This window comes from Salvelinus alpinus, chromosome 8 (genome assembly GCF_045679555.1).
Source record: "Salvelinus alpinus chromosome 8, SLU_Salpinus.1, whole genome shotgun sequence".
Taxonomy (NCBI): domain Eukaryota; kingdom Metazoa; phylum Chordata; class Actinopteri; order Salmoniformes; family Salmonidae; genus Salvelinus; species Salvelinus alpinus.
This window is the reverse complement of record NC_092093.1, coordinates 34,980,348-35,052,436: the sequence shown is the minus strand read 5'-3', so window position 1 is coordinate 35,052,436 and position 72,089 is coordinate 34,980,348. Positions and strand designations below refer to the sequence as shown.

Here is a 72,089-nt window from a genome sequence, read left to right as displayed (position 1 = left end):
AAGGAAGACATGTTTATATAAAAAATATATTTTATTCCAAACTACAAAAGTGAAAACATGTAACTTTTTTGTCACACTTCTCAATAAAATAGTACACAAAATTGTCAAACCCAGCAAATAAGCTATCAATAAACATATTGAAGGAAGAGAAAAACAAAACAAACTTTTTAAAACTTTAAATTAACTCAAACTGTACAATAATATGTACAATATTTACAGCATCAATAATACATATAAAAAGGAATGAAGCTACAAATCATCCAGTCTCTTTTTTTGTTGACAAAAAACTGATTCCTTCCTTGCAACCTGAATCAGTCAGTCAAAGTCAAATACCTCTTTTCTCAGTGCTGTGGCAAACCCTCAAAGCATGCACACTACGCTCCTTGTCTGGAAGGACGGCTATTTTTCAGCATGGGCTGAACCATGACCTGTCGTTAGCACTGCAACAGTTAGGATCTGCAAACAGTGAGCTATACACAAGGGCACGTTCAACTAGTACTCTGGTGGGTTAAGGATTTAAGTTTCCGTACTGGGGTTGAAAGTCTTCACCCTTCGTTACTGCAAGTGCTCAGAGGTTAGACACAGTCCAGTTAATTAGGTGCCTGCCACAGTTTAGGGGGAGGGGAACATGGCATCAGCCAATTAGTGACAACAACATAGGTTGTCACATAGTAGAACTATAGTGCAGTAAGTATTCTATTTCGGGCAGCAGAGCAGCCCCCTGTCTTTCATTAGGGCAAGTGGCCCTAAACATCCATCAATACACTCATACATATACATTGAATATACACATATATGTTTCTGTCCTTGTACAAAATACACAATTTGAAAATTACAACCCAAAAGACAAACAAATGCTGTGCTGCGAGATGAGATGGATATCTGTTGGATTCAAGTTAAGAGTCATTGGTTGTTTTTGCTGTTAGGTGACATAATTGTTTACGCCATGTCTCCCAGCATCTTCTTGTAGTACATGGACTCGAAGATGTCATTCTCGCCGGGGCAGTTGTAGTGGCACGCGCAGGTCTTGATGAACATCATCTGCTTCTTCATGACCTGGCCGTCGGGGCACTTGAACTCCATGGGCAGGGTGGTGGTTCTGTGGGGGGTGCAGCAGCGACCGTCGGTGCACACTCCGCAGAACTTGGGTCGGTAGGACTTGGTGGTGGTGCAGCCAGAGATCTCAAACTTCATGGGCTTGGACACTCTTGGTGTGCGGATGCATTTCTTTCCCTTCTGAAAGAGCAAAGCGTAAAAAATAATTAGTAACCATTCCTTTCCTCTTGATTTGACAAAGTGTTTATATTGCAATGAAAGGGTTGGTTGGGTAGTGGTTGAAGAATGTGCTTACCCTAATGCTCTGCTCCATGTGGGACTCGCAGGGTCTGACCATGCACAGACGGGACTGTTTCTCCAGGCGGCACTCGCGGTTGTCGTTGGTTACTTTGGTAGAGATGCCCAGGCCGCAGGTCTTAGAGCAGGCGCTCCACTCAGTGGTCTGGACCAGGCAGTTCTCCCTCATCATGGAGGGGTCAGGCCCGTAGGTCTCCTCCTCTCTGTAAGCTGCAGGCAGAGAAGGGGAAGTGACATTAGACTCTTTATCTCTACACTCAAAAGCTGACCAGATTACATCATTAGAATGTAGGCTACTGTATGTGTCTAAGACTGAAACTCACCAGCGAGAGCAGAGCCCACAAAGCTGTTTGTGTTTTGGGGGGCATCGCACACCCACTCCTCGCAGCACTTCTCGGGCACTTTGACGCGGCGGGGCATGGGGCAGTCAGGGCTGGGCAGGCGGATGTCCATGCTGCACAGGGGAATACAGCCCACGGCACCGTCCAGGCACGTGCACTGGTATTTACAGCTGCTCTGGAAGGATTCTCCACTCCTGTACACCATCCCACCCATCACACAGGTGGCACCACCCTTAGCTGTGGGAAGAGGAGAAGAGAATGTCACATCTCCAGTCACACAAACACCAGCAGAGGAAAATAATCAAAGAGTCAGTGTATTAGAATGACAAAGAAGCATGTTGAGAGTGACTTACCTGTGCAGACTCCTATGCGGCGGTTGATGGGGGAGCCGAAGTCACAGAAGAGTCCTTTGTGGGGGTCGCACATGTCCCTGTCTGTGCAAAGCTCGCCCATCTGCTTGGCACACACCCTGCAGCAGCCGCAGGCATCGGGCACCAGGCTCACACCAGGGGGACACTGAGGGGGCACATCAGGACAACTACACTGCCCACTGCACTCCTGAGCCACAGCCTAAGGGACAAAGAGATAGGAGTATGGTTAGACCCTGATCACATGGTCCCATCTACTACTAACGTTACAGTTCATCAGCCCCAAGAGCTAGGGCATCATACAGCCTTTTGTAACTGTGTTAACAAAATATATATATTTACAATTCAACTGCTGTTGTAATAGGCTAGACATGCTGATAGCTCGTGTCTGTCTGTCTGGTACATGGCGCATAGACACAGCAATACAGTTCCCATATAACTTGACATTCTCAGTAAAAGGGTCTTACCAGGTAGGAGAGAGTGAGACAGAAGAAAGAAATCAGCCTCATGTTCATTCCAGCAGACATTTTGCTTTTCTTCTGGGTTTTTCTCTGAGTATCTTAGACAAAAATAAGTCTTCAGGCTCTTCAAAAGTCTTCCTTAGTCTCTTGCGAGTAGTCAGGGAGCTTGTCGTCTGATCGAGTCGATCTCGTTGTTAAGAAGTTTCTGGTTTTGGTTCTTTCTCAGTTAAGTTCTCGTAGTTCTCTTGGTTAAAGCTAGAGTTTAGCTTCAGTAGTAGAGCTGCTGCTGCTCTTGTAGCTCTCTCTTGGATGAGGAGTTGTTCTGTGTCTGAAGCTAGGAGCTCTCCCTGCCTTTATACACCCAGGGCTGCAGTGACGTGCCAGTGGCTGAATGGAGTCCTGGACAAACATGGACATTCTTGGCATTCTTTCCTAATTTCCTGCCCCCCTCCTAGACTCGCTCTCCCTGACATATCGCATTCCTCCTGTCTGAGGCCAAAGTGCTGTCACATATCAAAATAAAAGTGCATTCTTGGCACTATCCCTCAACTTTCCCTTTTATGTGTAATCGGCGGTTGTGTTGTATCCCGGAGAGAGACCGTAAACCTCCCCTGTTATTGGGAATAGCTGCCTCTCTGTTCTCTTAGCACATCACACATAGATTTTACACTAGTGACTTCAAAGGCTTTAAATATCTATTATTGCATGTGCATTTAATTATGAAAGGAAGGGCTGTGGTGTAGATCACCGTTACAAAACAGTACCGTTATAAAACCTCTGTACACCTTCAGGACTGCTTTTCTATTTGGAAAATAACATACTGCACAGAGAAACAGATGTACGATATGTATTGTATGTAGCCTTCCTAAGTATAATAAGTCATGGGTATTGGGATTTAATCAACAAGTCCTTAATAAAGGGGGTTTGTACGGTATAAAACCACATCACCGTCTAGTTAACAGACTCTCATCAGTTCTATTCACTGGTTTTAATCGCATACTTTTTTATAGCCATGTGCTTTCACCTCACTAATAAGGTTTAGTCTATGGACTTTAAAGCATAGTTGTACTACATTCCTGGTGTGGGATTCTATTTTGCTCCGTCAGTATCTAAACACTGAGCAGACTTGAGGATTGCAGGAAAGCGGCTAGACTCTGGGGTTTGTATATTTTTGAAGAAACGATCACACAAGCCCCAGACTCTCCACCTCAGTCTTATGAAAGGCAGCCCTGCTCCTCACCAGCCACCGAATCGGAAATGAAAAACTCCCAGAGAAAACTCAGAGCTGGAGGAATGTGCGGCTGCGCCAGCAGACATACTATTGCTGCATGTACACACCGACTGGGAGGAAGCGTGGCCTTATATGGGAATCTTCACTAGCAGCATCTGTCTTTCCCTTTTTTCCAGTGTGGTTTGTACAGAAAGTACAGTAGGAGCTCCTCAGGGTCTGTACTGTCTGAGACGTTTTCGCCGTACAGTGTGTGGGATGGTAATGTACCCTGTCTGTCAACACAGATTCATTTGTGGCCAAACAGAGGCTGCCAGTTCCTTAACCCCATCATGTCAAATAGTAGCAGCTTATCGCAATGCCCTATTTGAAAATGCGCTCGATTTCCTGAACCAATAACAGTGCGGTGTGGCTTTCCATTGAGGGGTTGGATGAACTGAACTCCCCTCCACAGGGCAGTGTTTAATCAACAATTGTGTGTGGTAAGACGTAGCTGTGTGTTAGCATCAGATTCCCTGTCTTAGGCTGTTGTCCTGGAGCTCTCATTAGCTCTCTCTCTCTCTCTCTCCCCCCCAAGACGTTCCTCACTCAATGGAGCATAGGTAACTACTGTAAGGTCTGTTAACCTTTAATGTCATGCTCTCTGGTTTTCAATGGTGGCTAAAAGGGGTCTGAAACTCAAGCTTAGGCATGGCAAGTATTCCAAATTCAACATTCCACATGCGGTGCAATTGGGGTCCAATTTGGGATAAGTGATGAGGTGCTAATGTTGGAGTGACAGGCAGAAGTTAGCTAGGGTCAAAGGTCAAGAGCTGGTGACGCAACGGAAAGGATTCCACATTCAGTGTAAATAAAGTACCCATTAGATATGTGCTTCACTGTGGGATGTAGCAGACCTGACCATGTGATTCACTTTCCCATTCCCTCAACGGAGGAGGGTGTTGTGGTTCATTGTTCCCAGTACAAAAAAACAAACACATATAGCTAGCTACATCAGTGTATTAAACATTCTGCCAAGGAGTAATTGTCTGTGCAGTGTGATTCCAGTTCTCTCCATTTCCACTTCTAGTCTTCGTCCCAAATGGCACCCTATTCTCTACATAGTGCACTACTCTTGCCCATCAGAGCCCTGTGGGCCTTAGTCAAATGTAGTGCAGCATAAAAGGAATAGGCTGCTATTTGGTACACAACCCTGTTCTGTCTGCAACTTACGTGACTGTGTTCAAATGACAAATGTTCTGTCTGAGGTATTCCATCTATGTGATGATTGTATTTGTAACCAAACCAGAGATCTTATCTATGATTAAAATGGAATCGGACGTGCTGTGGTCTAAAACCCATCTGTTTTCATTTTTCCAATGTTTATTATTGCAATTTTAGTGCTCTTCCAGAAAAGACACACCATGTAAAATGCACATGGAATTGGATAGAAGCAATTCATATTGCCTCCAGACAATTGATGTGTGTAATACACAGTTAAAACCATGTATTAGAAACACTATGTTTACAGCAGCTTTAGTTGTTGAGCCTATGTTGTTTTGCAGTGCATCAAACACTTGTGGATGTCGATTAAGGCAGCCCCCTGCACCTCTCTGATTCAGAGGGGTTGGGTTCAATGCGGAAGACACATTTCAGTTGAATACATTCAGTTTGACAACTGACTAGGAACCCCCCCTTTTCCTTTCCCCTTTCCCTTGTGTTACTTTCATGTGTAAACTTCAAGAAACTACATGTCAATCATTCAAGAATCAAAGTTGGTTGAATTCTTTAATGGGCCATCCTATTCATTATTTTGACCTGAACTTAATTAAAGTGGTTTGGTTTAGCCAAAAAGAAGCCTTTTTAATTTTGGGCCAATCACGGGAACTCTGGGATTGCTGTTGCATGGGACTTTTGAGTCACTCAAATGGGTGATTCTGCTCAAGCTATGAGAGGAGAAGAGAGACGGACACTATGTTGATGAGCTTGAACTTTTACATCTGAAGAACTATCTATCTGAAGAACTCGATCTAACTATCTACCTGAATTTGCCTGCTGTGGAGAGTGTACGGCATCGTTGTTTCAACGGGAGCTAGCCTAGCTTGTCAGATTTGGAGCTGTAGAGGAAGGTTTCCCAATCATTTGCTGAAACATTCTATATTCATTGAGCTACAATGCGCGCCAACGTTTAGGCTAAGTTTTAAGAGTTCACTCTAATACCCGGGAGCTTTCTATATTATAATTGCAATTTTCTTTACCCCCATTTTCGATGTTGTCTTATCGCTGCAACTCCCCAACTGGCTCGGGAGGCGAAAGTCGAGTCATGCGTCCTCCAAAACATGACCCGCCTAACCGCGCTTCTTACCACCCGCCCACTTAATCCAGCCACACCATTGTGTCGGAGGAAACACCGTTCAACTGACTACAGAGTTCAGCCTGCAGGAGCCCAGCCCGCCACAAGGAGTCGTTAGAGCGCGATGAGCCAAGTAAAGCCCCCATGGCCAAACCCTCCCCTAACCCGGACAACGCTGGGCCAATTTTGCGCCGCCCTATGGGACTCCCGATCACGGCCGGTTGTACTGTCTTATCAATGATATGAGGAAAAGTAATGACAATTGCCTTCTAATAATGGAATGTCTTTGACAAGCCGTGCCAGCTCTCCACAGTATACAGAAATATGTGATTTTTAAACAACTGAAAAATTTTCTTGATAAATTATAGACATAAACTTGTAAGAAAACATGTAGCGTACTAGTCAAAGCTTATTACCATTTTACCATCTAGTATTTCCTTTTCCCTTTAATATGAACATTATCCTGAATTCCACCATGAATGACAAAAAATATTGTAACGACCCGGTATTGTGTTCTGTGTTTGTGGGTGTGTTATGGTTCTCATGGCTACTAGCAGGGGTTAAATATGTCAGGACAGATGGAAAGGTTGGGGGGGTATGATGGGTAATACCGCGGGATTTGGAAATGCATAAATAGGGATTACTGTCTCATTGTTCTGTCTCTTCTGTTCGTGCCTTGATCTGTTGCTATGAGAGTGACTCTTGACCCGACAGGGTAACATTGTGTACGTTCGGCATTTAGCGGCGTGGGTTGTGGCCGGAACAATAGCCCAGTTTATGAATAAACCTGTGTTCTGACCTGCACACCTAGAGTCCGTCTCTTTTCCCTTTATGACCCAGCCGGGTCATTACATTGGTGTCAGAAGTGCTTTCGAACTACGGGATAGACTAGGCGAGTTAGCTGTTCAGTATAGGCCGGGTTGGCGTTAGCGTGACTCGCATCTACGGTCATGATGCTTGGGGCGAGGCGGAAAATTAAGGAAGAGTCGGACAAAGTGTCCGTTGTGGGCTCGGGGGTACCCGGTCGGGAGGGTCAGGCGGCGACTGCCGTAGGAAGGCTGGAGAGTCACATGGCGGGAGTTAAATTGTCAGTCAGCAAGATGGCAGAACTGGCGGGTTTTCCTTCACACCGCTCGAGAGCAGACGTCACGGCGACGGGGATATCGACGTCACCGGGTGCGGAAATGGCTGGGCCTGCTAAGGTAAACAGAGATGGCGGCGACCTATTGCCATTAGCCACGGTAGCGGCTAAACTACCAAAGTTCAATGGACAAGGTAAATGGGAAGTTTTTTTCACTCAATTTGAGTTGTTGGCTAGAGCCGGGAGGTGGTCTGACGAGACGAAAGCGTTACAGCTTGCCCTGAGCCTGGCAGAGGAGGCGTCGGAATGCCTGCTAACGCTAGCCCCGGACGAAAGGGACGACTATGGTGCGCTAGTGGAGGCATTGGGGGGCCGTTTCGGCAGCGACGCGCAGCCCAACATGCTGCGGATTGAACTGAGTAACAAAAAGAGACTTCAGGGGGAATCATTAAAGGCGTTGGCAAGTGATATTCTGAGCCTGACCAGGCGGGCTTATGCAACTATGCCGATTGGGGTGCAGGACGAGCTGGCACGGGACAGTTTTATTAGAGCGCTCTCTTCCACCGAACTGGGTAAGCATGTTCAGATGGCGGACCCACCATCTCTGCGGGCTGCAGTGGAGATAGCCAGGAAGAGGGAGCTGATCTGGGGTGAGGGAGTGAGAGTGGAAGTCGCCAGTCAACCAGAGGTGAGAGCAGCGGTGGCTGGGGTGCCAGGGGTCACAAAACCGGAGTGGGTTGACGAGTTGGGCGGGCTAGTCAAGACTGCTTCGCTTGTCATGGAGAGGGGCTCCAGGCAACGTCGCAGTGTCAGCTCAGCTCCTATTGTCTGCTGGGGTTGTGGCCAGCCTGGCCACATTCAGCGAGAGTGTGACAGATTCCCCCGTCACCAGGGAAACGACAGCGGGTTCGCGCGCAGGGGGCTGCGCGGGCCCACCCCCCCGCCCCCGAACCCACTGTAAGCAAAGAAGGTACCCAGCAGCGCAGACAAGAGGGTGGGGACCTGCTCCCCCAGGGTGTAGCTGCCGCCGGGTTTCCTAGTCCTGTAGTTGTGGTGGGACGTACCACCGTTGGGGACTTCTGCAATGTCATCGTCAAGGTAGAGGGGGTGGAATGTTTGGCCCTGGTCGACACGGGCTCTACAGTAACCCTGGTGAGACCAGACATACTACCTGTTGGGGTGCGGGTGGAGCCGACCCTTGTCCAGCTACGGACTGTCACGGGGGAGCTAGCCCCCATGTTAGGGAAGTGTCAGCTATCTGTGACCGTGGGGGGGAGAACTGTGGGGTGTCCGGTGTGGGTAGCAGCGGTGCAGGACCCCTGTATACTGGGAATGGACTTTTTGAAAAACTGTGGGGCTCAGTTGGACTTAGCGTCGGGCACTTTGAGGTTGTCGGGGGGGCCCACAGTGGGAATGTCGCCTTCGGGAGGGCCAGCAGGGGGCAGGGCTGTCCCTCCGTCTTCCTCCAAGCTTGCAGAGACTCCACCGGTCATCCCGGTTGCTCCCTTGGTCGTTGTGCCATCCCAGCAGCTGTCTCCGGCGGCGACGGCCTTCACTCCCCATCATGGTGCAAGCACAGGCAGCCCAGTAGCCCAAAATACACTGGCTCCTTCACCCCATCAGCCCGACGGGGGGAAGGAGGAAGCTATCGACGCCGTCGAGGCTGTGTGGCTGAAGAACTGTCAGGGTCTGGATGAGGGACAACAGAGACAGTTAAAGCAGCTGCTGTTGGACTTTAAAGATAGCTTCGCTTGGGGGGAAGATGAGGTAGGACAAACGCACCTAGTCCAGCACGAAATAGACACTGGGGACGCCCGACCCATTAAAATTCGGCCCCGTCGTATTCCCCTTGCCAGGAGGGAAGCAGCAGACACAGCTATTGTAGACATGTTGCGGGCTGATTTCATTGAGCCATCAGATAGCCCATGGTCCGCGCCGGTCGTCATGGTGCCTAAGAAAGGGGGTAAACTTAGGTTTTGTGTTGACTACAGGGGCCTAAATTCTGTCACCACTAAAGACTCTTATCCCCTACCGAGGATTGATGAGTCGCTAGACCACGTGAGAGGGTCCTCGTGGTTCTCCTCCCTTGATCTGCGCAGTGGCTACTGGCAGGTGCCCCTCTCGCCAGGGGCACGTGAAAAAACGGCCTTCTCCACGGATAGGGGCCATTGGCAGTTCAAGGTGCTGTGCTTCGGGCTCTGTAATGCTCCTGCCACCTTTGAGAGGCTCATGGACAGAGTGCTGGCGGGGGTTCCGAGAGACGAGTGTGTTGTGTACCTAGACGACATATTGGTGCACGGCACATCGTTTGAGGGGGCACTGGGGGCAATTAGGCGAGTGTTGGAGAGGATCTCGGGGGCGGGGCTAAAATTACACCCGGGAAAGTGCCATTTCATGCAAAGGGAGGTGGCGTTCCTGGGGCATCAGCTGGGTGGTGAGGGCATCAGCACGATGCCAGACAAAGTAGAGGCTGTGAGGGGGTGGCCAGTTCCAGGGGGGAAAAAAGAGGTTAAGAGCTTCCTGGGGCTGGCATCCTACTATCGTAGGTTTGTGAAGGGGTTTGCGGGGGTAGCGGCTCTTTTGAACCACCTTCTCAAGGAGGACACTGTTTTTCAGTGGACCGAAGAGCACCAGCGGGCGTTTGAGGCCCTCAAACGTGCCCTGATGGAGGCCCCTGTCCTGGCCTCACCAGACCCGAACCGTCCGTTCATCCTGGACACCGACGCAAGCAATGAGGGTTTGGGGGCTGTGCTGGCTCAGCGTGGCCCTGATGGGGAACACGTAGTAGCTTATTACAGCAGAACTTTTGATAAGGCTGAAAAACGCTACTGCGTCACAAGGAGAGAGCTTTTGGCTGTCGTGGCAGCAGTACGCCATTTCAAGTACTACCTGGGGGGCCTGCCGTTTGTGGTCCGGACGGATCACTCCGCCCTGCAGTGGCTTCTCTCCTTCAAGGAGCCAGAGGGTCAGATTGCCCGCTGGCTGGAGGAGCTGCAACCCTACGACTTCCAGGTGGAGCACAGAGCCGGCCTTCGCCACAGCAATGCAGACGCCTTGTCCCGCCGCCCGTGTGCTGAGGATGGCTGTGGGTACTGCGCCAAACGGGTGGAGCGAGAGAGAGAACTGTGCAGGGAGGAGGGAGTCACCGCCACGGTGAGTCAGCTGAGTGTGACAGAGTGCCGGGAGCTTGAGGCTGTGGACGTTGGGGAGTGGAGGCGTCGCCAGGAGGAGGACGCAGAGCTGCGTCCTGTGCTGCGGTGGGTGGAAGAGAGAAGACGACCGCCGTGGGGGGAAGTAGCCCCTCTATCACCAGTCACCAAAGGACTGTGGGCTAAATTCACAGTCCTTAGAGTGGCTGAGGGAGTGCTCCAGAGGGGGTGGAAAAAGCCAGCGACTGGAGAAATTACGTGGCAGGTAGTGGTGCCCAAAAGGCTGCAGGGGAGCGTGTTACAGCAGCTTCATGGGGGAGTAGGCGCAGGGCATTTTGGGGTCTCCAAAACGTTAAAGCGCATGCGTAAAGGCTTCTATTGGGCAAGGCACAGGAGGGATGTTGAGGACTTTTGTAGGCAGTGCGACGAGTGTGCTGCTAAAAAAGGACCTCCAGGTCAGTCACACGCCCTCCTACAACAATTCCCAGTAGGGGAGCCCATGGAGAGACTGGGGGTAGACATAGTAGGGCCGTTTCCAACCACAGACAGCGGTAACAGGTGGATTCTAACCGCCATGGACTACTTCACCAAGTGGCCGGAGGCTTACGCTCTCCCAGACCAGGAGGCGGGGACAGTAGCTGATGCGTTGGTGGGGGGAATAATCAGTCGGTTTGGGGTGCCACAGTCTATTCACAGCGACCAGGGAAGAAACTTCGAGTCACGGGTGTTCTCAGAGTTGTGTAGACGGTTAGGCGCGGAGAAGACGCGCACTACTCCGCTTCACCCCCAGAGTGATGGGCTGGTGGAAAGATTTAACAGAACATTAGCACAGCAGCTGGCCATCGTTACCTCAAAACACCAGAGAGATTGGGACACCCACTTACCGTTTATTCTTATGGCGTGTAGGTCGGCTGTTCAAGAATCGACTGCGTGCTCCCCAGCACTACTAATGTTAGGTCGTGAGTTGCGCACTCCAGCCGAACTGACGTTTGGCCACCCTCCTGATAATGACGACGTGGTTTTGCCTGGCCCGAACTATGTGTGTCGTCTGCAGAACCGGTTAGAAGCGGCTCACACCTTCGCAAGAGAGCAACTCGAAAACGCAGGGGTGCGCCAAAAGCGCCACTACGACTCGCGCGCTAGGGGGAGGCACTTTGGAGCGGGAGAATGTGTGTGGCTTCACAACCCCACGCGCAAGAAGGGGCGGTGCCCAAAGCTGGACAGTGCATGGGTGGGGCCGTGTCTGGTGATAGAGAGAGTGGGGGAGGTGACGTACCGGGTGGAGGTTCCCCCACGGAGCAGGAAGGTGGTGGTCCACCGGGATCGATTGGCACCCTACAGAGGGAGGAAAACGGTAGGGAATGGGAGTGAGGGCTCTGATGTGAGCCCACGGGAACAGTCTAACGAGGAGACTCTAGCACAACCTGAGCCTGGGGAGGGGGCTGCTTCTTCGGAGGGCGCTGGAAATGACATTGGGGCAGAGGAGCGTTCTGGGGGGCCACCGCTGAGAGTCACGGGGAGGCCCAAGAGACTGATGCGACCTCCGGGTCGTTTTAAGGATTTTGTTGTGTAACCCTAGGGGCTAGGGTTTAGAAAGGGGGGGGGGCTATGTAACGACCCGGTATTGTGTTCTGTGTTTGTGGGTGTGTTATGGTTCTCATGGCTACTAGCAGGGGTTAAATATGTCAGGACAGATGGAAAGGTTGGGGGGGTATGATGGGTAATACCGCGGGATTTGGAAATGCATAAATAGGGATTACTGTCTCATTGTTCTGTCTCTTCTGTTCGTGCCTTGATCTGTTGCTATGAGAGTGACTCTTGACCCGACAGGGTAACATTGTGTACGTTCGGCATTTAGCGGCGTGGGTTGTGGCCGGAACAATAGCCCAGTTTATGAATAAACCTGTGTTCTGACCTGCACACCTAGAGTCCGTCTCTTTTCCCTTTATGACCCAGCCGGGTCATTACAATATGTAGGAAAGGGTCTGAATACTTATGTAAAAATGTCTAAAAACTTGTTTTCGCGTTGTCATTATGGGGTATTGTGTGTAGATTTTATATAACACATTTTAGAAAAAGGCTGTAATGTAACAAAATGTGGAAAAGTCAAGGGGTCTGAATACTTTCCGAAGGCACTGTAGCTACCGCAAGTGAGCTGCAATAAAAACAGTGCCACTCACCAGATTATGTTCTCTAAACATCAGACTGTTACCATGGTTTCTCCATGGATATCAGTCTGAAAGATGTCGCTATAAAAAAGACGCAAAAAATGATGTTTAAATGTACTTTACTGGTTGTCCGTGTTGTTGGTCCTTTTAGCAGTAGGAAGTGGAGATAGGGTACCCACAGGAAAGTGTTTACCTTTTTGCGGCCCGGTACGTTCTGTTGCTTGTATTTTCCATCTCCTGATGCATTTCAGTGATGCACAATATGCTAACGACAGCCGAATGTAACCGAACGTTGTCGACCAAAGCACGTTCCCTTGCAAACAGCTGGAAGTGCTTGTGAAATTTGCCAGTTGATTGCATGGGACAATGTTTGGTCTGTGCCTCGGTTAAATTGTAGACATATTGTGCAAGTTGCGTGCGAATTGCGTCAGCATTGAAAATACAAACCGGAAATACAAACCGACGTATCTGTGGATATTTTTTTTGATCTCAGATTATTTCCTGCGTAAGGACAAAATCAGAGGACAACAGGTAAAGTATGTTCAAATGAAATTTATTCAACAGTCTGACTTTTCATGGGACTGTTCATAAAAAGTGAGTCTACATGTTAGAGAAGAGAGAATAGTCTTCCGCTCTCAGATTCGTAGAGGCTACAGGTGATGATAATTTTAAAACGTTTGAAAGTTCATCTTGGGTTTGACCTACAACTCACTTTTTTTTTTAAACGGTCCCACCCATTGCAAGTCAAAATGTGATTGGTTCATTCCACTCCAAAAATCTGCTCTAATACAGTTGAATGGCAGAGGCCTTCTGTCCAGCTTCTGAAGGCCTAGTCTGAGCTATCTAGATTTTTCTACCCAGAGACCACCACAGAAAAATCCTGATTGAATAATTTTTCTCTTCAGTATTAACCCTTCTCTTTCCAACACAAACTGAAAAAATGAAATCAGATGATCATTAAAATTATTGAAAAGATTAAATATAATTTTTTAAACAACATTTTATTAAACAAAATATACATGTTTTATATATCCTTCTCTTAAGGCCTAGAAGGCCCTCACGGTTCCCCACTGCGGTAACCCTACCCAGATGTTCTTTGGATTCATTTTATAAGACGCACCTGTCACGATCGCCGTGGAAATGACCGGACCAAGGTGCAGCGTGGTTTTTCTTTATTATAGCGTACATTTTTCTTTATTATACATGTCGCCAACAAAACAAGAAACAACAAAAACGAACGTGAAGCTTACTAGGGCTATACAGGCCACTAACAAAGACAACTACCCATAAAATACAAAAGGAAAAAAAGCTGCCTAAGTATGATTCCCAATCAGAGACAACGATAGACAGCTGTCCCTGATTGAGAACCATACCCGGCCAAAACATAGAAACACAGAACATAGAGTTTACCACCCGAGTCACACCCTGACCAACAAAACATAGAGAATAAAAAGATTTCTACGGTCAGGGCGTGACAGCACCTCCTAATCTGCTTTCACTTCCTTTAGGGTAAAACATATTGTTCATGATTCATATAACAACTGAGCTTCTGTTTCTGCTGCCGAGAAACAAAACCTAGTTCAAGTTTAGTGTATTCATAGTAAGTCTTCTAGAGAAGGGGGAAACTCATGGATTACTGTCACACGCTATAGCCCCCAATTGCTTTCTCTCCTATTATTAAAATGTTTTCAGTGGTTGTGCGTAATAATACTGCAATAATAACATAAACACATTAGCAAATGGACACCCTCGTGTTGCTATACTGGCATGGAGAGCCTTCAGTTGGACTAGGTTTCCCTCTGACTGGAGGGCGGAGTGAGGGCGGAGCGCCCCATGATGGATTCCCTTCTGTTTGGATTCCCTTCTGTTCTTCAGAGAGGGCATATTTCCAGCCACAGCAGCATAGCATTCCTGTGAGATTGTTGCAGTGTATTCCTCATGGGATTTGCCTTAAGCCGTCTTCGTCCTCCCCGATCATCTCCCAGTAAGGAATAGGATGACCTCATCAGAGGCCAGAATGGGCCCTGTGACGATGGAATTCCCCAAAGACACTCCACTGAAGCTCCTCATTGGGAGAGACTGGGGAGTTTTCCACTGGTAGCTCTCTGGCCATGGTGTAAGCTGAGGTGATGTCACAGAACGCCCTGTACAGTGCCTCTGTCCTCTGAACACACAGGTTAACTCAGCATTTCCTCTTCATTGCCGTCATTCATCATCCATTACAGCTACTTCTACATTTGGAACAGCTAGGCAATGTTTTTAAAATTCATTTTCCAGTTTCCCCATTTAGGCAAGGTGGGGCCTTGCTCAGCTCAGTTTCCAGGTGCTCAAGTAGCTAGAAGCTCGTTGTGCTTTACCAACACCAACATGTACAGATGGAAAGGCTACAGGCTGTATTTCTAATATTCCAACACCAAGTGTACTTTACACACGGCTCTTTTGGAGTGATTAAGTCATCAGCAGCATAATACTGACTAAGGGCAATGAGTGAGTTATAAACAAGAGTTAGTTAAATATTACAAGTTAAGGTGTACAGTGGGCAAACATTAGTGAGAATATGATTGAGTATACAGAAAAAAGAAGGGGAAAGTATTCATCTTAACCAAATATTTCAGGGATTGTCCTAGTGTAAGTAGCCTACAATGCATTTTCAGACCTACATAGCATTACTGTTCATTGAAAAATCTGATCAAAGATTAAAAGAATCAGACATGCTATTTTAGTTGAAAGGTTGATCATCCAAAAGTGTCTGGGAACAACTATACGCTAAACTTACTGAACACTAAAGCAAACAAGAACAAAGATTATTTGCCTTCATATCCATATCCACCTCAGCATCTCCACCTAAAATTCTATAATTGGCAGTTGGCAGTGAGCTCCTGGAATGTTCCCTGCTTTGAAACTTCAAACTGACCATCCCTCCACCACTATTTAAACTGAACATGTGGCAGAGATGTCAAAATTTGCTAATTATGAGGGCTACAGTTTCTGGCTCTTTGAAATACCAAGGCTGACTGAGGTAATTCATAGCCCAGACTCTCGCCGACCGTTGGACCTTACTACATCATTCGTGTCATGGAGCAAAATCACAGACTAGAAATGGCTAAATCTAATTTCCTTTGAAAGCGTGAAACAAATTAATATAATTGGTGGGCTAAAGGATACAGCTGAAAGAGAGTGGCTGGAAAGTGGAAATGGATTTGATAGATGCGATTGTCTATAAAAAGCCTTGGCTGTGGAAAATTACAGGCTATTTAGACTAGAAAGGACAACCCAGGGAAGTGCCAAGGTGCTGAACTTTTTTCAACAAAGAGCAGAAAATAATTTCATCCACAGAGATTTACTGATTTACTGCTAGATTTACTGCCTTCTGAAGGGGCTACCATGGTAATGACAGTGAATGAGGAGCCTAGGTCTGCTGCATCTCTCTGTCTCTCTGTCTGACCTCTGACCCATGGCTGTAAAACCTACCGTTCTTTCTGAACAGAATCCCATATGGGGGCCTGTAAGTCCACGATTTATTGAATCTAAAGAGAGAATGGTTTGAACAGTGTCATGAACAAAGTGCAGAGTTCCAAATATAGGCATAGACACCCCACACTCTGTCCCCCCTTATCCCCAACTCCCAACCCCTACACTCCCAATGTTAGCATTTCTCCAGACTACTCTGCTGTATGTTTTTTGTCTTCAAAGGAGCTATTGGAACATTCCACAGATGAGCCCCTTTATGCAAGTTGCTGTTTGTTGTCTCCTGGCCAGGACTCAGGTCATTAGGAGGGCTTTGTCCACCTCTGCCCATCTTTACACAGCAGACTTCATAGCAGAACTACGAAGGTCATTAACAGCCACTACCTCACGACAGCATGTAAACATACACTATCTATACAAAAGTATGTGGACACCCCTTTAAATTAGTGGATTTGGCTATTTCAGCCACACCCGTTGCTTCCAACAAGTCAGTTCGTCAAATTTCTGCCCTGGTAGAGCTGTCCCGGTCAACTGTAAGTGCTATTATTGTGAAGTGGAAACATCTAGGAGGAACAAGGTCTCAGCCGCAAAGTGGTAGGCCACAAGTTCACAGAACTGTCCTCGGTTGCAACACTCACTACAGAGAACAATAACTGTTCGTCGGGAGCTTCATGAAATGGGTGTCCATGGCCGAGCAGCCGCTCACCGGCCTAAGATCGCCATGTGCAATGCCAAGCATCGGCTGAAGTGGTGTAAAGCTTGCCACCATTGGACTGGAGCAGTGGAAACGCGTTCTCTGGAGTGATGAATCACGCTTGGTCATCTGGCAGTCCGACAGACAAATCTGGGTTTGGCAGATGCCAGGAGAACGCTACCTGCCGAATGCATAGTGCCAACAGTAGAGTTTGGTGGAGGAGGAATAATGGTCTGGGGCTGTTTTTCATGTTTCGGGCTAGACCCCTTAGTTCCAGTGGAGGAAAATCTTAGCGCTACAGCATACAATGACATTCTAGATGATTCTGTGCTTCCAACTTTGTGGCAAAGGTTTAGGGAAGGTCCTTTCCTGTTTCTGCATGTCAATGCCCCTGTGCACAAACAAGCTCCATACAGAAATGGTTTGTAGAGATTGGTGTGGAAGAACTTGTCTGGCCTGCACAGAGCCCTCATCTCAACCCCATCGAACACCTTTGAGATGAATTGGAACGTCGACTGCGAGCCAGGCCTAATCGCCCAACATTAGTGCCCGACCTCACTAATGCTCTTGTGGCTGAATGGAAGAAAGTCCCCACAGCAATGTTCCAACATCTAGTGGAAAGCCTTCCCAGATTACTTTTGGTAATGTAGTGTATTAACAGTGCTTGGCCTAGTTAAGGGCGAAGTGTGACCTGTCTGAAATCAGCAATAACCTTTTTCCAATACATTACAGTACTTGGTGTTACAGTTGATTATGACCCCATAGTACATGAGTTATTCTACAATGCAATGTGATAAAATGAAAAAGTTAGTCACCTGATGTTTCATAAGTTTGAGTATGGCCTTAGTAGGCCAGCTAGGTAAATACCTGCAGTGGGGATAAATACCACCTGCAGTAGGATGAGGAATCTGGAATCAATTTCTACTTCTCCATCAACAGCTGCTGTCTTTATTAGTTGAATTATGTTTTGATCACTGCTGCACGCATTCCTGGAGATACCTGTGGCCGGTGGGTATAGTCTAACTGCCGAGGGCCCTGAAAAGCACTCATTCATGGGATTGCAGTTGGCCAGCGCCCCAGCGCCAAGACAAGCACCCCAGGAATGCCCTCATCACACTCGCCATGGCAACCGAGCTGAGCCGCAGGAGACAACACAGCTCAGTAGCAGTCTTCAACAAAAACAAACAGAATAGACGGGTTGGTTGTTTAGCAACAAAACCAACGCGTGCGCAACTATGGGACAAAACAGACAGGATTGGCTTGGATTTTTTACAACATGCAAACTATGTTTTGTCTCCAATGTTTATTGAAAACATAAATACATTTGCACAATGAGCGCTTGTTCTCTGTCAAATACATCGTTACAGTTATTGGTTAGCTAGCTAGCGAATTTTAGCCATATAAGCAATGAAATGAAATCTGTCAAAACACCTCAAAACAAGACGTATCAAGGACAAGATAAAACTAGCTGAAACGAGCCACTTAGGATTCCCCACATGGCAGTTTCTTGTCATTGTTGCTAGCTGTCTGACCATCCAGACTTCTGCCCCATTAAAGAGTGTGGTTACACCCCCTACTGGAGGTTACACCCCCTACTGGAATAGGGTTAGAGAGGAGGACTAGGCCCCAGACGATAACAATACCATGACCTTGTCATCACAGAATGGTTTGATAAACATGGGACCATATTTAATTTGAGATGTGGTCCAAGATTTTGGTCTCAGGACCTTCACTAGACCATATCTGAGCATTAACTGACAGCTTTACTCAATGCATGTCACGTTCTGACCTTAGTTCCTTTGTTATGTCTTTATTTTAGTTTGATCAGGGTGTGAGTTGGGGTGGGCATTCTATGTTGTTTTTCTATGTTTTGTTCTGTTGGTAGATTTCTATGTGTTGGGCCTAGTATGGTTCTCAATCAGAGGCAGGTGTCAGTCGTTGTCTCTGATTGGGAGCCATATTTAGGTAGCCTGTTTTTCATTGTGTTTTGTGGGTGATTATTTTCTGTTCTGTGTTTCTGTTTCACCGTACAGGAGTGTTCGTTTGTCGTTTTATTGTTTTTGTTCAGTGTTCATTATTTCGTATTAAAACAATATGGACACTTACCACGCTGCGCATTGGTCCTCCTCTTCTTCCAACCACGACAAGCGTTACAATGCATCTGAACCCTACAGTACAACTAACCTAGGTTTCTTCATATGGAACAGACAAAATATGACAAACTACCAGATGTTAATAGGGCAACCTTTGACATCGCAACCATATATAAAAGATTCAGAAAAAATTAACAACAGGTGAACAACAGAAAAAGAATTATGAATTTGAGGTAAACAATAGCAAACAAACCATTGACAAGAGAGTACAGTAACCAGTGTCCTGTCTGTGTGTACTATCTAGTCTGGTGGTGAAGTGGGCTGAGTCTCTATCCTCAGTGAGGAATATTACATTAATGACTCATGTCTTTCCTGCAGACTGACCCAATCTGATTAGGCCATTACCTAAGAGGCAGAATAAACGCGACACTACTCTAGCTGTTCACAACTGGTGCACAGTTCACGGAATGTATAACATGGAAAGATTTAGTCAATTGCTTTCATTGAGCAACCAATGTTAAGGAAGATGCCAAAACAACAGTAACTACACTTTTTGAGAATATACTTGAGAATAATCATTATCAGTACATGTACTTGTATGACTAGATTTCCAATAACCCAAGGTAAAAACTAAGTAGGTATGCAGATCAACAGCAAAAGTTTCTGTTAATCCCAGATGTTCTTTTTCGTGTCTTGTTTACACTGTTCCACCAGGCTCGCTCTGTGGTTGGTCTGGCTGAAACCAGCCCAGAGTCTGGCCTTGTCCCATCAGTTGGAGCACTGCTAGAGACATTGGGAGGCAGGGAAACCAAACCTCAAAAATTATATTACATTTTAGTATCTGTTCCACACTGGCTATTAAATTACATTCAAAGTTCTGCAATATCCAACACGCTTGTCACATTCCCTTAAAAGGAAGATTGAGTGGAATCCAGCTGTCTTTTGCAACATAAAGAAATTGGTGGAATCACTCCAGTCCTCACCAGACCACTAATGAGGACATTAGAATGGCTGAAGTACACAGTGCAGCAGACTTCTATGTGTAAGAGTCCTTGTCACACACAGATCATCATGTTATTATTCAAATGGTGCTGCTGCTGTTTGTACTCTGCTAATTGTGATATGGAAGACAGTGCCCGGGTTTCATCAGGCCCCTTCAGTGACTTAACCTTCTGTGACAAAGGAGATGTTTGCCAGATGGCTGCCTTGCCGTGCAGCACACTGACCCACTAACAAGTCGTCCAAGTTGGCCCCTGTCCGACTCCCCTGGCCTCAGGAATCAAACAGCATTCTGTTTTGCTTCACTTTGCTCTGCCTGATTGCACTCATACCCGTCAGTCTCAGCTCCTGGATTAGAACCCAGGGCACAATCCCACAAACTCTCCCAGGTTAGCGACAGACAGCTAGGCAGCGGTAAATCAAGGCTCTCACTTTCATGTCAGACCAGGTGTAAACTTCAGTCTGGGGTTGAGACTACGTAAACAGAGGTGGCTAAGGACGGAACCTTAATTTCCTCTTATTTATTCAGCTAATTTTCCCCGATTCTGAAAAGGAGAGGAAGCCATGAAACCAAACAGCAATTAGACATCTTTCATGGGCCAACAGTGACAAGCAGCATTGAGCAGGTTCAAGAGGAATGCCACTTCCTCCTCATGCCTTGGCAAGTGGTTACATTTCTTCACTAATTGGTTTCCTGCTAAACTCTTCGAATACAAAGACTGGTGTTAGTGAAATGGGTTTTGTTTGTCTCATATAGTGCCAAGGTAAATTGTACCTAAACTCATAGAGAAACCGCCAAAACTTTGCTTTACGGTTTTCCTTTTTTCGAAAACAGGTGTTGCATGCTAGCGTGATAGGTTGCCATCCTGTCCAATTTGACCACACTTTCTACTCAACCTTCAAATAAACCTGGTGTTTTTCTTTCATTAGACTTTTAACTTTGCATACACCTAGTAAATACATGTGGTTTTTCCCTTCCTGTATCAGCCTGCAGGCCTCAGGCTGGACCTAAGGACATTCATATGTATTTGCTAAATGGTCACCAACAGGCCATGACTGATGTTTTTTAAATAATATTTACCGATATTTGAACATTCGTGTGATGTATTATTCAACAGACATTTGATGTAATATTTTGCATACTGATATGCTGTGGTAGAACAATATATCAGTGAACAACAGCTTTCTCGTCTAAACTACAGTATTTAGAAGGAAAGAGAGTAGCCCGTAGCTTGTGAAGTAGACAGTTTGTCTGTCGGTCATTGACATTTCAGTGTCTCACCAACCAGCCCATATTTCCCTCCATCCACATCTACTCTCCAAAACACCAATACAAGGCATTCAACTCGGAGCAGTAAACAGTGGTCGCCCTCTGCCTGGCAGGCCTGCCCCGGGGGTGTCTAACTGGCCACCTTAGGAGCCCCCGTGACGTCATAGCCCCACAATTCCTGGCACTGGAGGGATGACCTCATGCTGCTGGCTGTGGGCTAGCAGGGGAAAATGGCACCTCTGCTACAGAGGGGATTCTGTCTGGAGACTGGACGCCGAGTTCCACCTACGGGAGCTGGTCTCAGTGTGACCTGACAGATGTATTAACAGTGTTGTTTCAAGTTGTTTGTCAAGTTCCACCCGCCTGGGGACGTTCTCATAAACGCCTACTCAGGGAGCCAAAGTCTGCGTAGTGTTTTTGTGAGGTAAATTATTAACTACTAGGAACTTTCACTCTTATACATTTACATTTAGCAGACGCTCTTATCCAGAGCGACTTACAAATTGGAAAGTTCATACATATTCATCCTGGTCCCCCCGTGGGGAATGAACCCACAACCCTGGCGTTGCAAGCGCCATGCTCTACCAACTGAGCCACACGGGACCGTGTTATACTTAGGACATACTGTACTTTGGAGGAGGTATTCTCGTTGGAATGTACACCCTCAGCAGAGATGAGACATGTATTTATTTCGAAGAAATATTTAATGAAGTGTGGGGAATACATTTTTTTTTCTATCCCTCCCAATGAAAGTCATTATAACTGAACTGAATGGAAGTCTGTCAGGTCAGTTGTAATATCTCTGATTGGGAGGGATATGCTTTGTGTTGTTTTAGTGAGAGGGAGAATGTGGCATGTGCAGTGGTCCTTGGAGTCTAATGAGAAGTAATACTCTTATCAGGCTGTAACATGCCCTCTCTGAGGTGGCACTTAACATTTTTAAACTCAAGAGGAAGACATTTTTGCTAGTGGATACAGACAATGGATTAGATAAGGATTCCTGGTCAAGCTTCACACTGTTTATGTGACAGACATATTTTCTAAGATGGGAAGCATTACAGTGCATATCATGCAATGGCATTGGCTACTCACCCTCCTGTTTATCTCCAACTGTCTGTGGTCAAAACATGTCCTGCTAATCAGCTGCTTGCAGTATTAAAGGGCTGTAAGTATGTCCAATAAACACAGGCAGAATTAGCTATATTTGGCTACATGAGTTATTACACAAGTGTCTATCTGTTAAAGGGCTTTAATCCATGGAATGTTATGCAGGCTATTATGACCTTTGACAGGTCAGTGTTGGATATCTGTAAAAATGTTGACAGTTTTGGAGTTTTCAATTAGGTACGGTTAATGAGATAATGTAAATATTCACAATAAGGCACATATTTTAAAGTCCTTATAAAACTGGAGGTCTGCGATTAAAACGGCCTGATACCCAGGTTGAGGTCTACTATTCAGGGCCCTACAGGATATATACAGTGTCCTGGTGTGGATCCAGGGAACCACACATCTGAGGCTCCCCAGCCTTCTGCCATTAATCACAGCTGCCGTCACGACAACGCCATTACATCATGTGTCAGGCAACACAAAGAAAACCAGTTCTGCTTATTTTACCCAAGAGAAGAAATATCCAACGTAAGATTTTCAGGAGCAGATGGAAAAACAGCCCTCCATCCAACTTTTCAGCAGAGCCTCAAGACCTAAATGTAGGGCAAAACAAGTTTGGATTTACCTACTTCAGTTACACCAACCCATCTGGACTTCTTTGATTAGCAGACCACTAATCCAGGTCCCAGCTCACGGGAGCTGAGTCAGTAGGCGTTGGTGTGAGCGAGACATGGGAGAACTGATGGCCTCATACAGCTGAACAGGGCCTTGGAGTCTGAAGAGAAATACTCAGACAAACTGATTGTATGTCTTGAGGGTGGTACTAGGAAGGTGCTAATGCAAACCTTCAATGCGGTCACAATAGTCTTGGTTAATCAAGAGACTTGTGAAGAACAGTTCAGCAAACCTCAGCAAGACACAGTTTTCAGCAAAAATCAAACATCAGGAGAAAAAAACAGCTGATTCTTAATACTGTCTGGGATCATTACTTTTTCTTCTAGGCTTGAACAACAGCATGTAGACTACTGTAGCTTGTGGTTTAAGCAAATTCACGTCATTATTGGGTGTTACAATGCAAATCTTTGCCAGTTTAGTAATCCAATGACTCATTTTGGTACAGTAATATTTGTGTGTGCAGTTTTGATAGCCTATAGCCTTTTTTTTATATGATTGATTTTTTTTAAATGAGTCGGTAGGCTTACCGTATAATGGTTGTATAAAGGTAACCAACTTCATAGGCAGTATTCTGATAATGAAACATAAGATGGTTATGTGGGTTTATCACTGTTTTATTGTAATAACCTGCCATGACCAAAGGAGGTGCCAGCAGGAGACTGGACTTGCTACCAGGCCACCCACAGAAAGTGACTGGAATTGATCATCTGTCACACCTGTGACAGTACCAAAGTGCTATTATTGCTCTAATGAATAGTATTTAGGAAAGTAAAGTTACTGAACCTAACAGTAGTCAGTGAAAGAAATGGAAAACAAATCCCCATACAATCTCCATAATATTGGTTAGTCATGCTATCTCACTATTGGAATATGTTAACTTATATAAAGATCTGTCTGAAGCAGACTTGAAGCCAAAAAGTATATTTTTGTGAAGTGTTCTGTGTTCTTTTCTTATTAAATTCATACCTTTGGCTCCTGCAGTGAAACCCAGGCTCCTTGAGGTTTGTGAACCCATGGAACTTTCCCAGTGGTTCACATAAGCTTTCATTTCCTGGTATTGATTTCTGAGTTCCAACATGCCAATGTATTTCAATGAGAATAACCCCCTTTTCAGGGGCACAAATAAATTAAGCATGCTCCAGGAACTCCATCTCACTGAAGTTACGAAGCTAAACTCTATTTTCCATAATGCAGTTAGTCAGTGCCATAAAGGACGAGGTCTGAGACGTATGAGTTGTGGTATAGGTGGGTTTTTGCTTTAATTATTGCCAGACCCACATACCAGTGTGGAAAACTCCCAGTTCACTGTTGAACTGTAGATGTGAAATGTCCAGCTCTCCCTTTTATGTAGCATGAGGAGGAATACACCTCATTTTATTGGTATCGGGTGTTGTTTAAAAAGAGAGAGGTCTGTTTCCATCACTGAATAACAGTTCGATTTTTTGGGGGAATTAACTAAACGTCACCCGAAAGGTTTTTCAAGTCAAAGGCCCAAAAACACGTAGACACACTTAGACCAGTAATGAGTAGACATTGAGCAAAAACTTTATTTGTGCATTCAGCTAAAATCCATTTTCAAAATGTAGATTGCTTTCCACAGTTCACTTACTGTACTATTCAATGATGGTTTCTATGGGATGGCTTTACTGACTCAATGTGATTTATGACATTCAGTAAACGGAGATGACCTAATAGTGTTTTCAAGTATTTTTCCTCTATACTTTTGGAGAACCTTAGACCAATAATATGTGAAAAATCCAGACCTTGTAAAATGGATGTATATGCAGCTGTTGGGGCCTACTGTGAAGTGGCAGGCGTTGTGATATACTCTGTACTAAAGTGCTCCTTACATTTAAATCAACAATCTGCCCAAATTGAAGATGTAGTCCTATTTTAGGGTATTTTAGGATTGCCAAACTGGTTTCCGTCAACAAAATCAAAAGGACACAAATATGATAGAGATAACCAAAGCCCTATCTCTTCACCATTTGCTACATGGTAAATGGTACAGTAGATCCTAAAAGCACTGCCACAGACAGTGGAAAACATACCTTCTTGCAATTCCAGCATGCAAAAACATGGAAAAGTTCACAATGAAAATATTTCTGAACTCCATGCTCAAAGGAAAACACAACATTTTTACACTGGAACCTTGCAGTGGGATGAGAAGGAAGTCATGACGAGGAAAAAAAGCAATGGTTCAATTATCTGTCAAACACAGGGCATCTGACCCAGTTTTCAAAGAGTGTTTAGAAAGTCACGTACTACACCAAGGTCAAACATTTTTGGACTTTGCTCAAATTCCTCAGAACTATGATCAGGATCGCGACTACAGACCAAAACATTTAGTCTGAAACTTCTGGATGTTACATGAAATATATTGTTTCATTCTTTCTCAAGCAATATTATTTTTGCCAGCCACAACATAGCAATGAAAGCTTAGTTCATCTGATGGCCATATTCAAATACTGTATAGCCAACATCATAGTCAAATGCCTGCAACCAGAAAAATGAATACAGACTTGCATACGTCTGTGTATGACGACCTATCGTAGAACAAAAAGCCAGAAGTCGGACAGAAATATTTCCATATTTCAGACAAAACTACCCAGAAAATTGAATGGATTCTGTATTTCATACAAAAATTATCCCCATCCATCTTTCTTTTCATACCCAAATGAATTTGACATTTAATCAAAACGTATTCTGAGGTGAAAAGGATGTATGAACTCTGGAGCAGGCATACACTAACCTCTCCCTGCATAATTACACCTAGCGCATTCCTCCACTACACCTGAAAGATGGAATGTGAATGAGAAATACTGTGTTCCTTCTAGGGAACGGCCTGGAATAACATGAGCTGCTCTCAGATGTTGACGTGTATCACACAATTGAAGGCTCATTATACAATTGGGTCATAGATAAATGAAAGGAAATCGTTTCGGAGATGAAAACACATTGCCCGACTCACCTTAAAATGACTGTGAACTGTGCAAAATGTTCGCATCTGTGATATACTGTATCTTTTGGGGGGGAAAAAAGGTCATGTTTTCTGTTAGGTTTGTCCGCCAGCAGCTGTGGTACGTTGGTGAAACGGGCACAGAACATTGCGATTTAAGAGGAGAAGATTAAAAAGATCAGCTGTCAGGTAGAATAGACTACAGTGTGATATCTGATACATATCAGTGGAATATCCAGACTAATACTTGAACTAGGTCATCTGAGGCTGCCCTGCTGCTCTGGCACAATAGAGTGGTACAGATCATATTACACAGATGATCTGATACAGTCCCTATAGCTCCGGTGGGGACGTTAACCAGGGTTGTGTCCCAAATGGCACCCTATTCCCTACAGAGTCCACTACTTTTGACCAGGGCCCATAGGGCACTATATAGGGAACATGGTGTCATTTGGGATACAACCTGGCTCTATCCCAGAGGATCTGGGCAGTCTTCAGACAGTTATAAACAGATCTAACCAGATATAAAAGAATCGTTCCGATCCCTCTCTACTTCCCCCTGAGCTTGGAGGAGTCATGTGATGGAGGATTCTGCAAAGGACCCATGAGACCACACCAGTAGACAGGCAGTAACACAGAGACAATACATAGTACTGCTATCCTCTGCCCTCTCAGTCTCCATCCCCCAGGAACTGTAAAAATACTGTAACTCTCTCCCTCAACTCTCATCGGACAGGAAGCTCATGCACCAGTTGAGCTCTAAAATTAGCCTGTCATTTGAAGGGGCTTTGTGATTCTTAGACATGGTTGGAGACACTGAAGTATAAATAAACATGCATCACATGAGACAGGAACAATACCTCTACTTCAACTGTAACGTGTAACTATGCAGTGGGTACAATCAAATCATCCCCACTAAACTACATGTGGCACATCCATTAAGGATAAGAGCAGGAATTAACTTAAAAATAAGGATGTTTTTGAATTACATGGTTTGCTTATCTGTGATAAGAAAATAGCTGTTATATAACAGCACATAATGACATGTCCTATTTGGAATCTGGACATCCTTGGCAGACAAGGGAGAACCACGGAGGTAGAAGACTGATGAGTCTAGCGGATACTGACCTGGATCCAATGTCTCATTGTCTGGCTGCTGGGGTAATGAATGAACCACTGAAACGCATCTGTCTGGAAGTGATTCACTTGGGGCTCTGAGCTTAAAACTCCCCAACACATGGCGAGTGTCTGTCACCTGTCTGTCATACTCCTACTCCAGCCAGTCTGCCTCATGTCTTCAACAATAGTTCCACTGTTCAGCCTTTGGGACCCAAACTATCAGAGCGGAGGGCCTCCTTTATTTCATTGAGAGTATTTACTATAAACCATGTGGTTTTGGTTAGGAGAAGTCATGCTGTACAGACACTGGGCCCATCCACTGGTTGTTTTTAAAACAATGTTTCAACCATACTGTTTTTCTAATGTGACAGGCCTGAACGGACGCTTTATGCATGCAGTACATTTTATCAATGGACCTCGTGTGACAGGCTTATGTAACTTGTGCGTGGCGTGTGATACATTATGTGTTAAAAGAGAGTGTGTCCTGCGTGGCAGACCTACATTCTGACCACAACCTATTTTCACAGGTATTTTCTTTGCAAGGCCCGGCAAAACTATACAATTTATGCCTTTTAATAACACTTAGTGTGTCCACAGGATTGAATGAAATGCTTTGGTTTCAGGGAGCAGTTCATCACTCAAGGTATGTGACATCACCTGTTAGTCAAAGGGCACGCAGCGGGCCCCCACAAATCTAGTCCTGAAAGTTGAGGAGGCCCTCGATAGCCCGGCTGCACCCGCAGTATAAACACAGCTTTCAGCACTTGCACACGATCTGGATCAAAGCAAACCATATCAAAGGCAGACCCAATATCTAATTAGACAGCTAATTTATCCTGATAGCTATTTATCCCCATTAAATAATGACTTACTAATTATCACAAATAACAAAAAATATGATAGAAGCATGCATTTACAGGGCTTTTTCTGGGCTTTTTATTTTCCTGATTCTCCATGTGTCTTGCATTTGATATGTACACCTACAGACTGTTCATGATTGGAGATGTGACTAGCCTTCCTGCAATGGCTCTTTAATCACAGCGGTTAGGACTGTGGTGGAGGACGTTCAACCATCACCCTGGCAAGAACACAATGCTTTTGAATGTTTACAGTTATATAAAAGTTTTATTCCAAAACAAATCTTAATTTGCACACAGTCAGCCACACATGGATGAGATTTATGTCATTTTCCCAGCTTGCCCACTCAAGATAGGCTTAAATCCTTAAAATAGGCTTAAAATCAACACAAAGGAGAAATCAACATAAAGGAGTTACGGTATATCGTAAGTTAGATGAGAGGAAGGATAAAGTGACCCTGCAGTAGAGGACATATGATTGAATGCCAGGGGACCTCCAGGGCAGGAGTAAGCAGAATGCGGGATTGACCCAGGCCCAGGGTTCGGTAGCAGACGATAGAGGCCCTGTGCTGGCCTGCTGGCCTGTGGCACTCATCTTGCCCCTGAGACACGCTGGCACTAGGCCCAGATGTGCAGACAGCCAAGTGGAGAGGTGATGGTGGAGGAATGGGGTACCAGTCCAGAGATAACCAGACAGCTGGCTCAGTCCCAGTGTAGAGACAAACCAAAAAAGAACAAGGAGATATACAGACAGATAGCATCACCAGCAATAAACTTGGTCAAGAGAAAACTGAAGGCAATAGCCTTGAGTCCATTTGGCTGCTCATTATTGGGATGAACATTTAACTTACATAACATCACTTTTGCTAGCCTCATCAAGAACCAGGCTTCCCTAATCCAAAGGAGGCGTGACAATGATGTGATTTTGGAAGTACGGCTATGCGAGACTACACTTTTGCTTACAGCAGATATTTAGAAATATCTCCACAGAGAGAATAATTACAGTTGGGTTTTACAATGTGTGAAATGATGCATTCTTCTGAAGTAATTGAAGAGTTTAATTCCAAAATGCTATATATACACTTTCAGAAATGTTGGTAAATTAGCTTTTATTGTTTAAAGAAATGATGAAAGAGATTGGTGTGTTTTTTTCACCATCTAATCATGGCCGGGTGTTGTTCAATGACAGACATGTATTTGTTTAAAATCTATCACTTGATGGTTTCATTTCAGAGAGATTCATAATCATGTTTCTTTACAAAATACTATATATCTGCCTCACTCTCAGAGAAATAAGAGGTACTGCTAGGTTTTACACAGTTAAATGTAACAAATAGCAACATTGTTTTATAAAGAAATGTACTAATTATACATTTGTGGCATCACTATTGAAAAAAATTTTAATTTTTTTTTTTTATACAATAATATGAGATCTGTATGTAAAACCTTTACATTTGACATTTTAGTCATTTAGCAGATGCTCTTATCTAGAGCGACTTACAGTAAATGCATTTATCTTAAGATAGCTAGGTGAGACAACCACATATCACAGTGAAATATACAGGACAATAGATATATAGTATTTAGCAAAGAAAATTAATAAATTCATATACACCAAAAATCTTTCAGTAAAAATCTGAGAACAGTAACAAATGAAGGTACCCAGTATCAATAATTTCTGATGAAAAAACAGAAATGCTACAAATATCTGGATATAGCGTTTTGGAAATAAACTCTTAAATTCTTCTAAGGGCCCTGATTCAATCAGATCTACTTTGACTGACATCCACATAGCTGATGTTTTGACAGTGTCAGAGGAGAAACGGTGTTCGAGCTGTCAAATCCACAAGCAGCTCCCGGTATTATACCTAAAGCTAACAGTGCCATTTGCTTCACGGAGTTGCGTGAAGACAAATCCCGTGTAGCCTTGTTTACAAGTTCGAACACTGGAATGTGAGCCGTAATCTACACCTCGGTTAGGCTGATTTTCAATTTGAGCATCATTCTTTCTAATATAGCGTACCCTTTCTCGCTCTGAATTTCTAACAAGAGTGGGATGGGTGTGGCTTCGTCACAATGATCCCAAGAGCAGCTGCTCACCGATTTGACAGCTCCAATGCAGTTCCACCTCTGACACTGCCAAAACATCAGCTATGCGGCTGTCGCCTATCGCCGGTTAATACTTGATCTGATTGAATCTAGGCCTAGGTCACACTAGTCTTTTGAAGTCCTTAGACCAGTCCAGGTTAATAACGATCAAAACCACAAACCGTTTTCCTTTAGCCAAAATACGTCAAATAGTGTGATAAGTAAACTGTTTCAGCTTCAGCGTTCCTGTGCTGGCTCGTGCCTGTGCTGACTCGGTATGTGGACATACAGACCTGATTGTGGGGATTGCACAGTGAGGGACTGTTTGTGCGACCGATGCCATGAGAGGTGTCCTGTTTGGCGTGTGAATGCAGCTATAGTGACAGGCATTCCAACACCTCTCTCACTTGAACTCCGTTTAGGGGACCTTGGGAACTCTTAAGCCAGGGAGGAATTTCCAGGAGGCAGAAGGCAGGAGGCACATAGCTGTCCATCAGGGGCAGTTCAGGTCTGAAGCCTCCAGCCTGCACCACTCCACTCTGTCAAGGGTCATGATGTCAAAGTAGAGAGGGAAACACTGGGGATGCCCAGGAAGGAATGCTTTGGAACTGGAGGAGCAGAGATTAGAAACAGCTCTTGGTATAGTGCTTTATCTGACCATGTTGGACCCTTGAGTGGAGGAATGGACATAAGAGCTTTTGGGTAATGAGCTTAATAGAGGCTTTAAAGAAGGTCTTTGTATCCTCAAAATGCAACTGGAAGCTATCCTCATATTCAGTTTCAATTGATCAATTCTCCTACTTCCTTTGGAGTGACAAAAGGATAATGACATGCTGCGGTGATGAATTTTCGTTGTCCATTTTCAGGTCTATTGTAGTCATTATAGACCAAGGCCAATGTGCATTGTCACCTTAGCAACTGCAGCCATTTTGGCATTTGGTTTTCCCTTCACCAAACATAGTGCACTCTTAGAAAAAAAGGTGCTATCTAGAACCTAACGTGGTTATTCGGCTATCCCCATAGGAGAACCTTTTGAAGAACCCTTTTTAGTTCCAGGTGGAACTCTTTTGGTTCCAGGTAGAACCCTATTGGGTTCCAAGTCGAACCCTTTACCCAGAGGGTGCTACTCCTCTTAGGGGTTCAGCCTCTCTTTAACTTCTCCTCAGTGACGTGCGGTATGACGATAGTCATGGAGCAAACACATAAGTCTCTTTGAACCCTTTTCTCAACTCACCATGCCGTGTTGACTTATCTCACCATAAACCTACCAGCTGCCACAAAGGGAGGACTAGCTATCTACCCTTCCCTGGCCTATGAGTTGTTGCTGAAGGGGAAATGTTGAGGAGGGAAAGAGGTCCCAGAGAAAGTATCACAGACACAGTCAGCCAGGGGTTGATCATTTGGACAAAGGTGGTTCTGGAGGTCTGGTACATGCACTGGTTTCCTCTGGGTGGGTGAGAACGTCCCATAGCAGCACTGGCTGCATGGCGTTTAGTGGGGGAACGCCTTTCCCCAGAATCCCACCTCAATCTGTATGCTTCTCCATCCCTGCTGACCGGCCCCTGTCAGAGCACAGCCCCCTCCAGTCCTCCCACTAAAATAAAGAAGTTACTTGGCAACGTCGCGAGCTGCAGGGAGTTTTCGAATCGCAGCTGTAACAGAAAAAGGAGACTTTGGAAATAAAACCAGACAGACCCAAGGACTTTAAGTGGTCACAGTGGGCCTTGAGGAGAAAGACATAAGAAAAAAACAAAAGCGAAGCAAAATCAATGAGAAACAGTAATGAGCTTTTAATTTTATGTCGAGGTTCCAGACATTATAAGTGCAGGTCTGCCAAGGAATGGTAATTGCAAGCTTATGTATTTTGTAGCTCTTTGTGCTCCATTTCACATTCTTAAGAACAAATTTGGCTATACTGTAACCCTCTCCTCCATAAAGGAAGCATGAACAAATATAGACAGTTTATGTATATCTTTACACCTGGTTTCACCCTATAAAACATACGTATATTATAAAAAAACATACGCACACTATAAAAATGAAAACATCTAAGTAAAACAAGGAGTCAGGACTCATTTAACAAACTACAGATCTTTATTTTCAGTTACATTCAGCCATGGTTTGATCAAGCATCTCAGTACTAAAAGGTGAGAATGAAAACAAACAAAACACCTGTTCCCAAGGACCATGTTGAGTTGTTGGGCATGAATGGGTCCACAAGTTTTTATTTCATGCCACATGCTTCAGCTACAGTATGTTGCTCCAAATACTACCTCTTTCATTCATCCTGGTATTCTGTGCATCCTTCTTAATGGATGTTTTCTTCTGTCTATGATGTGACTGTAGGCAGTATACATGAGACAAAGCCTCTGACTAAACAGAGCCTGCCGGGCAGTCCAGAAGGCCAGGCAGCAGTTGGCAGACTGGGCCTGAGAAACATGTGTGGTCAGGTGCTGAGGTGCAGATATGTTGGCATTTACAGCAATACAAGGCAGTCCAGAGGCCACCACCAGAGATGTTTGCCTATGAAGCAAATTTTGCTTATTAGCCTCGCCCTCTGCCTTGCCTATAGAGTCTGGGACAGGGGAGAAGAGACATGGTGGTTTTGCTTTTTGATTTCAGGCAAAGAAAACAAGATGTGTGAATGTGTGAAAGAATAAAACGTTTTGCTCTCTGTGCTTGTGTGTGCGTCCAAGTGTGCTTTTCCCCTCAAAAAAGTATATTATGCACAAGTGATTTGCCGGTATTCACAGGGCGTCTGCACTCAACGGAATGAACAGTATGTTTTTGCAGGTGCGGGGCATTTTGAGTGGACTGCCCATAGGTGGTATTTCCTCCTTTTACGGGAACTGCACAGTTCAAGCTCCGCCCAAGAGCTCGCTAGACTGCAATTATGACAGACAGGCAGGATCAGAGCTTTGCTCAAGGAGGGAGGTTTACAATGGGGTCAGCACTGAGATATGAGATTACAAAGAATTACCCTGACAGAGACCCTTAAAAACATCTAGCTAAGCTCTCCACACCCTTTAACACATCATATACATCAAAGACTAGCTAGTGTGAGCTAATTCGTTCAATACAGTGTAATGTATGCAAATCATGCTGTGTGGAAAAACTTAAAGAGACCACTCCTCGAATTATCGCAAAAGATGGCAAGTGAGAGAGAGAAAAAAATGGACGGCTAGTTCATGTATGTGAGGGGGTGAATCTAAACTTAGCTATGTTTTAAATATACTAACTCTGGCGCTTGGGAGCCAGCCAGGATCTGGCTCTCCTTGTAACAGTATGTTCTGAATAAAAAAGTCCACACAGGACACATCTCCTGTCTGCTGCCCTGGCTCTGGCTCCTTGTTCTAGGAGAAAACAAGAGGGAGAATGACACTCACAAGGGAGAGCCTGTTTAGCAGGGAACCATACTACTGCAGACTTTTGTTTGCCCACTGCAGAATACCTTGGGGTGTTTGTTATCTTTAGTCTTGTGCACAGACAGAACTATCCTAGCTAGCACATTTGGTTCATTGGAAGTTGTGAGAACGTATGTTTTTGGTTTCTCATTGATTCTGGGAACAAGGTAAAAATTAACATTTTTGAAACGTTCTGAAAACGGAAGGGAAAAATATAGCCTTTACTGGGAACGTTCATTTTTTTAGTTGCAGAGAGGTTCTGGGAATGTTTTACTATGGTTCCCTGAAAGTTTTTCTGGGAGGTTATCATTGTTGTACTGTTTTCTATAGGTCACCAGAAGATGCAGGACCAGAACATCCTGTTTGCATGGTGGACCATCCTTGCCTATACCCTGTCTGCCGTCTATTCATTGCAGAATGGTATGATTATCTACAGTACAGGGCAGACTGTAGACCTCTGCATCTTAGGCCAAACACAGTAAGCAATACTAAGTATACATGGTATAGTCTTCAGTATCATCACAAAGTACATTTCATAATTTTGCAAAATAGACTTTGTGATGATACTGGAGATTTTAACGTATTTACATTTTTCTAATTAGTAATCACTTGAATTCTCTTGTTGAAAGTTTAAAAAAAAAAATAATATTAAATGAAAAGTTGTTGTCATTCTTCATAAATTCTCAGGTCAGTTATTCACATAACATGATAAACAGATGCGCTGCAATTCAGTTTTCTTTATTGTTAACTGGCAAACTGCACATGCATTTGTGTAATGGTTACATCAGGTTACATCTAATGCACATTAGACGGAATCTTCATCAGCACATGGCGGCTCAGAGAATGCCATTGAGTATCTAGTAGAACCAAAGATATTTATAACTAACCCAAGATAGTTAATATCTGTCATTTACAGCGGGAGCAAATGAAGCATAGTGGGCATAACAAGCAAAGAGGTGGGCAAAGCCAAGCACGATGTCACGTCTGCTCCCGCTCCTCCCCCCCTGGCGCTTGAGGGCGCCAGGCTGCCCTGCATCACTCACTCCTACCATCTATTACGCACACCTGCCTTTCCTCGTCACGCGCATCAGCGATATTGGACTCACCTTGACTCACTCATCACTTGTTTATTACCCCTATATTTGTCAGTTCCCTTGCTGAGAATGTTCCAAAGCCAAGCACCTATTCTGCACCCTTCCCAGAACGTTGTGGGGAAGGTTGTATGCAAATAACCACAACCACGCTCTCACCAAGCTCTAGGAAACGTATGGTTGTCAGAACATTATGTGCTAGCTGGGATAGGCCTGCTTTCTAATAGCACTATTAAGAATGTACTATTTTGTTTTCTCGACATGTGTTGCATTTCCAAAAATGACAACTTGAGGGTAAACGTATGAAATGGATAGTTTTAAGGAGGTTGTGTAGGATAAGTTATGCACAGAGCAATAGAGCAAGGTGATGTTGATTAGACTAACGATTCCTTAGTGAGGGAACACAATAATGACCTCTGACCTTTATTGCATTAAGAATACAATTCATTATGCCTCAGTCTTGATGTTCAAAGCAGGTGGCAGGTTAACCATTATAATTTAAATATGTAGGTCATAGAAATGGGAAAGGGGGATACCTAGTCAGTTGTACAACTGAATGCCTTCAACTGAAATGTGTCTTCCGCATTTAACCCAATCCCTCTGAATCAGAGATGTGGCTCAGTCTTACTCAATATGTTGAATGCCTTCAACTGAAATGTGTCTTCGGCATTTAACCCAATCCCTCTGAATCAGAGATGTGGCTCAGTCTTACTCAATATGTTGAATGCCTTCAACTGAAATGTGTCTTCCGCATTTAACCCAATCCCTCTGAATCAGAGATGTGGCTCAGTCTTACTCAATATGTTGAATGCCTTCAACTGAAATGTGTCTTCGGCATTTAACCCAATCCCTCTGAATCAGAGATGTGGCTCAGTCTTACTCAATATGTGAGTAATGTACAGCCCATTCTGATATTGCACACTCTAATAATGCTAATCTCCCTGGCACCTGTTGCATTAGAGATGAACTTAATCAACAGAAGTAAACTACAAGGGTTGCTGTGGCAGGTTATTTCACTGTTAGCTACTGTACATCATAATCAATACAGTACACTCTCAGAAAAAAAGGTGCTATCTAGAACCTAAAAGGGTTCTTTGGCTGTCCCCATGGGAAAACCCTTTGAATAACTATTTTTGGTTCCAGGTAGAACCTTTTGGTTCCAGGTAGAACCCTTTTGGTTTCCAGGTAGGACCCTTTCCACAGATGGTTCTATATGCAAACCTAAAGGGTTCTACGTGGAGCCAAAAAGGGTTCTCCTATGTGGACAGCCGAAGAACCCTTTTCAAACCCTTTTTTCTAAAAGTGTATGTACAACTTGTGTATGAGGCTAATAGTACAAATTCAAATAACAATGTCCAGCTTCCGGCCCAACCACCTTTCTACATCCTGATTGTGGTGAACAGTCTGTCCTTGGCAGAGAGGAACACCACTGACTGTACACCCACACCCTGTGTGTTTGAGTTTCCCTGCTTTACGAGGGTGTCGTTCTGTCTGCCCTGCTCACGGCCCCGGCCCTCCATCATTTTGGGTTAGTCTGTGTGTGGCATGATGACGCAAAAGGAGACTTGTGCTCCAAACGGCCAGCTAGCGTTGGGAGACAAGTGTTTCTGAAAGATTGAGTGTGTTTGTGTGTGTGTGTTTCTGAGTGAGTGTCTGTGTGTGGCTGCGAGGGCGTGTGAATGTGGGGCTGCGGGGGTATGTATGTGTGTGTGTGTGCATGTGGGTTTTGACGTAGGCCCCTGTGGTCTGCGGAAATGAGGCTGCAAGGACCATCCAGGAGATGTGCTTATAAATGAAGACCGTAGCAGATAAAAATAATGAGAGAAAACAAAGAGAAGGGGCTGTTACATCAATAAGGAGCATAAATCCATTTGACATCATCCTCTCCAAATGTATTATTCGTTCCCGGGGGGCCTGCTCTATGTTATTCTATTATTGACTACGTTCTATAGCAGCCTATGAGCACCAAGCAACAGGTACTGTAAACAAAGCACGGAGGTCTCAAAGCATGGAGGTAGTAGTGACTCGCCCTCCCATGCCAGCCGCAATTTCAATAAAAACAGCAGTCATGATGAGCACCCTGCATGGAGCTATCCTGCAGACCTCACTGAAGAGTGTCGTGGATACCAAACAAGCCTGGCTAGTTATAAATATAGTTCAGAGCTGTATGGCCCTTTTGTAAGACCAGCTCTCTGGAGCAGCTGTGGCCAGAATAATGGTAGCCTTCCATCTATATTGGACAGTATCAGAAGTTCAAACGGTGCCCTTGGGGTCACATTCTGTAGATTAAGACGCTTCTTTAAGCGTCTGTGATGTCATGGAGTGGGTATTCTGATGAGGTCATTTGGGTCAGACGGAAGTGACCATGCATATGTTGCATTCTATAGTTGTGATTTATGTGGTGTGTCATACACTAAAATGAATGACAAGACAGAAAGACTCAGTTGTAACAGTCCCCCCCCCTCCGTAACCCATGTACAGGTTGCTGTGTGGGTTGATAATAAAAAATAAAATAATTTAACATACCGGTAAGCACTTTTATAATGGAGTTAATAATAGGCTCACAGCCACACAAACTTGAAGCTTGCAGTACACAGGAAATATAACATGACCCTTGAATCATGACCGTCTCTTTCCCCTTTCTGCCATATTGCAATACTTTTGAAACCACACGCTTACAAAGAACCATTTCACAGGAAAGTGGATCTCCTCTGATTCGACCCTGACTGGCAGTGGTCAGCTGGTCAAGTGTGGGAACCAGTAACTGCATTTCTGTCAGGTGTTTTCTGACCATGATAATATTATACTCTCTTTAGAGTTGACTCACTAGTCGTGTGCTGACCCAGATGGGCCTGATAGCTTGGCCCAGTTCAGACTCCCTCTGACCTGGGTGGGAAGGGCCCTAATCAGGCCTAAATCTGCTAACACGTTCATTTCTGCGTGTGCTGGGAAAGCAAAACAGCCAGCCTGACAATAGGATGAGGTAGGGTGAGGTACATTATCATCTGCCATCTCTGTTCAATGCATGGCACACCCAGGAAGATGTCACTGACTACATCATGAGCATACTGTTCAGCTATCAGATTGCACAATAGATCGTGAGGGAGAATGTGCATCGTTCTCTTTATAATCTCTCGATGCTTGCGACTATGAACACAAACTAAACAAAACAGACAACTCCAAAAAACATTTTCAAGATATTTCAAGGAAAAAAGCAATGCACTGTAAAGTCTGTGAAGGACCAAAGTATTTGACAGCTCATGTAAAGGCCAGAGTCTAGACCAAAACGAGAGAGAGATCTCCGTCTGACAAACTATCAGGTAAAGTATTTTTTCTTTATTTGTAATCTAACTATTTAGTTATAGAAACGAGATACCATCAATTCAAGCTGTAAAATGACTCTCAACTTAGAGCACATCAACCTTAGTAATGTTGCTCATTTGCTAGATAGTTACAAGTAGTTCTGTTTCTAGCTAGCAGGAGTTGATAGCTTTAACACTAGTTAGCATGTAATTCCGGGACAAGGAGCGTTTCAGCTATCAATTTATTCCATCTAATAATTTAAGACCACAAAAATCTATAGGACAAGTAGTGAAAATCTAATACAGTCTTCAAGGCAGGACCCACTAATTTCATTCACACTGACAAGAAATGCCACATTATACCTGCCAATAGATGGAGTAGGATGATTGCAGAGCACGCTGCCTCAGACTGGCAGGATGGGTGGAGTATTCCCACCCAGTTGTCGGCTCCAGGTAGTGGGGTTGGTCGAGACGAGGCATCTTAAGGTTATTTCCAGGTCTTGGGTTGCTCGCTCCGACTGGTCGTTGGATTGGGGATGGAATCTGGAGGACAGGCTGGCCGACGACCCAATAAGGGTGCAGAATGCCTTCCAGAACTGAGACGAGAACTGAGGACCCTGGTCGGAGACAATGTCCACCGGGAGTCTGTGGATCCTGAAGACGTGCTGCACCATGAGCTGGGCCATCTTTTTGGCAGAGGGTAGTTTGAGGAGATCAATGAAATGGGCGGCTTTGGAATATCGATCCACTACCGGCAGAATGATGGTGTTGCCATCAGACGGATGGAGCCCAGTGACAAAGTTCAGGGAGATATGGGACCAGTGACGATGAGGGACAGGTAGGGTCTGAAGGAGGCCGGAAGGGGCTTGCCGCGGAGTCTTATTCTGTGCATGCGGTGACGAAGGCAGAGGCATCAGGAACCATTGTGGGCCACCAGTAACATTGTCGGAGGAAGGTCAGGGTTCGACGGGAACCCTGATGACAGGTAAGCCTGGATGAATGAGCCCATTCCAGGACCTGGAACAATCTGCAATATTTTGGCTTGCGAACCAGGGTTTCCCAGCCCACAGAAGCCGCAAGGCATGAGGTAGGGAGGATGGTCTCGGAGTAAGAGGATGTGGCAGCGGGACTGTACAGGCGAGAGAGGGCGTCAGGTTTAACATTCTTGGACCCTGGGTGATAAGAAATGGTGAAGTTGAATCTGGTGAATAACAGAGGCTGTAGCCTCGAATGAAACGCCGGTAGAAATTGGCAAACCCCCAAAAACGCTGTAGCTGCACCCTGGACGTAGGTTGGGGCCAATCCACTACTGCTTTCACCTTTTCCGGGTCCATCTGGACATTTCCTTCAGCGATGACATATCCCAGAAAGGAGAGGCTAGAATGGTGGAACTCGCATTTCTCCGCTTTCACAAATAACTGGTTCTCCAGGAGGCGCTGAAGGACTTGTCGAACATGGAGGACATGCTCTTGGGCAGAACAGTAAAAAAACAGGATGTCGTCGAGGTAGACGAACACGAAACGATTTAACATGTCCCGGAGCACATCGTTTACCAGGGCCTGGAAGACAGCGGGGGCATTGGTGAGTCCAAACGGCATGACCAGATACTCATAATGTCCACTGGCAGTGTTGAAGGCTGTCTTCCACTCATCCCCTTTGCGTATTCGAACCAGGTGGTAGGCATTTCGAAGGTCCAGCTTGGAGAAGATGGTAGCCTCCGGACAGGTTCGAAAGCCGAGTAGAGGTAGTGGGTAATGATTCTTGATCATTATGTCATTAAGGCCCCGGTAGTCAATGCACTGTACATGGGTGACCCGGGTGGGATCCGTTCCATAAGCCTATTGGGCCTAGGCATACAAATGGTCCTAGAGAGAAAGGGAATGCTGAAGCATGCGTTGAGGAAAAATGTACAGTCTCCATCAGAGGCCCAGGCTTTTGGCATAGATGGTAAAGCTCTCATCTCTGTACTGCAACACTGTGAGATTGTGCCCTCCACGGCACTTCATTTAAGAACAAATTCTTATTTACAATGACGGCCTACCCGTGCCAAGCCCTAACCAGGACGTTGCTGGTCCAATTGTGCGCCAGCCTATGGGACTCCCAATCCCGTCCAGTTGTGATACAGCCTGGAATCAAACCAAGGTCTGTAGTAACATTGATTGGTACGTCACACTATGTTTAGATACTTCAAATACAGCCCGAGACACCTTTGGTATTTCTCTCCATACAAAATAAATGGTGAAACACTATTTGTGATGGTGTTCTTTGTTCGAATGTATATGGAGGAAACGCACACTATGGAAACATGTATCACACTCATCATAGTTAGTAGAATAATGAATGGATTGGCAAGAATTCGGAACCGTCAACTTAGTTAGTAGGAAAGTTAATCCTTTCAACCATCTAAATATACTCATATTCACTGAACATTTAGTATTTGAAACTCAAACATTTATTTCCCAACTGTTTTTTTCCTATAATCCTACAGGCTCTTTATCATTCTCCATACCTTATAGTCCAATGACTCCGGCATTATGCATGCCCACCATGGTATTCAGCAGCTGCTTTTTGAGAACTCATCTGGTTTAGAAATCAAACTCTGGTTAACTTATTGCAGAGCATATTGTACAACTGTTTTGAGAGACAATTGTATTTCACACACACACACACACACACACACACACACACACACACACACACACACACACACACACACACACACACACACACACACACACACACACACACACACACACACACACACACACACACACACACACACACACACACACACACACACACACACACACACACACACACACACACATACATCTTTGCAAGGCTAAGTGTGGTGTGTCAGGTGTGACTGCAAATTGGATGAAATATTGCTCAACTACCTATGAGTGCTGAGTGTGTGACCAGTAGCCTGCTTTATTAACAACGAGGTTGGATCATGCCTCTCTGCAAAGGATGGCATTCCCTATCCTATTCCCTATCTACAGTACATGCTTTGGGTTTCTATGCAAAGTATATGATTGAATGTTTCTTTAAGTCTGCAGCTAGTTACTTGATATGAGACATATAATCATGCCAAAACATGATTCAAAAATGTAATTCACAGACAGAGAGATAGCTAATGAAACACAAATTGACATTTACAGTAGCTGGCTAGGCTAGTCAAACTGTAACATTGGATAGCTTTCAATGAACTGTCTAAATGGTCAATGGAGTTCCCTCTTCATATGATAAAGACAATTCGTATTACATGCTGCATATTTCAAGTGCACTCGAAAACAAATGTTTATCTTATCTCAGTCTTTGGGAGCTAGCTATACATGTTCTTCTTCATCAGACAGCAGCTCGCGTTTTCACAAGAGGCTGTATTTACATCGTATAGAGAAGCCATTGGCTGCCTTCATCAGGAGGGGTATGTTCGGATTGGTTCAGAGTTTAGCATTTCGTCAAATTTGCCTGAGCAGACAGAGTTGGAATATACATTTTTTTGAGAAAATGTACAAGAATTGAAGGTACCAACACATTTTTTAATCGTCATAAGAATGTTTTACTGTCATATACAAAAGATCTGCTCCTCCCTCGACGGGGATCGATCAACTTCACCTTCGGCTTCGGCCCACAAACTATATGTCAACATATCAGCCTGACAAAATATCTTCAGCCTCTCTGTGGCTCGCACTGAGACATTTATATCCCCCAAACGTTGAGTAGCAAGATAAATGTCTGCGCTGCTGGTCCAGATACTCTGCTGTTGCCAATGTCCCCAGTCGTGAGTGACTCCTGACCCCTATGTGCAAACGGACCCTAGGCTGGAGGATATGTTTTCAGCATGATAAATTACTCCCCTTCGGAAAAAGAAACGGTAGACTGGGGAGAATTTGTTTTCCCTCTGTAAAAGTGTGAACTGTTTGTACAGAATGGGATATTTCAACATTGGGTCAGGGACTGTGTTGCCCGCTGGTGTTTGCCTGGGATCAACACGGTCTTTTCCTGCCCCCAGCTAGCTGGACATTCCCCACGTTGTTCACAGGATTGACTGCCCTGCCATTGGGCCAGTTTACCTCAGGTCACTCTCAATGGATTGAAAAGAGAAAAACAACCTCTAAAGAGGGCTTTATCCCATATGAAGTTTTTTCTTTTCACACAAATGAGGGTCGAATGCAACTCATGTGGTGGCCAGAGTCTCACGTGTGCCAGTGGTGAAGTCCAGTTTAACTTGGGCCTTGTTTATGACTATGACTGGTATTTCAGGTGATACAGAGTATCACAAGCACAACACAGCCACACGACCGGGGCCCGGGGATAAGATAAAGAGGAAACATGCAGCCAGCCAGTCTCTAATAGCATCAAAACTCAGAGGATGAGCTCACCAAGACATTGCCTCACCACAGAAGAAGACAAGGTTTAAATTCCTCTGGATGCATTATGGTTTATTTGAGCCAAGTATTACTAGACCCCTAGTAATCATCTCGGTGCAGTATCGTAAACAGAGCCGTCTCACAGCGCCCTGGGGACAGCTTGTTTACCTCATCTAATTTCTCTACTTTTCCCTCATCATGAACACAAAGATAATGGCAGTGATGTCATTGTTAGTGTCTATGAAACTGCCTGCTGTGGAGGAGGAAAATACATGGATAATTTACTGGTACAGTGTTGCACAAGCCAAACAAATGTGAGGAGGAAGCCTCTTATATAAACTCTTGGGATCTCTTCAATATATTAGCTCTGCTGAAAACTGAAGAAGTTCACCTTGTTTACTTTTGAGTGCATGCATATTCCAGCTCCGATGGGCAGTTAATCATCAGACTAGTCTAGCTGGCTGATAATTTTAGAGTGATGCTATTTGATTTGCGATAGGTTCTGCTCAAGAAACAGGCAATTTGAGAACACTTGATAGGGAGCCAAACCTCTTTCAGAATGACCAAGCGACCCTATGCACTACGCAGGCATTCAACTGCTCCCCAACAGAGCTGCTGCATTTAAGATATTTTCCCTGAAGTAAAAAACAACAACAACCTAAAAGGTATATGGGCATAAAGCCAATGCATATATGACCCCATTGTATATTCTGTACATGCTCAATCGAGCAGAGACACTATTTCACCAATCTTTATGAGAGCACCATAAGTAGCTACCTCATGGTGCTCCTTCATTTGGGGTCACTGTTTGCTAATGGTGCTGCTAATGAGCGTCTACAGAGTATTGGGTTCTGAAAGGGCCTCTATTGCCCAGGCCTGTAAACGTCCTGGTTGGCAGTGAGTGATCCGCATTAAGCCTGTCAGGCGCCGCTAATCATTTTCTCGTGTCCAAGATTTACAGACTAGGCTGTGTCTCAAACGGCACCCTATTCCCTATGTAGTGCACTACCCCCCCCCCCCCCCCCCCCATAGGGCACTATAGGGAATAGGGTGCCATTTGCCAGGGTGCCATTTGGGACAGAAACACATTGTTCTGGTCCTGCAGTGTTAGATCAGGGAAACAGAGCATTAAAACCCCTAGCGGGGATAAGTCTGAATTACTCTTGTTAAGCCTCTGTAAGTTAACGGGCATCATTGTAACTTTGGGGGAAAGCTGGAACATTCCATGTGTTATTCAGGCAATGTCTATATGATTGAAAGAGGGGCAGATTACGGTGGAACTTTAAGACGATTTAATAGAAATATAAAAAACAAGAGTCTGAGAAACTGGGCTTATATTCTGTTTTTCATGAGCAAATTAGTTGAATCTTACCTTCTGAACTTAAACCTGCAACCCAACACATTGATGTGCCAACTCTCCAGTTTGAATTCAGCTACCACTGTATAATGCATGGCAGGAGCACATCAACTATATAGGGGTACACATAAGCGCCTTACCGAAAGTAGGCCCTATGTCACACGACTGACGAGAAGTAAAATGTTCTCTTATATCTTGAAAATAACCTGTGCTACTTTAAACTCAGTCATGACTTAAAATGTTATATAATTTACTCTCATCCGTGTGCCGGGCAGTTGGAGTAGCAAGTTCATTCGTTCCAATAGCTTCATTTGGAATCTTAAATAAAACATAAACACCACTTACTGATTTAAAAAAGTTAGTCAAGTCTCTCGTTCCTATTTATACCTGATCCCAGTTCAAACAGGCGAACTTGGTGTTTGCTTAAAATGTGCACATGTACAAGGGAGCATACATAGTAGCTATACACTGAGTATACCAAACATTAAGAACATCTTATTGAGCTGCCTTCAGAACAGACTCAATTTGTTGAGGCATGGACTCTACAAGGTGTCGAAAGCATTCCACAGGGATGCTGGCCCATGTTGACTCCAATGCTTCCCACAGTTGTGTCAAGTTGGCTGGATGTCCTTTGGGTGGTGGGCCATTCTTGATACACACGGGAAACTGTTGAGCGTGAAAAAGCCAGCAGCGTTGCAGTTCTTGACACAAACCGGTGTGCCTGGCACCTACTACCATACCCAGTTTAAAGGGACTTAAATATTTTGTAATACATATAATAATACAATATTTAGCACATGCTTTTATCCAAAGCGACTTACAGTCATGTTTGCGTACATTCTACATATGGGTGGCCCTGGGAAACAAACCCACAACCCTGGCAGTGTAAGCACCATGCTCTACCAACTGAGCCATTCACCCTCTGAATGGCCCTCATACACAATCCATGTCTCAAGGCTTAAAAATCCTTCTTTAATTAACCTGTCTCCTCCCCTTCATCTACACTGATTGAAGTGGATTTAGCAAGTGGCATCAATAAGGGATCATAGCTTTCACCTGGATTCACCTGGTCAGTCTATGTCATGGAAAGCGCAGGTGTTCTTAATGTTTTGTATGGTCAGTGTATAGTAATGCAAACATACATGCAATTTACACATACAGTATATACCTAAAGTGAACTATATTGAAACATTGTGAGGAAAACAAACGACTTCTGCTTTCTTCAGGAAAAACAGGCCCAAATTCCTGCGAGTTCCATCATACCGCGTGGTTGCCGGGCGGGTTACAAAGAGATCCTGTGTTATGGCGAATGTGGAAAGAAGGCCTAGTATGCATTCCAGCCGACAGAAGAAGGCCTCTCTCTTCGCTGGGTCTGGGAGGGTGTTTTCGTAAGCTACTTTAGAATGTTTGTGCAATTGCTTTTGACCACTTGATTAAAAATATATTTTGATGCTGTGGGGCTATGTCGTGTAGAGGGTCAGCTCAAACTGGTTTGAGAAGAGCAACAACCTATTGGGGAATAAACATACCTGTTTTGGGTTACAGTAGTGTCGGAGTCTGAAGTAACTGACTTTTTTTCTCCCTCCACAGCTAGGTTGTGAAATAACCAAGTCCACTGGGAATCTAACATTGATCACCTCTGCCACAATAGTACTACAGAATATCCCCTCAAACCACACAGGTGGAAGAACTCAGAGGGGAAGAAAAACACGGAAGCGGAATCGAGAATGTCTGCGCATCTCAGTGAGTGTGACGTGACGAAAGTAACGGTGGCCTATGAACAAACAGAGGGCGTACAACCCGGGGGATGTTTTGTGTGTCTCATTTTGACAGCTGCAGCCGTGGTGTTTGCAGTCAGCTAGGTGCTACGGATGTGCACTAGATGGGAGAACGCACTGGAACTCTCTTCACTTCCTCATCCGTCCAAACCAGACATCATGACCTGACCCATGGCCTCTCACTCATCCAACATACCCACCCCTGTCCAACCCCACCCCTGATAGAAATACATAAATCAACTCTCTCCGGAAGTCCTCTTCTACCGTTAGATGATTCGGAGAAAACCAGTAGGCTTGCATTCATGGTGCAGTCAGGAATGGTCTGGGATCTGCTTAATGTACGAGCAATGGACCCACAGTCCTGTGGGTTGCAAGCTTTATAAAGGGGCCCAACGTAATCTTAAATCTTATTGTCACAATAAAATGTTTTATCACTCCTGTATTGCAGGGTCTCTCTCTCTGGTTGCAGTGGAAATGATTTGTGAGACCACCCTAGTGTGGTTGCTCAATAGTGGTTCCTGTACAACCGCAGTACAGGGTCAAGGGTTTCAATTATACAACGATCAATGTTTTCCCTTCCTTAGTGTACTGTGTAATTACAAAAGCAAACACAGTCTGTCGTCATGGTAACGGACTCAGGCCATGTAGATAACTCGTAATAGTCTACTTCATTTTCTTTGGCAACATTAGCTGAGAACGTACTGGGGAGGAGTGCTGAACTACAGCCGTCTGTTTACGAGACCTTCGCCTCACCGTGTTTTCACCATCCTGTATACCACTGGCATCCTGTGGCATTTGTGTGGTCTCAACCACATCTTAACCACATCCAACCTTTATAGGAGGAAGTAGGAACATGGGACTCTACTCAAGAGTGCACCTTGTCCTGCAAATATGAATTTCAAATACACATCTAACCCTAACTCAACTAAAGCAGTTCACTTTCAACGTCGCTAATGGAAGGGGGAAAACACAGCTGTCAACCATGTACATAGTCCTCACACAGGCTTGTCCTGGGAAGTGGGTAGAGAGGAAAGGTCAACGGAAGGGCTGTTGTTGCAGATCGTGACAGGACACAATGTAGGCATGCTGTGCGCCACTGACATTGGCGGATCAAATGATTCTGATTTTTCATAGACTGCACAGACTGTGCACTTTTGATCATGGTGGACATGGAAAGTGCTCTGGACAGTGAGTGGCTGGCTGCCTGGCTGTTTGTGTCCTGTGATGACAGGAGGCCCAGATAGTACTCACTGAGTACTTAACTCTTGCCTCTCTGCTGTTAACGTGTCTCAAAATACCCCTGGTCCTGTGCAAACATCTGTCTGTGTATTTTAGACCCCCCAAAAAATGCATCCCTGTCACACATTAGAAGGCAATATGGGGTATGTTGTTTTCTGTCCTAATGCTCTCCAGTGTTTCATTACCGTCAATTGCACCATGATGGCTGTCAGGCCAGGCGTGCTATTGACGTGAAACAAATATATTAGCCCGAAACCGCACCCGCCAAATTAAATATTCTGTCCAATTTTGAGAGCAGACCAACAACTTCAAAGACTGCCTGGGAGAGTGACTTCAGTTGAAAAACACCAGGGGCATATTTAGCTCTTGGCCAGCAGCCACAAATTGCTGGAAGTCATTTCAAAACATCAATATTTACCGGTATACTGAAGCCTTCCTATAAAAGTGGTTTTATGTTAAAACGTGCCAGTTGCACAGAGAGATGGGGAGAGGGATCTCATCTTTATTTATTAAGTTTTTTCAAATATGCCTTCTCAGAGCTGCCACCACAGTGCACACTTTCATAGCAAATACAAAATTCCTTGGTACATAGATCTAGTACAGAATGAACAACAGACCAGCTCCAAAGTAAAGTTTACATTCCTTTGGGGGTTCGATGAATCTGTTGGAATGTGTTCTTGCGAGGCTGTATTTTCATGGGGCCATGGGTATTACCAGTGGGGGCCACTTTATTGGGCAGAGCAGGAATGTACGATGCCAACACGGTTGTAGCTGCTGGTCTGCAGCTATTTCCTCCCGCCCGCGAAAAGGTAAATAAAGAAATATATTTCCCGTGGGCTTAAGCAAGGCCTAAAAATACTGTCAGCACAACATACTCAGGACATCTGGCTTATTGGAATATACGACAAATCACCTGGCTATTTCCCTATGCTCATCAATTGAAAGTGAGATATATGATTGAAGTGAATATAACTCAGTTTAGTCATGGAGTATTTTTGTTACTCACGTGTGGTACTCACCCAGAACCCTCTATTTACAAGGGGAGAATCTCAATTGCATCCTCCTTGTGTCCTCTCTCTTGCCTCCTTCTCAAAACCCGTTGGAGGAGAAGGTCAGAGTGGAGGGACCACTGGCTTTCTCATCCAATGGGTTTTGTGAAGGAGAAAGGAGAGGACACGAGGAGATTGCCATTGAGATACTCCCAAGGATACCCTTCTCCAGGCCCTGGGCCAGGATCCTTAGCTCTACCCAGCTAAGAGACTTGTGGTTGGTTAGACCAGATCCCTCTTTCATCCCATTGGCCAGTTATTTGGCCTCTAGCTCCACAATGAAATAGGGTGCAGGCCAGGCAGCAGGCTGTTAGCCAGCCTGCCAGCTTAGTGGAGTCTGCCACTAGCACAGTCAGTATAGTCAGCTCAGTTATCCCCATTGAGACCGTGTCTGTGCCTCGACCTAGGTTGGGCAAAACTAAACATGGCGGTGTTCGCCTTAGCAATCTCACTAGGATAAGGACCTCCTCCATTCCTGCCATTATTGAAAGAGATCGTGATACCTCATATCTCAAAATAGGGCTACTTAATGTTAGATCCCTCACTTCAAAGGCAGTTATAGTCAATTAACTAATCACTGATCATAATCTTGATGTGATTGGCCTGACTGAAACATGGCTTAAGCCTGATGAATTTACTGTGTTAAATGAGGCCTCACCTCCTGGTTACACTAGTGACCATATCCCCCGTGCATCCCGCAAAGGCGGAGGTGTTGCTAACATTTACGCTAGCAAATTTCAATTTACAAAAAAATAAGACGTTTTGTCTTTTGAGCTTCTAGTCATGAAATCTATGCAGCCTACTCAATCACTTTTTATAGCTACTGTTTACAGGCCTCCTGGGCCATATACAGCGTTCCTCACTGAGTTCCCTGAATTCCTATCGGACCTTGTAGTCATAGAAGATAATATTCACATTTTAGGTGATTTTAATATTCACATGGAAAAGTCCACAGACCCACTCCAAAAGGCTTTCGGAGCCATCATCGACTCAGTGGGTTTTGTCCAACATGTCTCTGGACCTACTCACTGCCACAGTCATACTCTGGACCTAGTTTTGTCCCATGGAATAAATGTTGTAGATCTTAATGTTTTTCCTCATAATCCTGGACTATCGGACCACCATTTTATTACGTTTGCAATCGCAACAAATAATCTGCTCAGACCCCAACCAAGGAGCATCAAAAGTCATGCTATAAATTCTCAGACAACACAAAAATTCCTTGATGCCCTTCCAGACGCCTTCTGCCTACCCAAGGACGTCAGAAGACAAAAATCTGTTAACTGCCTAACTGAGGAACTCAATTTAACCTTGCGCAATACCCTAGATGCAGTTGCACCCCTAAAAACTAAAAGCATTTGTCATAAGAAACTAGCTCCCTGGTATACAGAAAATACCCGAGCTCTGAAGCAAGCTTCCAGAAAATTGGAACGGAAATGGCGCCACACCAAACTGGAAGTCTTCTGACTAGCTTGGAGAGACAGTACCGTGCAGTATCGAAGAGCCCTCGCTGCTGCTCGATCATCCTATTTTTCCAACTTAATTGAGGAAAATAAGAACAATCCCAAATTTATTTTTGATACTGTCGCAAAGCTAACTAAAAAGCAGCATTCCCCATGTGAGGATGGCTTTCACTTCAGCAGTAATAAATTCATGAACTTCTTTGAGGAAAAGATCATGATCATTAGAAAGCAAATTACGGACTCCTCTTTAAATCTGCGTATTCCTCCAAAGCTCAGCTGTCCTGAGTCTGCACAACTCTGCCAGGACCTAGGATCAAGAGAGACACTCAAGTGTTTTAGTACTATATCTCTTGACACAATGATGAAAATAATCATGGCCTCTAAACCTCCAAGCTGCATACTGGACCCTATTCCAACTAAACTACTGAAAGAGCTGCTTCCTGTGCTTGGCCCTCCTATGTTGAACATAATAAACGGCTCTCTATCCACCGGATATGTACCAAACTCACTAAAAGTGGCAGTAATAAAGCCTCTCTTGAAAAAGCCAAACCTTGACCCAGAAAATATAAAAAACTATCGGCCTATATCGAATCTTCCATTCCTCTCAAAAAAATTTTGAAAAAGCTGTTGCGCAGCAACTCACTGCCTTCCTGAAGACAAACAATGTACACGAAATGCTTCAGTCTGGTTTTAGACCCCATCATAGCACTGAGACTGCACTTGTGAAGGTGGTAAATGGCCTTTTAATGGCGTCAGACCGAGGCTCTGCATCTGTCCTCGTGCTCCTAGACCTTAGTGCTGCCTTTGATACCATCGATCACCACATTCTTTTGGAGAGATTGGAAACCCAAATTAGTCTACACGGACAAGTTCTGGCCTGGTTTAGATCTTATCTGTCGGAAAGATATCAGTTTGTCTCTGTGAATGGTTTGTCCTCTGACAAATCAACTGTACATTTCGGGGTGTTCCTCCAGGTTCCGTTTTAGGACCACTAATGTTTTCACTATATATTTTACCTCTTGGGGATGTCATTCGAAAACATAATGTTAACTTTCACTGCTATGCGGATGACACACAGCTGTACATTTCAATGAAACATGGTGAAGCCCCAAAATTGCCCTCACTAGAAGCCTGTGTTTCAGACATAAGGAAGTGGATGGCTGAAAACGTTCTACTTTTAAACTCGGACAAAACAGAGATGCTTGTTCTAGGTCCCAAGAAACAAAGAGCTCTTCTGTTGAATCTGACAATTAATCTTGATTGTTGTAAAGTCGTCTCAAATAAAACTGTGAAGGACCTCGGCGTTACTCTGGACCCTGATCTCTCTTTTGACGAACATATCAAGACTGTTTCAAGGACAGCTTTTTTCCATCTACGTAACAATGCAAAAATCAGAAACTTTCTGTCCAAAAATGATGCAGAAAAATTAATTCATGCTTTTCTTACTTCTAGGTTAGACTACTGCAATGCTCTACTTTCCAGCTACCCGGATAAAGCACTAAATAAACTTCAGTTAGTGCTAAATACGGCTGCTAGAATCCTGACTAGAACCCAAATATTTGATCATATTACTCCATTGCTAGCCTCCCTACACTGGCTTCCTGTTAAGGCAAGGGCTAATTTCAAGGTTTTACTGCTAACCTACAAAGCATTACATGGGCTTGCTCCTACCTATCTTTCCGATTTGGTCCTGCCGTACATACCTACACGTACGCTATGGTCACAAGACGCAGGCCTCCTAATTATCCCTAGGCTTTCTCCTATAGATCTCCATTTTTATGGAATGGTCTGCCTACCCATGTGAGAGACGCAGACTCGGTCTCAACTTTTAAGTCTTTACTGAAGACTCATCTCTTCAGTGGGTCATATGATTGAGTGTAGTCTGGCCCAGGAGTGTGAAGGTAAACGGAAAGGCTCTGGAGCAACGAACTGCCCTTGCTGTCTCTGCCTGGCCGGTTCCCCTCTCTCCACTGGGATTCTCTGCCTCTAACCCTATTACAGGGGCTGAGTCACTGGCTTACTGGTGCTCTTTCATGCCGTCCCTAGGAGGGGTGCGTCACTTGAGTGGGTTGAGTCACTGACGTGATCTTCCTGTCTGGGTTGGCGCCCCCCCTTGGGTTGTGCCGTGGCGGAGATCTTTGTGGGCTATACTCGGCCTTGTCTCAGGATGGTAAGTTGGTGGTTGAAGATATCCCTCTAGTGGTGTGGGGACTGTGCTTTGGAAAAATGGGTGGGGTTATATCCTTCCTGTTTGGCCCTGTCCGGGGGTATCATCGGATGGGGCCACAGTGTCTCCTGACGCCTCCTGTCTCAGCCTCCAGTATTTATGCTGCATTAGTTTATGTGTCGGGGGGCTAGGGTCAGTTTTTTATATCTGGAGTACTTCTCCTGTCTTATCCGGTGTCCTGTGTGAATTTAAGTATGCTCTCTCTAATTCTCTCTTTCTCTCTTTCTTTCTCTCTCTCGGAGGACCTGAGCCCTAGGACCATGCCTCAGAACTACCTGGCATGATGACTCCTTGCTGTCCCCAGTCCACCTGGCCGTGCTGCTGCTCCAGTTTCAACTGTTCTGCCTGCGGCTATGGAACCCTGACCTGTTCACCGGACGTGCTACCTGTCCCAGACCTGCTGTTTTCAACTCTCTAGAGACCGCAGGAGCGGTAGAGATACTCTTAATGATCGGCTATGAAAAGCCAACTGACATTTACTCCTGAGGTGCTGACTTGCTGCACCCTCGACAACTACTGTGATTATTATTATTTGACATGCTGGTCATTTATGAATATTTGAACATCTTGGCCATGTTCTGTTATAATCTCCACCCGGCACAGCCAGAAGAGGACTGGCCACCCCTCATAGCCTGGTTCCTCTCTAGGTTTCTTCCTAGGTTTTGGCCTTTCTAGGGAGTTTTTCCTAGCCACCGTGCTTCTACACCTGCATTGCTTGCTGTTTGGGGTTTTAGGCTGGGTTTCTGTACAGGACTTTGAGATATCAGCTGATGTAAGAAGGGCTATATAAATACATTTGATTTGATTTGATTTATTTGTGTGGCTTGTATCTTATCAACCAACCCAACTATAAAACCCTCTGGCTATAGGAAAGACCATGCCCATTGTGTGTTACTTCTGGTAACATATCTTGTCTTTGAGTTAAGGGCAGCTGTGTGTCAAAAACAGGTTTGCTAAGTTTACTTTATAGAGAAGTGAGTGGAAAAGCTGAGCCTCAGCCTATGTGCTTGTTTCATGATATACCACCTGCATAAACATACATGTATGGGAATCTCCTTTGGGGAAATCTTGTTAAAATAGTCCTATCAAGTAAAATCTAAATCAACATTTATGATTTTACACAGCTTTGTAGTCAGAGTTTTATTTGGAGCTTATTTGTTGCAGATGTGGAGTGTGGCTCTGAAAGCTAATCGCTAGTGGCTGAGAGTAAGTACTCTTACAGGGCCAGTATTAGCTGATAGAGTCTGATGTTGGAACTTGGAACCAAAGCTGGTTTGGGTTCTGTTTTTTTTCTATAAAATGTAGGTCAATGTGTTCTCAGAACCTCCTATCCAATTTATATAGCAGGATGGCATGCTTCCAGTAATGAGGAAACCATGGTTCCCAGACTAGACTCTAGTCTCTGGACAAAAACCATAGCAATGTACAGAGACAACAAAGACCATGGGGCGGAGGAGAGAAAGGTCAAGGTTCAAAGACCAGGGGAGGAGGACTCAGATTGGATTTTTAGAAACCCCACTTCAAGGGCTTCAATGTTATCTATAGGATAAATACATCAGACACGGTCTTGGGAGTCTACTTTTGTCAGAAGTGAAATATTATTATGTGCAATTATGACAGTTTTATTTACTGTTCATTTGAATTAGATAAACAACACCAAAAGCCTAATGTTGTATGTGTTGTCAGATGGACATCCAAACAAACGATAAATACTCTTTAGTATAGCCTACACTATGTGCTTTTGATTAAGTCGGTTGTAAATATATATATTGTGTTGCCATTCTCCTGGCCTCATACTGCATGAGTGAGGAATGAGTTTTATGTCCTTTTCAATTCCCCTGCTGCCTCTGCCTCATCCTGTGCTGAGCAGCATCAAAGCAGGACTTTACATAATAGGCCTCAGAAAGGCATCGACATCTGTTTCCATCCATATCCTCCAGCCAGCCAGGAGAAAACGGCACCTTCTGCAGTAGGAGACTGTGCAGTCTTCTTGCCTTATATAAGCAGGTGTCTGCGGCTTTAGGGCCAGCGAATGCCGTTCGCGGGGAGTGCCAGTTGTTGACCGTGAGTCTACTGCTGTTAAAGGTCCAAGGACAGGAGGAGAAAGGACAGAGGTAGGATGGGAAAAGGTCCTTCCCCATTGGTTTGGCCAGATGGGTGTGTTTACACACTACCCACAGCAGTCTGTGAGGCCTTGAGAAATGACAGTGGTCTGAGTCTCTCTCACTACCTTCCTCTGGGCTCAATAATCATCTCTCTGTTACAGGAAGAGGAACCAACGGTCTCCCAAACATGAGTGACGACCTCGCAGGTTCAGATGACTCAGCGGAGGGTTCCTGCCCCTCCAGACTGACCACAAATTTGAAACAAAAGTTTCCATGCAGCTCCCAGACAGAGGGATTGTGTCTGTTTGTGTCTGAGACCAGGCTGAGACATACTGTACAGGATGGATATGTTATGAGGGATCAGTGTGTTCGTATCCAAAGGTTAGTCAGCAAGTCAAACCCAGTGCAGGATAGAGCTCCTAATAAAAAAGACATTTGGCAAGCATCCTGGCCCAAGACCTTGTATTACACCGTCTGACGTAAAGGAGATGTCATACTTTTGATATTGGATTTAAATTATGCATACATTACAAGGCTTACTAGGGAAAGTCAGTGTCTGCAATATCACACTGAGATACTTGTCATAGGGATGTCCTCATGCGCTTACACTATTTCTGTGTTGGTTTGAGAACGAGATGCAGCAATTTGCTAGTGAATACTGACCTCTGTTGGATGCGTTTGGAATTGATATCTGGAAAATATGGACCCCAAAAAACATGTAGCTACCCAAAAAGGACTAGCTTTGATGTCAAATGAATGAAAATAATCCTCTATGGGTAATTATATCTGTGTAACATTGACATAGTGACATTCAGTTTAGTAGTAGTAGTAGTAGTAGTGGTGGTGGCAGTAGTAATAGTAGTAGTAGTAGTAGTAGTAGTAGCAACAGAGGAAGTGGCCTAAGGAGTAAATTGAATTTGATCCAACACCATTGGATGGATTACACCAATTTACTCTGATGCACCACAGCCACATACTTTATTCTAAACATGCCCATCTTTAGAGAGCCTCTTTCATGTCTGATGGCATTTGACAAGGGCACTTACGGCCAGGAAAACCAAATAACTTTGCAATGCTCTGACATGGCTTCTCACTTCGCAACAGGATGCCTCTTAAAAGGCTCCTCAAACTGTTATTTGTTTACAAATTTCTGCAATATTCTCAGTTGTGGATGTTCCATTGTTAAACATGCCAATGATTGCTTAAACATACAGATTTTGATGGAGATTTTTTATTATACTAATTAGATTTACACGGGGTGAAAATCATTTAAAAAAAGGTCACCTCAGTGCATACAGACCAATATGACTATCAGGGAATCCTCAATTAAATCCTCAATTAAAAAATCCCTATTTAAATTTGTGTAGTCTTGGTTTGCCAGTTTTGAGAGAGTGGATGGATACTATCTCGTACTTTGAGTATTCTATGGTATCACCTCTATGTCATGCACCACAGAAACAGAGAGGAAAGTTGGCACAGACTCATAGAACATAGATAGAAGAACTGTCAGACAGAGAGGTAGCCGAACGGGGGAAAAAAGGTCATGTTTTCACCCATGACTCTCTCAAACAATTCATATCAATCCCACACTGTAAATGGTGGCAAATTCATCCCCATTCAGAAAACCTCCTTTTCATAGCTATCCACGCCTAACTAGAGGCACAAAGAGAAACAAAACACTCAATAACTTAGTAAAAGATCATGATGGTAATACCTTTTCATAAATGTCCCATGTCATCTAATAATTCACATACCTTCTTTCCCCGTCCCTATCCCATTGATGTATCTTGCTGTATCCATTAGATGGAAAAAATCCATCCACTCATCCATTCAATCAACCATTCATCCAATGTCATCCACATGGTCTGGAAATAACACACTATTCCATATTCCATGACTCTTCTCTCCAACTCCTAACAGAAAAGCAAGAATGAGAACTTCCTTTTTGCCCTGTTTGCGACTGTATGGGACATTGGCACATTGGAGTTACTCAGTCAGAGTAATCGCTGTAAGTCGGACTAACGGTGCTGGCAGCACTGCGGCCTTAGGGAGAGATGTTCCTAGCGGTACCAGGGTGACCAAGGCTGTAACAGTGGCCTTACAGTACTGAAACGACCCTGAGCCATCTATATGTTTCTATGTAGCCTTGTCAATTATTTGAATCATTTGAATCTGGAGAAAATCACTGGTATTTGGGACTATATTTGAAGGCCTAAATTCTGGGCAATGTATCCATAAATCATAGGCTTTATGAAGAATGTGTCATGGGCAATACTAGCAAAAAGGGTGTTACACTCAACGTAAAATAACTACCAACCTAAACTTGACCATCTCGGCCATAGCTAATACTGCTACTTTCCAAAATACAACTCTAAATAAACATTTATTAACTCTTGGACATAAAACATTTTAAAAAGTATGTTTTTATATATATATTTAGACAATAACCTCCCCAAAATCCACCATGTGAACATCAGCACATCTAATGGAAGATTCCTTCTAATAACTCTGCCTCTGATGACCAATCCTATTTCATTCCACGGTGAGTGGTGTGATTCACACAGTTGCATGGCTATAGGCTATAGGCTAAAGGCTTAAACAGGCCTGGACTATGGAGTATGTGAGGCACAATGTAAAGAGTAGAACCACTCCGCTGTGTGGCTCTGAGGCAGAACGGCACACCATGGAGGGAGGCTTGACTTCAGGCTTCGCCTCTGGTGGTGACACTAACGTCCCTTGAATCTGGAGGGGGAAAAGAAAGAGAGGGAAATAGGAATAACTATGAAATATAGTGAGGAAGATGACTATCCAAAGCACATTCAAGCATATATTATACAGTCAAATTAAACAAATAACTTTCAACAAAATGAATATAAATCAACATCCCGGAAGAGTGAAAGGGCACAGTTTCATTGGTGGATGACATATATGTATTTCCGTCAGAGACTAATTGATAGCACCAGATTAGCCCCAGCCCCAGCTGCCTGATCCTCAGCCCCAGCTCTGACGGAACACTCACCGACCACTCGTCCTGCCCCCACTTGGAGCAGCGCACGTTAATGGGCAGCTGTAGAACCATCTCGTTGAAGGACTTCCCTCTTTTCTTTGACCACCTGTACTTGTCCATGGCCTCTGTGAAGGACAGGTTGCTGTACTTCTTTGGGCTCTTGATCATGAAAGGCCAGGTCCTTTGACAGAAGAGGAATGTACATTAAGTGAAGCCTGCTGATGCGCAATATATCAGTCGCTGCATACGTGTACATGTACATTATTCAACATTTTGGACAACTTATGGTCAGAAGGAAAAAGGGCAGAGCTGCTAACCAAATCATTCCCAAAGCATTTCCATTGAGGTAGACGATAGGGGAAGTGGGACATTTAGTAGTTTCCTGCTAAGGCCTGTTTGTGTTTACAGAAGGTTAGTGTTCGTCTTTACGACAAGGTTTCTTGGAGAGCACATAGCCTTTCTCGGATGGAAGAAAGAGCTGTGTAACCCAATCTTTTCAGAGCAGCCAACCTGATCTATTCAAAAACCTCCTCGTTCTTGTAAATGAGAACAAAAGGAGTTGCGTCCCGCTGTAATAGCAGGAGGAGTAAATGCACTTCAGACTCAACCCATGAAATAGGCTCTCATTTCCAGGCCTCTCATTATTCCCAGGGCCAAGGTCTACCTTACACAACCTACTAAACAGGAGCATATGAACAGTAGAGACCATGGACACATTACAATACGTAGCATTGGATTAAGGAACACGTTGAACTGTGTTTACTGTACCGGACATACAATTAACTGACTTCTATGTACGGTAATGTAATCATTATATGAAGTAAAATGACGTTATATTGTAGGATTTTCTTTTATGTGCTTAAAGCAAACAAATTGAAACGTTACGGCACAATTATTATTTTCACAGCAACTATTGTGTATGGTTTCCTTTAAGTTGATGAAAAACATGTTATTTTGAACAAAATGAATGGAACTCAAGAGCAAAAAACATAGTGAGGAAAACAATAAACTATTGCTTTGTGTATCTCGCCGTCAAATTCCAGCATGCTAACTAGTAGAACATAACAGAATCGCCTAAAACAGGACAATGAGTATCACTGTTCTCAGCTGCAGCTCAGCTCCACATGTTGACCCCACTGGGCTAGTGTGAGTCCATATTCCTCTGTCCTTCCTTCCTTCTAATGGCCTGCAATCTCCTTGTCCCATAAATCTTTTCCAGTCCCCTATTCTCTCTCTCCGGCCTGAGCGAACATAAGTGCATTCGGAGAGTATTAACATCGATTTTTCCACATTCTGTTACGTTACAGCCTTATTATAATATGGATAGTAAAAATGTTCTGCTCATCAATCTACACACAATACCCCATAATGACAAACAAAAACAAATGTTTCGAAACTTTGTAAATTTATTAAAAAATAAAATAATTTAATATCATATTTACATAAGTATTCAGACCCTTCACTCAGTAATTCATTGACGCACCTTTGGCAGCGATTACAGTCTCGAGTCTTCTTGGGTATGATGCTACAAGCTTGGCACACCTGTATTTGGGGAGTTTTTCCCATTCTTCTCTGCAGATCCTCTCAAGCGCTGTCAGGTTGGATGGGGAGCGTCGCTGCACAGCTATTTTCAGGTCTCTACTGAGATGTTAGATCGGGTTCAAGTTCGGGCTCTGGCTGGGCCACTCAAGGACATTCAGAGACTTGTACCGAAGCCACTCTTGCGTTGTCTTGGCTGTGTGCCTAGGGCCGTTGTCCTTTTGGAAGGTGAACCTTTGCCCCAATCTGAGGTCCTGAGTGCTCAGGAGCAGGTTTTCATCAAAGATCTCTCTGTACTTTTCTCCGTTCATCTTGCCCTCGATCCTGACTAGTCTCCCAGTAACTGCAGCTGAAAGAAATTCCCACAGCATGATCCTGGCACCCACCCTACGGTGAAGCATGGTGGTTCCTCCAGGCGTGACGCTTGGCATTCAGGCCAAAGAGTTTAATGTTGGTTTAATCAGACCATTGTTTCTCATTGTCTGAGAGTCTTTAGGTGCCTTTAGGCAAACTCCAAGCAGGCTGTCATGTGCCTTTTACTGAGGAGTGGCTTCCATCTGGCCACTCTACCATAAAGGCCTGATTGGTGGAGTGCTGCAGAGATGGTTGTCCTTTTGGAAGGGTCTCCCATCTCCACAGAGGAACTCTGGAGCTCTTTTAGAGTGACCATCGGGTTCTTGGTCACCTCCCTGATCAAGGCCATTCCCCCCTGATTGCTCAGTTTGGCCGGGCAGCCAGATCTACAGTAGGAAGAGTCTTGGTGTTTCCAAACTTCTTCCATTTAAGAATTATGGAGGCCACTGTGCTCTTGGGGACCTTCAATGCTGCAGACATTTTTTGGTACCCTTCCCCAGATACAGTGGGGAGAACAAGTATTTGATACACTGCCGATTTTGCAGGTTTTCCTACTTACAAAGCATGTAGAGGTCTGTAATTTTTATCATAGGTACACTTCAACTGTGAGAGACGGAATCTAAAAAAATCCAGAAAATCACATTGTATGATTTTTAAGTAATTAATTTGCATTTTATTGCATGACATAAGTATTTGATACATCAGAAAAGCAGAACTTAATATTTGGTACAGAAACCTTTGTTTGCAATTACAGAGATCATACGTTTCCTGTAGTTCTTGACCAGGTTTGCACACACTGCAGCAGGGATTTTGGCCCACTCCTCCATACAGACCTTCTCCAGATCCTTCAGGTTTCGGGGCTGTCGCTGGGCAATACGGACTTTCAGCTCCCTCCAAAGATTTTCTATTGGGTTCAGGTCTGGAGACTGGCTAGGCCACTCCAGGACCTTGAGATGCTTCTTACGGAGCCACTCCTTAGTTGCCCTGGCTGTGTGTTTCGGTTCGTTGTCATGCTGGAAGACCCAGCCACGACCCATCTTCAATGCTCTTACTGAGGGAAGGAGGTTGTTGGCCAAGATCTCGCGATACATGGCCCCATCCATCCCCCCCTCAATACGGTGCAGTCGTCTGTCCCCTTTGCAGAAAAGCATCCCCAAAGAATGATGTTTCCACCTCCATGCTTCACGGTTGGGATGGTGTTCTTGGGGTTGTACTCATCCTTCTTCTTCCTCCAAACACGGCGAGTGGAGTTTAGACCAAAAAGCTCTATTTTTGTCTCATCAGACCACATGACCTTCTCCCATTCCTCCTCTGGATCATCCAGATGGTCATTGGCAAACTTCAGACGGGCCTGGACATGCGCTGGCTTGAGCAGGGGGACCTTGCGTGCGCTGCAGGATTTTAATCCATGACGGCGTAGTGTGTTACTAATGGTTTTCTTTGAGACTGTGGTCCCAGCCCTCTTCAGGTCATTGACCAGGTCCTGCCGTGTAGTTCTGGGCTGATCCCTGACCTTCCTCATGATCATTGATGCCCCACGAGGTGAGATCTTGCATGGAGCCCCAGACCGAGGGTGATTGACCGTCATCTTGAACTTCTTCCATTTTCTAATAATTGCGCCAACAGTTGTTGCCTTCTCACCAAGCTGCTTGCCTATTGTCCTGTAGCCCATCCCAGCCTTGTGCAGGTCTACAATTTTATCCCTGATGTCCTTACACAGCTCTCTGGTCTTGGCCATTGTGGAGAGGTTGGAGTCTGTTTGATTGAGTGTGTGGACAGGTGTCTTTTATACAGGTAACGAGTTCAAACAGGTGCAGTTAATACAGGTAATGAGTGGAGAACAGGAGGGCTTCTTAAAGAAAAACTAACAGGTCTGTGAGAGCCGGAATTCTTACTGGTTGGTAGGTGATCAAATACTTATGTCATGCAATAAAATGCAAATTAATTACTTAAAAATCATACAATTTGATTTTCTGGATTTTTGTTTTAGATTCCGTCTCTCACAGTTGAAGTGTACCTATGATAAAAAATTACAGCCCTCTATATGCTTTGTAAGTAGGAAAACCTGCAAAATCGGCAGTGTATCAAATACTTGTTCTCCCCACTGTATGTGCCTCAACACAATCCTGTCTCGGAGCTCTACGGACAATTAATTTGACCGCATGGCTTGGTTTTTGCTCTGACATGCATTGTCAACTGTGGGACCTTATATAGACAGGTGTCACGCCCTGACCATAGAGAGTTTTTATTCTCTATGTTGGTTAGGTCGGGGTGTGATTTAGGGTGGGTCATCTAGGTGTTTATATGTCGATGTTAGCCTGTTATGGTTCCCAATCAGAGGCAGCTGTTTATCGTTGTCTCTGATTGGGATCATATTTAGGCAGCCATTTCCCCTTTGTGCTTTGTGGGATCTTGTGTTTGTGTAGCTGCCTGTGAGTAGTCCAGAACGTCACGTTTCGTTTGTGCTTGTTTGTTTTGTTTGGTGAGTTTCTATTTATTAAAATATGTGGAACTCTACGCACGCTGGGCATTGGTCCATTCCTTATGACGAACGTGACAACAGGTGTGTGCCTTTCCAAATCCTTTCCAATCAACTGAATTTACCACAGGTGGACTCCAATCAAGTTGTAGAAACATCTCAAGGATGATCAATGGAAACACGATGCACCTGAGCTGTATTTTGAGTCATAGCAAATAAGGTATTTTTGTTTTTTATTTTTTATAAATTTGCAAACATTTCAAAAAAAATATTTTCACTTTGCCATTATGGGGTATTTTGTGTAGATTTTAGAATAAGGCTTTAACGTAACAACATTTGGAAAAAGTCAAGGTGTCTGAATACTTTCCGAATGCACTGTATGTACTCTCTGTATAACATGCAGTAACTAAACTTCTCCCTGAGAACACATGCTGTATGACGTTTGAAAGGTGCTCCAGGAAGAGAAACTCTTCACCTCAAAAGTATCTTCCCCAATTGTTGTTACAGGTTCCAACTTGAACTGCTGCATAGGTATTGCAGTTACAGTATACAGCTGCATACTTACGTGACAGGAGCCTGGATCTCTTTGACTCCAATGAACTTGAGCTGCCCGGTGATCTCAGGGAGGCTCTCACACCTGGCCAGGTTCACTCTGGGATAGTAGAGCAGGTATGACAGACACATCTCATCCCTGGTGGTCAAACCACCCTGAAGGAACAACCAGAGGAAAATAATCAATAAATCAAGCCTGGGAGACAATCAGTAAGCTCAATATTAAACGCCAATACCACAGCTAAATTAAAGGTAACACTTACCATGTTTTACAACTATTACATTACACTTTTATTTCATTCTATTTAGTTCCACAGAAACATTTGTCAACAAATACATTGATATCTGTGTAACAATCATCAACTCTAACAGCCACTAAGAAATCATGAAAATCTGTTTCGGAACAAATTTGAATGTGAGTGATAGTTTACCCATTTGTGCCACAAATGCTAAAATGTTAGCATTTTGGAAACAGTGCCAGGGAAACTAAACCAAATCATGGATTAGTGTCATACCATGTGCATAGACTGCTTACATGGTAAGGAAACCAATGTGACATTTTGTAACTTGGGTGAATTATCCCTTTAAGTACTACTTCAGGGAGTATTATTTCTAACAAGGAGCAGACACAAAAGCATTGCTTTATGGCGCCATGTGCTGGACAAAGTTGCAATGGCAAGCAATGTGTTTTTCAGGGGAAAAATAATTGGCATGAATTCCCAAAATCATAACAATGGATTAGAATTCAGTTTTATATCGTTCCAGAATAACAATGAGTTATCATGTTTTCTCCTGAACAGTAGAGAGTAACTTCAGAAGAAAACTACCCCTGTTTTACGACTGTAGTCGTCAGAAAGGTGTTAGTTTGACGTCTCTGTAAGAAACAGTGCCAGTAGCTGCAAACAGCGATATAACCAAGATTCGTCTGTGGTCCTGGGGCTGTATTTGCAGACAGATTGTTCAGCCAAGAACAGACAGTCTTTGACACATACATCTGAAAGTATCAACCAAGAGGTTCATGCAGGGGAAACACAACTCATTCCTATAACAAAATTCCATTCAATGGCATTCAACTAGCCTACGCTCTTTCCATTGATATATTATCCTTCTTAATTTTGAGAAATAGGAATGATAGTGCTCTTCAATATAACTATTCTTCAAGATAAGAATGTTTCAAAACATTGTGCTTTGTGTCTGTCTCATGGCGATGCTGAAGTCAAAGAAATAATCCCATAGCTCTATCCTAAAGGGTTCTGTAATAAAATTGGCGTGGAAATGATCACTATTGTACCATTCGGCAACCAACCAAATCATCAAATCCTGGAAGCACAGACAGATGAGAAACACGAGCTCAAATAGGCTCAGCCGGAGGACCAATAGGACACACTGAAAAATGTTGTGATCTCTGTAAACTCATAAAACCAGATAATTAAAGAAAAAAAAAAGTATGTTTTCATTTATCCATGTGGATTGTGAGTAGTACATTCTTACCCAGGTCATGTTTTGTCTGCCTTTCGTGGTGTACTTGCATTCTGTGATCAAATTGTCACTCTGAAAAGAAAACAGATTGAAATCAAGGCTCTTCTCTGGTTGTGAATTTAGAACCCCACATCAAACAGAATGGCGTTGTCATAAAGTATAACATCAATATAACACTAAAGCAACAGTACACAAGGTGTGACTTACTGTGGTTTTAGCACGGCTGTACTGCTGCGGTCAAAGGCAAAAGCCGTTGGTATGAAATCTTTTTCACATAAGTGAGCAAAACCCCCCAAAATGAACCACTTCTGTCCTGTATCTACAGTATGTCAGTGGATCAAAGTAATGCAATCATAAATCTTTACTGTTCATCAAAGGGTGAGGTAAACATGCTTAGACCTGCATGGGAAGCTCAAGCAGCAGATTTATATTCCCATGTTTCCTTCACTACTTAACATGTCAGGTTAACAGTATAGCAGTGTACCAACAGGTAACAGCAGCCTCTCTTCCTTCAGCAGCTGGAACTCCTGGAAGTTGAAGTCAAACTCCTCGTCATGTGACAGGGGCTGCAGCTCCTCCTGCTCCCGGAAGTGTCTGGTTCTGATGGCGCGGCCAGCTAGGTGGGCATGCATCAGAACAGCAAACACCCTCACTCCGCTAGGCATCTCCTGGCCTAGGGACTGATGGAGGAGCAAAGAGATATTCTCTCACAGATGCAGAAAGTGCTTTTTTAGTTTAATTGCACTTTTGGATGATCACTGTTTTGGGAACGTAGCAAGAATAAAACAAAGGCTTGTCACTGTAGGTGATATAGCATAACAGTAATTTAACAGTGGATGTTGGACTCCTGTTGTTCCCTAGTGAAATGGGACTTTTGGCATCGCACCAGATTGAGAAACACCGCCGGAGCTGGCTGTTTTACCTCCTGCAAACACTCGCGGGTACAGTGTCCTTCTGAGACGTACTCCTGCATGCCTGGAGGCAGCATGTGGTACAGACTGACCCACACACCTGTCTCTATCACACCTGCATCATACTGACGCAGCTCCGGGGTGTAGAAGAGACGCAGGCCAGAGCTGTCCACCACTCCTGAGAAGGAAACCGTAACATTACCATTAACAGGGTAACTGACCGTTGCACTGTAAAGTGCTGTAGATGTCACTTTGGCACACACATATGTATGCTGTGAACGGGTGCAAAGGAAAAACACAATGGCCATGGCAAACAAGCCACATTCGCTGTTTATGTAACACGCTGTAACATGACGCGTCCTTGTTGGTATACTATACCTTGTTGAAGGGCTGGGTTGTCATAGTGGACCTCCATCAGGACATAGACAGGGTCTATGGCTGTGCCAATGGACAGTCCAACATGGGGTGGATAGGTGAATCCCTGTGAGGGTAGATTGAGAGGCATACTGAACATGTCGATAAGGAAGCTTACATGGTCACTCCGATACATGCAAATACATGTAGCTAATGAAATGTATTACGACGCTGAATTTAAAACCACTACAAGTAGAAAACAATTGCCCACCTCACCACCAATGGCCCAGGCGAAGACTATCGTCTCACAGGTGAGAAATGAGTCAGGCATATTTGGATGGTAACATTCATGGCTGGCATCGAGCTCACTCTCATTCAAGTTGCTATCACATTGATACAACAGAATGTGATGAACCAGGTTTTCGTGACCCCTTTGAATCAAAGGCTCAATCTGTAAACAAAAGAGGGGAAGTTGTACATTTGAATGCATTCTAACCACAGTTGGCTTCTTTTGAATTGCCTACACTTGCCTTAAAAGACCTCAATTCTATTGCTCTTAACCGTAGGATACACATGAGATGGGATAAACAGGATTCGGTTGGCCCTGCTCACCATAGGATGGAAGTAGTGAAAAATAATATTTTTTCCTCAATGGGGGCCTCTAGTTTGGCCTGCGATTCTGAGCAAAGCAGCTTGCTGCCTGCTGGGCAAACTGTGACATCATACTGTGAGGCCTCCTTTCAAATCAGCATGACATAAGACCAAAGCTTGGCCTATGACCACCATATAAATATTTAGACATTCTTCCTTTTACTTTTTCTCAATTGTTATTATTTAGGGTGGAAGCAGCTGTCGTAGTCGAAGTTAGAGGTTGAGATTGTGCCATGAGAGAGGGGGAGAAAGAGTATCCCTTGTTAGACGATTTGAACACTTTATAGGCCGCTGTCTCTGAATAGAGGACCTTATTAAATAGAATACGTCTATCAAACTAAAATACGCATGTCATGTAGACACAGTTTTCAGGAAGTCTTGAAAGTCAGAGTCAGCTAAACAGGAAGTGAGGTTGCCCAAGATAAAAGCGGGTGTGGTGAGGTGGTGAAAGGCCAAATAAATCCCCCAGAGGGATGAAACAGGTGGAGCAGAGGGTAGAGAGAGAAACCGTGACTGAGAAAATACCATGGGAATGGTTTTTACATTTTTATGTCAGGACAGGGAAAATGAGACTGGCTCTTTTAAACTTCTGTATAAATGCTTTAAAACCCCAAAAAGAACAACGGTAATTTTTCTTCATAGACCACAGATGAATTGGATGAGACAGTCCTATTCAGATCACGCATAAAAACAGATGTCTTACATACTGCCTCTCACTCGCTGACTCACACATCATGCACACGCACATGAACACATCTGGGACGGAAAAATATGTTTAATGACAACAGCCTGACTCCCATTTGGATAACCAAATGATTTCCGTTTCACTCTAATTGTGTGCTAGCAACTCTTTTAGTATCTTACATCATTTCGTTATGCAAAGATCCCTCTAAAATAAGAGTTCACAACAATATATGGGCTATCTTACAACAACAGCGCGTGTTGTGCATAGTGGAATCAGACACCCCCAGCTGTTAATAAGGCTAGGATTTTCCACATCTTTTTTTTCACTGGAGCATATTTTTAGTCTAGAATGGTGCTGGTATTTCTCAGTCTATGCTCTAATTGTTATCATCAGAGTGGCAGAGTGGAGAACAGAAGAGAAGAACCAGCTCCATGGGCAGTACAGTAAGCTATGTGCTGGAGGGGAAGTAAGAGAAGAGGGAGCGAGCTATATTTATCTCTTTCTGGCTCTGGTTCACTTAATGACTGAAGACTCTTTGTTTTGAGCTCTTGCTCAGTCCAGGCATTCGGACGTCGAAGAGGCCATAGCCATGACAACATCAAAAGAAGCAATGAGATGCTCACCTTGAATAGTGTGTCCAGAGAGACAAATGAACATAAGCATTTGAGAAATACATTTTGCACCTTCTACTGCTCTCAATATTTGCCTTTTTTGTTTTGTTTTTGTGCAACAGTGTTTGACTTGGCAGAATAGTCCTACTGTAAGTGATATGACAAATGATAAGACGATACAGTACCACTATTCCATATTACATTATATAGCTAAGGCAGTGTAGATAAACATAAGAGCACATTTGGTATTTAGATTTAAGAGCACATTTGGTATTTATGACAAATCAATCTGTCATCGTACCATACCTTTGATTCTAAATTGTACGCGCTACCTCCTTTAATCAAGTGTGTTTTGAAGCCTTTTGGTTTCATACTTGTTCAATTATGTTTGGGGTATATAATTAAAACAATGGCTCTTTTAATACACAGTAGCAATTTGAGGCTGTAAACAAGCTGCAGGTGCTCCCCACAGGCGGGAACATACTTCAGACAGCAATGAAAGAGGGAGGCAGGCAGACAAATAAAAACTCAAACTATCCAGGTGAGATGCCTTTAGAGAAGGGTAAACAAAATGACTGCGCCATGACTGAACTATAGGCTAGTCCTTCCTCAAGAGAAAGCCTGTCGTCGATTTGCTATTGTTTTTCTGCTGTGATGTTAATATAGCTCAATGATTTCCAAGCGTGTACTTACTCTAATTATGTGATGCTTCTGCTGTACCTCCTGGATCTTAAATATCTGACACCAGTAGGTAGTGTCCTTGTACGGCACTGGCACCTATCTTGAGAGAAACAACAAGACAGCAAGACTGATGTTAACTCTTGATAAAAATGTGACTAAATCTCACACGGTGCAAATACGGTCTTAGAGTTGGAAAGGTCTCTCAGAAGTAACAAAAGCCAGAAGTGGTATCAGGTTTGTTTAAGAGACGGATGGATAGTGGGTAGCTTTGGTCTTCTCCGGCTGTCATACTTACGTTAATGTTTTGCAAGTTGAAAAAGTCAGTCCCAGAGGTAATATTAGCTTTACTTCCTGGGTCGAGGAGCCGCATACTCTTCCTCCCCCTGTTCACGCCATGGTACATCGGTCCTGACGGTCCCACATCTTCACTGTGGTAGGCCCATATCACCCTCACTGTGCTTTCCTGGGCAGCACATATTACACATCTATTATCTATCAATTCATTTCAATGTAAAAATTCTGTAAGAAGTACTATGACACCTCGGGCATGAACTGACACTTCAACTAAAACGCCCACCCACCTTACCCCATACACAAGCACACATTTAAACATACAAACAACCCCCACATTTCCCATAGATAAAACACTTCCACCACCCACGTACCGTGATGTCCTTGTCATTTGTGTCACAGGTCAGGAGATCCCTGCTGAAAGCCAGGACAGTGTGTGTATTGTTCTCCCTGCCATACTCCAGCCTGTAGTTCTGCTGAACATCTCTTTGCACTTTTCTCTTGGCGTCTGCAAAGTAATCCTGTAGAAAGCATGCCGGATAAAACACAACTATTCTGGCTGAAATAACACTGTAATTAAGCAAAAATGAAGGAGAGGATAAGAGAGCTCTTCAGTTTATTTATAGATACATAGATGTAAATCACTAAACTTGGGGAAAACCAGTGTTCTTATGACACAATTGAAAGAGCACTCTAGACTACAAATGTCCATTACTGTTATTATTATTATTATTATTAATAATAATGACCTATTACTGTACGATTACTATAGCTAGGATGACGACTGTTACCACAGTTACTATACCTAATTTGTCTTGAGCCCCGTTTATACCTGCCACTAACATCTTGGCACTAGCGTCTTTTGTCCTGATCTTGTCCACATTCTGATTGTCCCCACATTTTTAGACAGGTGTAGTCGATTAAAAGGCGCATTGTGATCGGATTGTGATCAGATCTTCCTGGCATGCATTAGTCAGGCATTGAACACCTCCGGAGGTAGTCAGGCATTGTGTCTGGATATCTTACAAGTGTAGACGGATCTGCACAGTGACAACTCTAAAATCATAGACAGGTGGCACCATTGACTGTGTCTTAAAATAAATAAATATTATTTTGAAAGAATGGCTCTGTAATAATTAGCATACAGGGAGGAACCAGGAAATCTGGTCACAATGGGGACACCATGGACAGATCGGAGACACATTGTAATAGCATGTGTAGACAGATTTCTGAAAATGTGGGTACAATCAAAATCTGGACAAGATCTCAGGACACAGGACCCATGTTAGCACCAGGTATAAAATGGGGCTGTTGTTGGCAAGTGTCTGGCTGTCACTGCCAAGCCTAGCTTGCAAATATGTATGACAATTTTCCACTAAGGCGGGAAAACAACAACAACATTGGCACAAAACTACAGCTACCTTCTCCTTCTGGTAACACAATGAGAGAGGTTATTTTAGATTGTGTGGCATCATTGCCAGAAATGTTATCCCTCATCCCTGATCCCTGAGGCAGAGCGAGATTCCTGTGATGTGTAGCAATATCAAGACCCCTTACACTGTTGGAGTTAAGCCACGAGTGGCTGGCTGTGCATCACAGCAGTTTACCATACCTAGTTACACCTAACCAATAACAGATGTCACTATTGGTTTAATTTGGAGATCCTCAATGGCAATTTTTTTTATAGCTATTTTAATCAGGATTTAGATAGGACTATTTCAACACCCACAGTATACCCAAATAGCCTTGGGAAAAGAGTTCAACGTAAATGTAATATAAATCCTTATTTTCCTATAGCAGCACAACTGAAGTGTATGTATGTCATGTAAAAATGCAATTGAAAGTCGCCCACCTCGAGATAAAAAGGCATAGGCCTAGCTGCGTCACTTTCATTCTGTAAAACCCAGGTGCATACCTGTAGATAGGGTCTTCCATCTGTGACTCCACCAATGACAATATCCGACAACGCCATTGCACCGTTGGGAGATAGACCAAATCCTACATATCCTGTCGTTTCCACTTCTATTTCGAAAGTAATTGTTCGCCGGTCAAACCTCCACTTTAGATGGTATTTCCCATGAGGGTCCAAGATAGTCGAATGTCTAAATCCGCTCCCGTGGGAAAAAGATGCGTAAAACCAAAAAGTTGTGAAGAAAACTAGGACACTACGATATTTCGCGGGTAACATTGTGAACGTTGACGTAAAAAAAAACAACTACAAACAAACTAAAATGTCTCATTGAATGTCGTTGTTTAGATAAATTGACGTTTCTGTAGAGGTTTGCCAGTTGTGCGCGGCGACCTAGGACGCTTAATCTGCGAGGAAGCAGCGCTTCTCTCATTCTCTCACTACAACTGTCGAAATGTGTGCTGGCCCCTTTGATCTTTAGAGACACGTCCCACACGGCTACTTCTGTGGTCAGGCCTTACCTGAGTGGTTCGTTGTACATACAGGTGGCTATGGCTTTCGGCAGTACAGCATAGGACCGTGATAGAGGCTATACATACTTTTAACTGTCTGTATCGACAGGACAGAGCGTGAAGAATGGGTGCAAGCACATACATTCTGAAGGCTACAACAGGGTGCATGGTCAAAATGTATAGTTAGACACTGGATGGATCATCTCTGAACGTGTAAGGGCATAATAGACTATTAGCCTAAATACCAAACTGAGATCAAAATGGGAAAAAAAACTCAAAGCAAAAACACAAGTTAAATTAGAATAGGTCTATAGAGGAAGAAAAACAAGAGTATTACATAAATACGAAATAATAAAATATACAGAAGGCCTGTGTTTCTCATATCTCACCATGTCATATATTTTGTTCTAAAAAAAAAAGAAAGTATTATCCTTGTCTCTTAATTTGAACTTCTCCTAAATGTATCAGTGCCATCCAGTCTGTAGGCCTGGATGTTTGGTGAACTACAGCAGGAAAGCAGCCATCAGTCAACAGGCTGACCGCAGTGAGACAAGCTGAAGCTGCCAAAACTTCCAGGAACTGTCCCTCCTTCAGAAACACACCTACATGCAAGATGAGGAGAGGAAATGAAATCACCCACTGCATAAAATGGAAAATGTGTTGGAATTCCTATATGCAAATAAAAAAAATAAGTAGCCAAGTAAAAATTGTTCAACAAGAATAATGCAATTAAGCATATGAGATTGAGTACACAAATCAGGTTTTTATTCTCATTTATATACCCCATTAATCAGGTTTAATGAGTATATTGTACAGTAAAGCTGGGATTCAAAATTTAAATAAATAAAAAATATATAAATATAGGACAAAACACACATCACGACAACACTACATAAAGAGAGACCTAAGACAACAACATAGAAAGGCAGCAACACATGACAACACAGCATGGTAGCAACATAACATGACAACAACATAGTAGCAACACAACATGGTAGCAGCACCAAACATGGTACAGACATTATTGGGCACAGACAACAGCACAAAGGGCAAGAAGGTTGAGACAACAATACATCACACAAAGCAGCCACAACTGTCAGTTATTGTCCATGATTGAGTCTTTGAATGAAGATATTTAGATAACTGTCCAGTTTGAGTGTTTGTTGCAGCTCGTTCCAGTCGTTAGCTGCAGCGAACTGAAAAGACGAGCGACCCAGGGATGTGTGTGCTTTGGGGACCGTTAACAGAATGTGACTGGCAAAACGGGTGTTGTATGGTGAGGATGAGGGCTGCAGTAGATATCTCAGATAGGGGAGAGTGAGGCCTAAGAGGGTTTTAGAAATAAGCATCAACCAGTGGGTCTTGCGACAGGTATACAGAGATGATCAGTTTACAGAGGAGTATAGAGTGCAGTGATGTGTCTTATAATGAGCATTGGTGGCAAATCTGATGGCCGAATGGTAAAGAACATCTAGCCGCTCGAGAGCACCCTTACCTGCTGATCTATAAATGATGTCTCCGTAATCTAGCATGGGTAGGATGGTCATCTGAATCAGGGTTAGTTTGGTAGCTGGGGTAAAAGAGGAGCGATTACGATAGAGGAAACCAAGTCTAGAACTAACTTTAGCCTGCAGCTTTGATATGTGTGAGAGAAGGACAGTGTACCGTCTAGCCATACTCCCAAGTACTTGTATGAGGTGACTACCTCAAGCTCTAAACCCTCAGAGGTAGTAATCTCACCTGTGGGGAGAGGGGCATTTTTCTTACCAAACCACGTGACTTTTGTTTTGGAGGTGTTCAGAACAAGGTTAAGGGTAGAGAAAGCTTGTTGGACACCAAGAAAGCTTTGTTGTAGAGAATTTAACACAAAATCTGGGGAGGGGCCAGCTGAGTATAAAACTGTATCACCTGCATAAAAATGGTTGAGAGAGCTTCCTACTGCCTGAGCTATGTTGTTGATGTAAATTGAGAAGAGCATGGGGCCTAGGATTGAGCCTTGAGGTATTCCCTTGGTGACAGGCAGTGGCTGAGACAGCAAATTTTCTGACTTCATACACTGCACTCTTTGAGAGAGGCAGTTAGAAAACCAGGCCAAAGATCCCTCAGAGATACCAATACTCCTTAGCCGGCCCACAAGAATGGAATGGTCTACCGTATCAAAAGCTTTGGCCAAGTCAATAAAAATAGCAGCACAATATTGCTTAGAATCAAGGGCAATGGTGACATCATTGAGGACCTTTAAGGTTGCAATGACACATCCATAACCTGAGCGGAAACCAGATTGCATACCAGAGAGAATACTATAGACATCAAGAAAGCCAGTCAGTTGATTAATGACAAGTGTTTCCAACACTTTTGACAAACAGGGCAAAATAGAAATAGGACTATAACAGTTACACGGAACCCAAACTGGCTAAGCGCGTGCGCCATCGTGCGCTATCTTGCATACATTTATTTTGTCCCCCTACACCAAACGCCATCCCGACACGCAGGTTAAAATATCAAAACAAACTCTGAACCAATGACATTCATTTGGGGACAGGTCGAAAAGCATTAAACATGTATGGCAATCTAGCTAGTTAGCTTGCACTTGCAATTTGTCCTATTTAGCTAGCTTGCTGTTGCTAGCTAATTTGTCCTGGGATATAAACATTGAGTTGTTATTTTACCTGAACTGCACAAGCTCCTCTACTCCGCCAATTAATCCACAGATAAAACGGACAACCGAATCGTTTCTAGTCATCTCTCCTCCTTCCAGGCTTTTTCATCGTTGAACTTATATGGTGATCGCATCTAAACTTTTATAGTATTACCACGACTACCGGCAAAACAGTTCGTCTTTCAATCACCCATGTGGGTATAACCAATGAGGA

At 44.1% G+C, this 72,089-nt stretch overlaps 2 protein-coding genes across 2 annotated transcripts; both read right to left on the bottom strand.

Moving 5' to 3' along the window:
* Positions 1–12: 12 nt before the first annotated feature.
* On the bottom strand, positions 13–2,853 carry LOC139583032 (CCN family member 2-like). The gene is made up of 5 exons (XM_071413707.1): positions 2,530–2,853; positions 2,048–2,264; positions 1,677–1,931; positions 1,352–1,563; positions 13–1,236 (listed from the first exon to the last, which is right to left on the bottom strand). Exons 1-5 carry the CDS (start codon positions 2,587–2,589, stop codon positions 940–942), a joined length of 1,041 nt encoding a protein of 346 aa, XP_071269808.1. The 5' UTR covers positions 2,590–2,853; the 3' UTR covers positions 13–939.
* A 51,561-nt stretch (positions 2,854–54,414) lies between these two features.
* On the bottom strand, positions 54,415–69,496 carry LOC139583030 (DBH-like monooxygenase protein 1 homolog). Its single transcript, XM_071413705.1, has 12 exons — positions 68,711–69,496; positions 67,170–67,316; positions 66,800–66,967; positions 66,517–66,600; positions 64,148–64,327; positions 63,901–64,003; positions 63,534–63,700; positions 63,100–63,291; positions 62,624–62,683; positions 61,146–61,288; positions 56,221–56,389; positions 54,415–55,943 (listed from the first exon to the last, which is right to left on the bottom strand). The coding sequence occupies exons 1-12, from the start codon at positions 68,981–68,983 to the stop codon at positions 55,788–55,790; spliced, it is 1,842 nt and encodes a 613-aa protein (XP_071269806.1). The 5' UTR covers positions 68,984–69,496; the 3' UTR covers positions 54,415–55,787.
* Between the last annotated feature and the right edge of the window lie 2,593 nt (positions 69,497–72,089).

What these genes read in the sequence shown, in the direction of transcription:
- LOC139583032 (XM_071413707.1), bottom strand. Translation starts at nt 2,589, where the DNA reads ATGTCTGCTGGAATGAACATGAGGCTGATTTCTTTCTTCTGTCTCACT. An exon ending in TGTGGGCTCTGCTCTCGCTG is followed by an intron (nt 1,564 to 1,676) that starts GTGAGTTTCAGT and finishes CTCTGCCTGCAG; the next exon opens with CTTACAGAGAGGAGGAGACC. An exon ending in ACATGGAGCAGAGCATTAGG is followed by an intron (nt 1,237 to 1,351) that starts GTAAGCACATTC and finishes TTGCTCTTTCAG; the next exon opens with AAGGGAAAGAAATGCATCCG.
- LOC139583030 (XM_071413705.1), bottom strand. Translation starts at nt 68,983, where the DNA reads ATGTTACCCGCGAAATATCGTAGTGTCCTAGTTTTCTTCACAACTTTT. An exon ending in CAACCCAGCCCTTCAACAAG is followed by an intron (nt 63,701 to 63,900) that starts GTATAGTATACC and finishes TTTCCTTCTCAG; the next exon opens with GAGTGGTGGACAGCTCTGGC. An exon ending in GCAGACAAAACATGACCTGG is followed by an intron (nt 61,289 to 62,623) that starts GTAAGAATGTAC and finishes TTGTTCCTTCAG; the next exon opens with GGTGGTTTGACCACCAGGGA.